This window comes from Palaemon carinicauda, chromosome 8 (genome assembly GCF_036898095.1).
Source record: "Palaemon carinicauda isolate YSFRI2023 chromosome 8, ASM3689809v2, whole genome shotgun sequence".
Lineage (NCBI taxonomy): Eukaryota > Metazoa > Arthropoda > Malacostraca > Decapoda > Palaemonidae > Palaemon > Palaemon carinicauda.
This window is the reverse complement of record NC_090732.1, coordinates 84,382,190-84,454,278: the sequence shown is the minus strand read 5'-3', so window position 1 is coordinate 84,454,278 and position 72,089 is coordinate 84,382,190.

Sequence of the window (72,089 nt, the reverse complement as noted above, 5' to 3'; positions counted from 1 at the left end):
ACAACTAAATGGAACCACTGTGAAACTGCTACTAAGGTTAAAGTAAACCCCGTATTCAGGTAATTCATTTTATCAAATTAAATACAAGCGATAGAAATGTTTGACTAAATGAAGTTTTCGTTCCACATTCAGTCAGTCCTTTGAGTCACTGGCTAATGTTGATTTCTTTTTCGGTGTATACTTAAGCATAAATCATAATGCAAAAGCTTTAGTTTAGGCTAGCTTTAATAACGTGCTTTCACATTTGACTAAATTCAAGTATTTTCCCTTAAGTTGATTTACTTAATAATTTAACATATATTTGTGCTTTGAAACGTCATTTGGTATGATTTCGTCTTTGCTATGTTATTTTTATAGCATTTGGTATTAAAACCTTCAGGATTTCAAGTTTTGGATTATGAATCAAATTTATTGCTGAGGTAGATCATAAGGTCCTAATGGAATTGAGTTAAAAATTAGGTAATTAAACATTTTTGTTTCGACACCACAGCAGAAAAGGCAATAGAGTGTTATCATATGAATGTGTAAAAATGAGCTAGTGTTGAGAAACAAGCTTTAGCCTTGTCTCATTTGAACTGGTGTCCACATGATGTTCCCAAAACTAAATCAAATGAATCTATTTAGCCAAAATATTAGACTGAAGATATTATCTTTATAGAGAAAATTGGTTGTAAAAGTAGTATCCGAGTTAACAAACGAATAAATTGCATTGCCTAATATCGCAAATGAGGCAATGATTCATAAGATTATCTGTCTATACATAATGCTTATCTGATCATGAAATATCCTTAAGGGTTCAATTCAATGAAATTAGGTTTAGTGGGAAAGGATGTTCAGTTTATTTCAACACAATCGGAGGTTTCCTTAGCTGATGGCATCAAAGCCAAATGTGTATTTTAAGAGTTTTGACAAATATCTTAAGGACTCTGACAGGTACCCTTGATTCAGAGAGCACGAGAGATACCAGCTTTTTCATGATAAAGATCTTATATCGATGCAATGTCACACCACATACTATGAAATACCCATGCAACTTTTCCCTGAATAAGAGTCTTCTTACATAATGGGAAGCGGTTGCCAACCTGAAATTTTGGACTTCCCTATTTTTATATGTTGTAGATTGAAATGATATGAAAAAAAATATCGTCACTTTGTCTATAAGATTCATATATTATGTAAATAAGAAAAGGATTATTACATGTTAAAGGAAGAAGAATAAAGCTATACAATAAATGTAATAAAAGTACGTTACCAACAATGACCATCTGATATACCAGCATAACAAAGTAACATTTGGATAGAATGCAAGAACTTCCCTTGAGATTCTAAGTTATAGGTAATTCGTAATCGCATCACCTTCAGAAATGCAAGAAGACGTTCATCTGAATTGATATGAACAACACGAATTGTAATGGTAAGTTCATCTGTTTTGATATAAACAACATGAATTGTAATGGCAGTTAAGTTCTATATATTCAAACTACACATATAACGATGCTGTATCCTCAATTGAATCAAATTGGTAATTAGAAGATTTAATTAAAGTGCTTCGCAAGAGAAAGTATGGTTTCTTTGGAAATCATATAAATATATCTGATAATTTCGTATAATTCATTCTGAATAAGGGGGGGGGGGGGAGGGGCAAGAAGTAAACCTTCTCGTGGTGCCCCTGTTAATCCTGACGGAGACCTATTACTGCACAGCGTGCATCTACTGCATCTTCTGCAGGATAGTAAAAGGATGAACCCTCGACCCTGTAAGATGGCAAACCTGAAGGTCATGAGCTTCAATGCAGAAGGCAACTCGTTAGACACACGAGAACTCAGCATTACCAAAAGTGCCAGGCATGCATTTGGAAATCTACCACCAAAACCCCCTCCAAGGTAGCCTAATATACGTGTTGACCTATCATATGAGGGGATGGAGCTACTCCATATAGACTCTGAAAACATCAACATTGTGTCTTTGTGAAAACCGCTTACTACACCATTTAGATGACTTCAAAATAACAACCTGGAAAAACAGGGCATCTCTACTGATTAGAAATTTCAATAGTCACAACACTATATGGGGCTACATATAGAATAACACTGACGGAGAGGCTGTTGAAGAATGGGCTCTAAATAATGACCTAACCATCCTCCATAGCGCAAAAGACAAACCATCGTTTATGAGCACAAAATGGAAGAGATAATATAACCCTGACCTTGCATTTGTGTCATCTTGTCACTGACCACACTTTGAAAAATCAATCTGTGACTCATTTCTAAAATTTCAACACAGCCCCATTGCAGTTAACATCAGACCAGTTATCAAGGCTCTTGAGTCTAAACCTATATCAAAATTTAACTTCGGGAAAGTAAAGTGGGAATGTTTCACACATGAACTAGATGACAAGATAAATTACATCGAACCTGAATAAGACAACAATGAACTTTTCGAAAAACTTGTAAAGAAAGTGTCAAGGAAATATATTCCAAAAGGAAACAGAAATAATTACATTCTATGTATCACAGACCATAGTGAAGAGATAAATGCACACAGGCATACAATCCACACCCGTTTACCAAAGACAACATCGAACTAGGAGCGCCTGTGTTAGCCTCCGTAGCCAATAAGAAAAAAAGAGAGATGGCAAGAACTGACAACCAGCACAAATGACTCGGAACAGTAAGGAAGCATAGAAAACAATCAGTAAACTGAACTCGTATAAGAACACCCAAACAAGAATAGCTGCATTAACACCTAACATAGTAGCAAAACAACTCTTATTTAATAGAAACCATATAACATAGAACGAGGATATCTCAAAAGGATGAAGGATGAAATGAAACATGCCATGCAAGAAAATAATGAGTTTGAACCATTCTTCTAGAAGCCATGAAACAACTTAAAAAAAGCTGCTGACCTGGACAACATTACACCTGAGATAATACTGCACTTTGACAGCAGGACTAAAGCATGGGCGTTGTCACTTCTTAACAACTGTACAACAATATTCCAGATCTCAAAACTATGGAAAAGAGCTAAAGTTGGGGCCTTATTAACACCTGGCAAAGACTCAATGATCCCTTAGAGCTAGTGGCCAATATAGCTCCTCTGCCTCTTATACAAATTGTACAAACAGATGATAATGGCCTGCATAGCTCTACACTTAAAAACAACTGAGACCAAATCAGGCTGGTTTCAGGGCAGGAAGACCCTACTGCTCTCACTCGGTATATTGAGCATAGCTTAGAGCTTAGGAAAATCATAGTGGCAATATTTGTTGACCTAACAGCAGCCTATAACACCGTGAACCACAAGTTACTTCTTTTGAAACCTGCCAAAGATATTCGCAACTCAAGCATTGTGCATATCATCCAGCTGATACTAAGTATCACACTTTTCTTTGTTGAAATGAATGGTAGAAAAAGCAGATGGTCCCCATGCTTTTCAACATCTATACCAATGCCCAATCACATTTTAGAAATATTCATAGATTTATTTATGCAGAAGATCTGTGCCTAGCCATCCAATCAGATTAATTTACTACCACACAAAAGGTATGTGTTTTCCATCTTAAAAACTGCCAGGAAAAAAGAGAGTTAAACATCTCATGGAATGATAAAAAACTGAAGAATGATAGCTTACCTGTCTATTTAGGCCTTACATTAGACTGACCACTGTCTTTTGGGGAAGTAAAGGAGAAGATGGATACCAGAAATAACCTCCTTAGCAAACTTGCCAAACCAAATTGGGGAACAAATCCTCAAACCCTAAAAAAAAACAGCTCTGGTAATCTATTACTACACTGCTGAATGCTCCTTACCAGTATAGTAAAAGTCATGCCATTCACATAAGGTTGATACCGAACTTAATCAAGCATGACGCATAATCATTGGTGCCGTAACCCCAACACACCTTCCAGTACTCTATAGATTGGCAGACATTGTACCACCAAATAGGTCATTCAAAGATTAAAAAATATAAACAAAAGAATCATGAAAGGCACCCGCTCTATGATTTACTGGGTGGTTAGACAAATATTGAAATTCCGCAAGAGTTTCATAACCACTACCTCGACCACATTGAGTCAGCAACTTACCACCTAGAACGCTGAAGAGAAGCAGACCACTGTCCACCTGGTAAGGCCGTCTAGAGCCCATGTGAGTCTCTTTCCCATGTACCAAAAGCTAGAGTTCGAAGGACTGGAGACAACTTTGTAAGTGGGGTCTCAACCCCTCTGCTGAGTGCCCATGTGGGTATCCTATCCAAAAAATGGACCACATGCTTTGTGGGTATGAACAGGGGCCAATCTGTACAGATTTTGACCTCTACAAATGTAATCAAGCCACTATGCCAGTGTTATTCATGGCACGGCTCGTGAGCCATTGGTGGCTTGCAGGAGAGAAAGAGAAATGGAAAAAATTCATCAGTGATTAGAGAAAAAGTCCTAAGTATTATTTATAAATTTTATAGTTTTCCGTATCACTCATCATTTATTGAGATTGCTAATAGCAATTGGTTTTATACATATTTTATTTCAGGAATTCAGGCAGTGAATCTATTTAGATTATAATCAAAATGGACAAACTTATTAATACAAAAATTTAAGCATAGAAAAGAACCACAGAACTACTAACTTTTACAAGCGAATCAGGTGACATGATGGAAGCAAACTGGCCTCCAATAGTAAAGGACAGAGTGAAAAAAGATGGACAAGACCAATACAGGAGGAACATGGAATTTAGCAATACATGGAATGAAGAATTTTTATTTGTATCTCACGAAATTACCTAACTTTGTTCAATTTGCCAGAAATTATATTCGGGTTTAAAACATAGCAATTTTCGTACCCCTCGTGGAATATTCAACCAAACATTCCCACTTAAAACCAATCTGAGAAAAAAGGAAAGTGAGTTTTCCGGTCAGATTCCAGGGCAATAGAGACGAATCCAGAGGACATCCACTATTGCAGCGAATTTGAGAGGCAACATATGAGATTGCATGGATTTTGGTCAAACATAAGAAACCTTTTACAGTTGCAGAGATTGTTAAAGAATTTTTTTTTTTTTTTTTTTTTTTTGGCATGAACAGAGAAAATGTATTAGAGTTTTAGTACTGAAGATGCAATTTTCAAACAGATCAGAGGCTTACAACTATCACACGCAACCATAATGAAGAGGACTGAAGAAATTGGCAATGGCATTCGTCGACAGTTAATTACATAGCTATCAGCTGTTCTATGTCTTAGCATTGCATTGGACGAAAGCGCAGATATTTATGATGTTGCACAGTTATAAATTTGGGTACGATTTCCAAAAGAAGACTTATTCTGAGAAGAATTATTGTGCCTATTACCACTATTTAGCCAAACTAGAGGAGAAGACATGTTGACTGCAGTATTAGAGTTTTTTTTCTGACAATGACCTCATTGGATTACTGAAGAATAAAGGAGAAATTCAAAATTTTCCTATATTCCATTGCATGATTCAACAGGAGGCACTTGTGGCAAAGCTAAAAGACTGTGACCATTAATATGTAATGCAGCTGGTTATTTGGGTGGTAAATTCTAATTGTTACAAGGGCATTGAATTATCGTAAGTTTCGTGAGCTTCTGGCTGACTATGCAACAGAAAAAGCAGAATTAGGATGCAAAATGAAGTGAGAGGGTTTTCTCGAGGTAGAGTGCTTGAACGATTCCCACACTCATATGCCAGGCACTGCCGCTACACACACTATGTGACATGCACACTCTAGAGATGGCCTGTTTCTCTATTTAAAGCTTGCCATATGGCCACCTTCATAGCCAAGATAAGGCAGTTATCTACTACAAAAGCAGGTACTTCTTGTAAGAAAAAAAATATATGTATATATACATACATATATATATATATATATATATATATATATATATATATATATATATATATATATATATATATATATATATATATATATATATATATATATAGAGAGAGAGAGAGAGAGAGAGAGAGAGAGAGAGAGAGAGAGAGAGAGAGAGAGAGAGAGAGAGAGAGAGAGAGGTTGGGAGGCGTTGAGTATAGTAGACTTGAAAAAAAAAAAAAAAAAAAAAAAACAGATTATACTTAAATGACGTCAGACCGAAATTGTCTGGCGAAATTATTCCATCAGTGAGACCAAAATAGGTTAAATATCTCCGAGACTGAGAAACATTCTAAGTAAATCGTAAAAAAAAATATATATATAAAAACATGATTGGGAAAATCCTGCCAATAAAATTATATCTCAACGTATCCTACTTACAGTCATGTTACATCGTATAGAAATTAATTTAACCAACGAATTCGTATCTCAGATATTAAGAAAAACCTTTCGGATATCGTCCATGGAAAAATATTCTTAAAATAATTACCTGTAACGTCATTAATTCCAGATGATCGCCAATTGTTTAGATGTCAGGCATAATACTCATCAAGATAATTCTTTGCCAAGTGGCAGCATTGCTGATATACAGTAGGTCGAGATAGCGTATATTTTCAGTCATTATTGAAACGATAAAGTTTTATTCCAGCTGGGACCAAATTGTGGAATGATCTTCCTACTGTTGTTGTAGATCATCTGGCCCTTTTGGTCAAGCAAAGCATCTTGCAATCATGCAGCCCGTAGTGATCTTCCTGATCAGGTACTTGAATCGGTGCAACTTTAGAAGTTCAAACTTGTAGCGAATGATTTTATGTTGAACAAGCTGACATAAATCTCTCTTCAATGTATATATTTGGCAGATCTGTTATATCTAACGTTCTTATTGATTTTTAGAAATTCTTTTATCATTATTAATGCATTACTTCTCATTTATACTTTAATTACTTCCTTATTTTCTTTCCTTAGTGAGCTAATTTTCACTGTTGGAGGCCTTGGGCTTATAGTATCCTGCTTTTCCAACTATGGTTGTACATTAGCTAATAATAATAATAATAATAATAATACTAATAATAATAATAATAATACTAAAATTGATAATAATAATAATAATAAAATAATAATAACAATGTAATGTAATAGACAAACACACACACACATCCACCGCCCCCCCCCCACACACACACACATATATATATATATATATATATATATATATATATATATATATATATATATATATATATATATATATATATACAGCACACACACATTATGTATGTATGCATATATATATATATATATATATATATATATATATATATATATATATATATATATATATATATATATATATATATATACTGTATACTGTATATATATATGCATATACACGCAAAGCAACGTTTCTGATTGATCGAAATCCACTGAACTCACGATTAGAGAAACATTAGGTTGCTAAGCAAACGTATTCTTCTGAGGAGGCAAATTGACATTCTACAAAAGAAAAGTAATTTTAGGCTTAAAGCTAAATACATTTTTCTCGTAGCAACTCATACCAAAATACAGGTGCCATTGAGTCTGAAAGCTTAAATACCAATTATTTCCCGTTTTAGAAGTATACTTCTTGAATTATACAATTCTATCCACACCTATTGAAATTATGGAAGTCAGTCTTAGAAAACTAGTCACTGGGGTACCTCAGGCACTTAAATAAAATTCGTCCATCTAAAATTGAAGTACAAGCCATGTTCTTCCAAAACCTCCAAACTCTGCAACAATAGAGTAACAACGACAAAATCCAACATAACAAAACCTGGGCTAATCCGCACAATAACAGCCCCTCGTACTTAAAACAACATCTGTCAGAGGAGACGGAATTAGGAAACGCCGGGAAGGGAATACATCAAGAGATGGGCTGAAAATGAGGACAGGAATTAAGGAGGTGGGGGAAGGGAACAAAAGGAGTGACAATGGGCATCATCGTTCCCCTACCAGCATCTATGAAGCTTATGACGATACACAACCGGACAAATTAAAAAAGTGAACCCTTTTTGACATGAGGAATTGAGAACGATTGTCAAATGAAGTTCTGAGGCATTGTAAGAATTTTGCATATTTAAATATAGAATGAATGATACGATATTCGCAAATATGGAAATGGAATGAAACAACGTTAATTCTATTTTCGTTTATTACTTGGAATGCTAGAACTTTTGACTAGCTGTACGCATTGATTCCATGATGACAAAGGTTTAGAGGATTTAAATTTGTTACCATGCAATAAATTATTGGTCCATTCTAATGTGCAAATATGCAGATGCAAATGAAACATATAAAATTTAAGCTCATAGTAAAAGAAATTTCTTCTAATAGGAATCAATAATAAGCAAGAAGAGAACAAACAGACACAGTATACCACTGAAAATAACACTTAAATACAATTGTCACGATTTAGCAAAAGATATATACGACACAGTTGGAAGACATAAAATTAAAGAAAGGCAATATAATTTTAGGAAAGCGATGAAAATATGACAAAGAGACAACACTTTAGGCAAAGTTATATATTAGAAAATTGGCAACTCGACGAGAAAAAAATTAACAGAACCGTGAGCACCCGTAGGTATTAAAATTATAAGAGGGGGGGGGGGGTGGTTAAGAGAGTCTCTAAAGTGACAATGGGAAGCACAGTGTACATCTGTAACAATAGCTTAAGAAGATCTCAGGAAGAGGGAATATTTCCTTTAAAAAATGCTACATACATTTTTTCTTATGATCAAGGACAATATTATTTGTATTTAAATAACGTTTTTGTTTGTTTCTGAGCGATGAAAAATAAAATTATTGGGAGTGTAATTTACTAGACCTATTTTTTTTTCTGAGAATCAGAAATTTCAGATACAAATAACGGCCTTTTCATCGTTATTAACGAAATAAATTATTTGGGTAAGAAGTTGAAATATCAAATCAATTAAAGATAATTACTAATGTCGAAATTTAGGGTTAGTTATTAAAATTGGGTGCATTATAATGAAGTAAATAATTACTGGAAACAGGACACCACTGTTCTGTGTAAACGATTCTTCGATCAATTGATGGAGCTAATTTTTCATGAAGATGAATTTCATTATCGCCAATAGTAAAATGATTAAATTAACTACATGTTTTGATATTGGATCATATTAATGAATGCTGTATGGCGCAGGCCAATCAAACAGAGGCTCTGGTTACCATCACTTGCAAATTTTAGCAATAAGTGAGCCAATTTCAAAATTTTGGTCGCATTCATGAAATAAAACGAGCCCATTTTTACTAATTACAAGATGACAAGATATTAACCAAAGAATTTAGCCTAATGACAATATAGGGAGGTGATTTTAAATTACACTCATGAAATAAGAGAAACAGTGTATTATGTGTAGTTGCTGACAGAGTGTTTAAAGTTAAATGTGTTCATGAAGTTATTAGCAAAAGATCATGTGATCGTGACAAAAAGAAAAAAAAAAAACGAAATATTCCACTGGGAAGTGTAAGTTTACTGATGATTGGAGATCTAAAGAAGAAAAGTTGCAAATTAAAGTGGGCTGGTATATTTCATGCACTTGAAGGGTATATTTACAAAATAATTAGCATACAGGAAATGTGACCATAAGCAATCTAAAATTCAACTTGCAAAGATAAAGTAAAGAGTAAGTTTACAGAAGTTTGGAAGTTTAGGGAAAACGGTCCCCTATTCTAATGGGATGGTACAAGCCTCTGATGTGAAGGGTTTACTCATAAAGTAATTAACATAAAGAACACATGATCATTAGGAAACTGGAAATTCTCCTTGTAAAGTATAAGGTAAGAATGTTAATATCATTATCATTTGTACTAGCTGTCATAGATAGATGCTGTTATAGTAAAGGAATAAATATGAATAGGAAAACCATATCTATTTACCAAGAGAAGAAATTCAGCGAGTGTTTGATGGAAGATTTGCTACTGTCGGCAGGATTTCGGGAACAAACCAAGCTTCGGTGAAAATACTTTTCTTTCTGGAAGCCTCACCTTTCTAATGCTGTACATCGGTTATTGGCGCCACATTATATCTAGATTGTTGCTCAAGAAGCTTCTATGGCAGGGGTTAAGTTGGCTTTTTTTTTCAGAAAACCAATCCGGAAGTAGGATACCAAAAATCTTTTTATAAGGTAATGTCGACATTAGGTCTGCCCACGCACCTGTAACGTTCTCAACCCTAAATTCACCATATCAGTAACATTTGAGCAACTGAAGATAATTCACCAACTCTCCATTCCAGTATTTCATTACTATTTTCTAGTTCGTTTCCATTATTTTCAATATCTTAAAGTAACCTAAGCCAATGTAAATAATGGAGTTACAATAGTGAATATCTACGCCAACGAAGTAGGAAGGCGATCGTTTTCGCTCGTTTCTGTGTGTGTGTGTTTGCTTGTCAACAGCTTCCTGACCACAATTTCCATCGTAGAGTAATGAAACTTGCGGCAATTAACTGTTATGTAAAAAGCTGGAAATTATTAAACTTTGGAAGGCCAAGGTGAAAGGTCAAGGTCAAGCAAAATGTCCAATTCACGTAATCAGCCATATGTTTGGACATCGTTGTCACAGAGACTTCAAACTTAATTCATATTTGAGTGTATGAACAGCCACGCTAATTAATACATGTTAAGGCCGAGTCTAAGGCCAATGTAAAGCAAATGGTCAAATACCGGTCATCGACCATACGACCACAATTTTAGCCGTAAAGTAATGAAAGTTGCAGGGATTTTAAACTGTTATGCAGAGAGCTGGAAATGTTAGATTTTGAAAGGTCAAAGGTCAAGGTCACAAACGAGCAATACGTCCAAAATTAGTCCAAAAGGTCGAGAAATAAGCTGCAGTGGCGTAGGCCTACACCCTTAGAGTGCTTTTCTAGTTTTAAATAAGTTTGTGAATGAATGTGTTGCGTTTTTTGTGTTTCTATATATATTAATTTCATCTATTTCATTTGATGTTGTCAAATCTTTTTTCTTTAGAGATTGAAAGAACCTGTAACAATTCTGAAATCGCAACACTAGCCCAGCTACAACGCTAGTTGGAAAAGCAGGAAAAATAGCCCAGTGGGAAAGGAAATAAGAAAATAACTAATAAATTGCTTATTAGTAATGAATAAAAGATATAAGAAATTCTAAGAACAGTAACAATCTTAAAATAGATCTGTCATATACAAACTATGAGAAGACACCTATGTCATCACAGATAAACATTTCCAGCATGTTTGAACATCTGAAGTTTCAATGATTCAACTGGCCGATTAGGAAGATTATTCCATAATCTGGTCACCGGTGAAACAAAATTTCTAAAACACTGTTTAGTATTGAACTTTATGATGGAGAAAACAAAAGACTTTAAATTAAATGCATGCCTAATACTACTTATCATACAGCATGGTACAGTCCGCAAGATCTGAATGCAAAGGATTGTCAGAATTATGAAAAATCTTATGCAACATGTACAAAGAACTAACTGAATGACAGTGTCTGAGACTGATATTTATATCAGGTATAAGGAATTTAATAAACAGGTTATCAATTCTCAAAACAAGGTAGAACAAAAGTTAAAATATTTCTTCAAGATAAATTGATCATCGAATATTTTAAAAGACTTTCTCAATAAAAAAAATTGTCCAATTGAAGAAGAAACCGGCTGAAAATGCATCTCAAAAATAACTTTGCAATCAAGAATCACACAGAACCGTAAATGAGTTCGATACAGTCAAAAAGACATTAGTCAATGCAAAGATCTGGATGTTGAGGAGCCTCTGTCTTTGATCTACTTACAATCAAACTTTGGGTTTTGTCAGTTTTCAATTTCTTTTTCCATAATTTGCACAATGCACTAATTTAGCTTGATCTCTATTAAGTGATTCAGTAACCAAAGGTCTACATATAGGACATGGAATTAAGTCAAAGATAGTAGCATCATCTGCATACACAACGAGTTGTTTTTTAGACCAAACCATATATCATATAGTATGAAACATAATGGGCCCAGTACACTAAATATTACGAATGCAGCATGGCGGACCAACGGATTCGCAACGAAGGCTAGGCTAAGCCTAATAGGTCGAAAAAACCGGGGGATCGAAGGCAGGCAGGCATAGGGGCTCAATAAACTAGTATAACCGAGGAAAAAACCCTCTAAGGGTAAATAGCCGCTGCCATCGAGACCAGTAAGAAAGACCTGAACGCCATCGGCGAACCCGTCTCCGACAAAACTGCCACTCTCTAAGCTAGGCTAGCCGGGACCGACATGCACAAAACTTAAAATGAAACTACATTAATGCATAGTAAAAGTATACACAAAACAGAGCCCAAGGCATCGTAGTGCTAAAATAAAGCTAGCTAACGTGATACTAGTGAAATAAGACTAAGTGAACACGAAATAAAAAGGGCGGCTGCGTACGCAGCATGGCGCCCAATGGCTAGCTGGACTCGTAGCCCCCAGCTCCCTCATCGCCTAACAAAGTTAATTAACCACTCCCTTAAGGTACTCAACTTAGACGACGAAGAGGAAGCCATCATGCAAGGAATTACTCCGAAAAAGCTGAAAAAGGGTGCACCTAAAAAACTACAACGCAGTAGGAATGCTGCGAACAAAAGGAATGGGTTCATCAGAGACGGACAATATTATGAGGGGAGAGGATATGTAACGGCTCCTCACCTATCCTTCTCCTTAGCTTCCTAGACTGGGTTAAGTCTGTTAGGGGTGCAGATATCTATGGTTATCTATGGATACATCCCTGAGTATACATGATATCTTAGGATAGTCGTTCCGGGGATTAGAACCCCGTGAGACCTAACGGTAATTCTCGTGTAATATCACTCGCAGAAATATACAGTAGGAAGCTGCCGGAAGGACCTTCCATCAGGACGACATGCGAGCCCAAAAATAGATTTTTCTTACGTCAAATTCCGTTATAATCACTATGGCGTCCACCAACAACTATTCTTTGCGATCTATTGCTTAAAAATTCAACGATGATGTAAAGAAAAGACCCACTACTCCCATGTATTCAAGTTTTAAAACAAGGGCCTCATGATGAACACAATCATACGAATTCCTGACCACACTCAAAGGATTTCTGTACATCAATTGAAAATTGTAAGAAGGATATCACATGGTCCAATGCCCTTGTGAAAGCCAAATTGCAAACTAGGGAAAGGATGATTACCTTCAGCATACCTATTCAGACTTTTTGCCAAGATAAGTTCACATACTTTGGAAACTACGGAAATTATGGAAAATGGGCAGCAATCGGCAAGGCTAGAGGCACCGCAAATACATTTACCTGATGGCGAAAAATGACCAATTCTCTAACAAGTGCAAAAAGAACCTCTTCTTAATAACTTGTAAGTTTACAAAAGGCCGGAGACCCAGGCTGCTACAACTTAGGGGAGATTTTGTATGGTGAGCAATAGTATTAGAAAGTTTTTGACAAGGGATTGACAGCCTGGTGGAATAAAAATTGATCACACCACTTTGTCCCCATTTTTTCGTGTTTAGTTATTATTGTTAGGGTTATGCACTGGGTTGTTGTGCCATTAGTCTGAAAAAAAAAATTATTCAGTCAAAAGTTTCTCAGATTCTTCAATATAGTGCATAACTTCTCTTGATAGAGGTTAATTAATGACTTTCATATATGACTCAACTTTAATCTCAGCTTGAAGATATAAAAAATCTACCTTACTCCTGAGGATTGTTGCATGTGGCACACTTCAAAATACGAAAGATTCTGTTTGGAAAGGACTTCCGTAGGGCCAACTAATTTGATTAGTCATTTATAACATTCAAATTCAGAATGTTGAATTCTCTGGCTACCTCTGTGTTTTCGAAATCATACACTTGGCCTCTACTTATGAAGTCATTTTTTCATTTTTGGTAGAGACAGTCATCAACAGTCACTTTAAATACGGCTTAGTATGGACAGCAAAGTTCGTTTCTATTCTTGATCTATAGGAAAGGCTTCTGCTCTCCTACACTTTTTTTCCCTTCTTTCTGTTAATAGTTATTTCCAAGATCAGGATTATGTATGACAAATAGCAGATAATTCTTCAAAAAAAAAAAAAAAAAACTTTTCTATGCTCATAAGAATTCTGGAAGCTTACTCCTTCTATCTTCATGTTTGTCAACAGCAAATGGTTATTAGACTTGAAATCTTGTCGACACAAATTCTAAAGTGTTTTTCCTCTCAAGTTTGATATAAAAATATTAAAATATTAGAAAATACAAAAATAATTTGCGAGTGAAATTAAAAAGAACTGAAAAGCTTCAATTATGGCCTCAAATCAATCAATGATTTTGACAGATTTTCATAAATATATATATTTCGAATAGTTATTGGAAGTACAACAAAATTCTAATGTATAGAATAACTTTCGATAGTAAAATCATTATCATGGATATAAAATGAAAACATATTATGGCGAAGAAAAATGCAATAGAGGATTTTTTTGCTATTTATAAAAAAAAGATATTGCCTAATAAGATGAAGGAAAAATAATGGTCTATTAAACTGATAAAGATAAGAATAGTCCTCTCTAATGAGTGTTTTATGATAAAAGGGAGGAAAATGACGAGAAGATAATAATACTATCGGAAATGGAGGATGAAAATCTTACCAGTAATAACTTCGACCCCAAGCACGCAAAAAGCTCATTTTCTAGTGCACAGTCGTGGTCATAATCTCTTCCCAATACAACTTATGCTCACTAATAATGAATGAAGACTGTAAAATGAACATGCAATATCTATGAAAAAATGCCAAGCGTTAACGAAGGAGACAATATACAGCACTGTTATTTTGTTAAGTAAATGTACTTGGATAAAATAACCTTATTCTCTAAACAGAAATAAAAACACCGTCAGAAGAAAAATTATTAAAACGGAGATTTTTTTTTTCATTTGTACACATACGTTGGAATGTGAGATTCATTGGTAACTCCCTATGCTGCGAAGATGCATAAACATCTGTTGCTTCCAGGTTTATGTTTCATCCTAATTGTAATATGCGGCCCCCTTGATTTACATACGTTAAGCAATGTGTTATTGATAACTACAATGATCTCAACAATACGAATTCCTCATTATTTTCTTAGATTAACTTTCCACCAGATGTTAAGAGAGAGAGAGAGAGAGAGAGAGAGAGAGAGAGAGAGAGAGAGAGAGAGAGAGAGAGAGAGAGAGAGAGAGAGAGAAGAGCTCTTCGTACTTTGATGATATTTGAAAAAAAAAAATTGCTTCCCGCCAGCTAGACTATTAAACAGAAAAAATCATCAGCTCATATATGCCTGAATTTCTTAAAGTCAGATGCATTTTCATTATAACTTAAAATCGAGACACGTTAAATCTTTTTGCTATTCGTGGAAAAAGTATAAAACATTCACTGGTTACCATGACCATCAATTTCATCAGTAGCAATAATCCTTTAACTTCACATATTCCACATACTCTTTTGATTTGCTTTGCACTGATACTCTTAAATTCAGAGAGAAAAATAAATGTAGAAACTCACTAATTTGAATTCAATGAAACAGAATTACTAAGAATGTAAAATTACTAAGAATGTGAGGTCAGCACTACAGTATGTTTCGGTATGAACAAAGATGAAGTTTTATTATATTTTGATGAAATTTTAATGCACTTTCATTGCAAAAATTGATAGATCATCGCCTTTGTACTATCATTTATAGCATTTAAAATCTTCGAGATAAAATATAGGGTAAAACACCCACTGCTTAGCATCGACCTAACATAAGGGAATGTTAGAGTAGCACTCATAATTATTATTTCCCAATCTATATTCAAGTCTTGCACAACTTCAAACAACTCAACCCTCTGATGTAGATTATTCTGCCTAATTCAAAATGTTAGAATGAAGTGATTCTTTAATTTAAAAAAATACCGTAATTATTCTATATAAATATTCAGCGACAATGTGTGCATTGCTGAGTAACACGATCAATTACAACACGGCCTCTACCGTTATTAGTGAACTGACATTGCACCACTGAAAGGTTCAAGATTTTGTGGGCATTGATGTTTCTTTAACTCTGTATTACTTTTGAAATTTTAGGTTTGATTCTTGATAGACAATTCACTTTGGAGAAACACATTAGGTCTATTTCTTCTTCATTTGCATAAAAAATTGGCTCATTGAGAAAATATTTTAAAATATTCGGTGATCAATCTATTCTGAAGAAGTGTTTTAATTATTTAATTTGCCTTGGTTTTCCTGTCTGGTCTTCAACTTCTAAATCTCATCTTAATTTGTTGGACAGGAACTTTCGGTCTATTAAATTGATTATTTCTGTTCTAAATATCAATCTCTGGTACCATCGTTCAATTAGTTCGTTATGCATGTTGCATAAGTTTTTTTTCATAATTCTGACCATCCTTTGCATTCAGATCATCTCGGACAATACCATACTGTCCATAATACTAGGTATGCAGTTCATTCTAATTGACATGCCCTTTCCATCATAAAACTCAATACTGCACAATATTCTAGAAGTTTTATTTCAGTTATGATTAAATTAGGGAATGATCTTCCTAATCAGGTAGTTGAATCGGTTGACCTTTAAAAGCTCAAACTTGTAGCGAATGTTTTTATGATGAACAGGCTGACATAAGTCTCTTTTTATGGTTTATGTATTAAAGATCTATCTTAATGTTATTCTCTTCTTAATACATACATATATATATATATATATATATATATATATATATATATATATATATATATATATATATATATACATAGGTATATACATACATACATACATACATATATATATATATATATATATATATATATATATATATATATATATATATACATATATATATATATATATATGTATATATATAGGTATATATATATGCATATATATATATAGTGTATGTATATATATATATACATATATATATATATACATATATATATATATATATATATATATATATATATATATATATATATATATATATTTTATATATATATATATATTCAAGTTGAGGTCTACCATCCACCTCAACAATTAGATCAAAAGGACACAAAGAAAAAGACAAACACAGAACCCAATATATCAAGATCCTCTCTAGAGAAAACACCGGAAAATAGTGTTAGATCAAAGAGTGTCAATGGGAAGACTTCATCCCAGGTGTCTCCTGAAAAATAAACCATAATTTTTCCTCAATTTTGCAATGGAATTGTCAGGGTTTAAGGGCCAAATATGAAGAACGTAAACTCATCATTCATGAGCACTCCCCCTTAATTGTATGTCTACAGGAGAGTAAGTTGATGCTAATACTCTTTGTCCTCGAGAGCATGTTAACTATAGGACACCTTATGATCAACGAGCAGGGAGCCATGGGGGAAGTCGTATTTACGTTTGTCGAGATGTTCCCTAAAAATCCTTGTGTATCTGTACCCCTCTGCAGGCAGTGGCTGTACAAATAGACATAGGGCGAAAAATACATAATCTGCTCTCTTTACTTGCATCCAAATGATAACATTTTGTATGATAATTTCATAAAGGTGATTCAACAACTCCCACAACCTTTTCTCTTACAAGGAGATTTTAATAGTAGACATACTTTACGGGGCGATGTTTTGGCAAACGCAAGTGGTAATGTTAAATCATCAGTTATGGAGAATGAAGATATAGGACTCCTTAATACAGGAGAGCCCACACACTCTCATGTTCAAACAGGTACCTTGTCATGCATTGACCTATCAATTGCAAGCTCTAACTGTCTTCTCGATTTGATTGGAGAACATTACAGAGATTGCCACGATGGAATCTTGACAAGGCGGACTGGGATAGATTTCATGAACTAAGCGAAATTGAAGGAAATGCAGAACAGTTTGAAAGTGTTGATGATGCCATAGACTTACTGAATGGAACTCTTCACACAGCAGGATTAAATTCAATTCCCAAAACAATAGGGTTATTCAAACAACGACCAGTCCCTTGGTGGTCTTCAGAACTAACTGCCCTGCATAGAGCCACAAGAAAGTCTTTGATTCGATTGCGCAGATGCCGTACGGAGGAGAATTTAATCATATACACGAAATGTAGAGCACAATTCCGTCCTGACATGAAAGAAGCTAGGAGCCAGTCTCGTGTGTCTTTTGTTTCCTCCGCTGGCAAATTCACCCCCCCACCCACCACCAGTGTTGAAGGTGAATGATCAGTATGTGACTGGAGCAACTGAGGTTAGAAAATCATTGGCTGATCATTTCTCCAATATATCAAGTAAGTGTAAAGTAGCTCCTGGTTACCAGTATAGAAGCAATGAAGAGCGGAAAATGCTAAATTTCGCAACAGAAAAGGAAAATCATACAATAATACTTTTACCAAAAGGGAATTTGATTCTGCGCTTGCTAATTGCAATGATACAGCCCCTGGTCCTCATGGAATTCCATATGCAATGATTAAACATGTACCTGTTAATACTAAGTTATTTATTTTAAGCATTATTAATAGTGTATGGCATAATCACAATCATTCAAGTGTTTGGGAACTAGCCAATAATTTAGCCTTTTTAAAACCCGGTAAGGATAAGTTTTTAGCAGCAATCTACCGACCTATTGCATTGCATGTTGTTTATGTAAGATCATGGAGAAGATGTTCAATGCAAGACTGGTGTGGTATCTGGAGAAGAAAAGCATTCTATCACGTATTCAGTGTGAATTTAGGAAAATGCATTCAATGACTGATGTGTTGATAATCTAATAATGATAACGGGTTTGTGTGAAAAAACCTTAATTTTTTCATAGCTAGGAAAAATGAAAATTATGCGGTAATTATTTATTTTGTTGATTTCTTCTTATTGCTTAATTCTATATATTTTTCATTTTCTATCTATTGTAAGGTCTTCAACCCTTTGATCATGGTGTAGTTACCCTCTTTGTTTTTACAGAACAACGACGCCCTGCACTCAGCAGGGATCAGGTTTTAGAACTTGATTTTTATAGATTAGAGATTAAATTCAGAAAAAAATAAGAATCCTGCCAAACTCCCAGAGCCTACTGTTGAAACACTTGGTTGATTCTGCTGATGTAAATAGACGAGACATTCTTCTTCTGGACTGCAGTTAAGGGGCCATATTGGTATAGTACTATAATATGATTTCCTTTGTGTTGTAGTCTTAGTGGTGTTTTGTGACCCTGAAAGATGTACAAAACATAATTGGATCTTTTCAGTGAAAATAGGCTGTGCTTAATTCTTAAAAAACATGGCTTACGTGTCCATCGTAAGAAATCATAGTTTGCTTTACCATGAATGACTAAACACTGCCTGGAAGAGGCTATATACTTTTAACAGGAACTATTTTGAACACATCTGCTGCAAAGCCTTATCCCTGACAGACCTTTTCCCGTCACAGTGTAGATGTCTCTTATCATATAGTGACACAGTTATCCCAGGATTAGGGTCACATATTCGCCCCCAGAAACAAGGGATTTTATAGTGATAGATAAATAAATTTCATCCAGAGATAAATTGTAAGTGATGTCAATGTCCAGACTTGCTGTCTGTGTATGGTTATTATGGTGAATAATGTTATGGGGTTCTTCTTAGCCTAATGCTTCCTTATGTAAACTGAGGTGGCTCTGTCGTGATGTTGAGACTTACAGAATAGGTTTTGTATCTGATAGGATGGTAATTTGAAGTATTTTGTATGTTTCTTATCTTGTTTTCTTAAATGTGTGGTTTATGGTATAGCCTGATCCTCGTGATTTTATACCGTATAGTATGACACCTTTGGTTATTGACAGTGTTTAATGGTATGCAGTTTATTGTAAAACATTAGGATTTTATAATTTTCATGGCTAATATAACTTGTTATGTAGAATCATGTTTTTATCCGACCGTGATATTTTTTTCAGTTTGTTTACCGCATGGAGATATGGTATACTTGAAACCATTCATAATTTAGGATTTTTCAAGTTCGAGTCAGTGAAACTTTATCAGAGAGGATATGTCAGGAAGAGGGAGTTCCTCAGGGTAGTGTGCTGAGTGCAACCATATTTGCGCTAGTCATAAATGGAATATGTGCACTCATTCCTAGAGAAATTCTCTCAACACTATTTGTAGATGATCTCTCTATATCATTTGCTGGAGCTAGAACGGCAATGGTTGAGAGAAAATTACAACTCTCAATCAATCGACAAAATAATTCAATGGGCTAATATGAATGGATTTAAGTTTTCAACAAGTAAAACTGTTGTTTTCCATTTCTGTCATATTCGGAGAGTACATTCAGACCCGGATATGTACATCAAAGGTCAAAGTATCCCATGTGTAAGTAAGGCTAGATTTTTAGGATTGATATTTGATTTTAGGCTTACATGGGTTCCTCACTTGAAAGCTTTAAAAGAAAAGTAAAGTGACTTGAGGCTTTGAATCTTTTAAAAGTTTTGTCCCATAAATCATGGGAGCAGACCGCAAAATTATTTTAAAATTATACAAGGTTTTAATATTTTAAGATATTAGTTATAGGTGTGAATATACTTCTCAGCCACCCTAAGTCGACTTAAGATTTTAGATTATATACATCATACTGGTATCAGATTAGCCACAGGAGCCTTTAGAACTTCACCTATACCAAGCCTTCTTGTTGATGCTGGAGAGTTACGTTTAGACCTTTACCGAAAGTTTTCTATTGTTCGGTATTGGTTTAAGTTGCAAAGACTCTAATTCTTTAGCCTTTCAGACTGCAAGCCTTGTAAGACACTCGAAATACATACTTTGATATGCACCAAAAATCTCCTCAACCCTATGGTTTTCAGGTGAAACAATTATTGAACAGTTTTGATATAATTAGAAGTAAGGTGCTTTCATTATTTTAAGTTATCATCAACCCCTCCGTGAAAATTAACAGAGATCTCATCTGCAAATATTCTATTGATGCTAAAAAAATATGACTGACATAGAAGCAGGATGTATTTTTATGGGAGATGTTGCAGAATATAGGGAATCAACTTTTATATATACTGATGGCTCCAAATCTGATGCAGACTTTGGATTAGGAGTACATATTTGTAGAGGTGCACTTCCTCTAACAGCTTCCATATATAGTGCTGAACTGCTATTGAGAAAATAGCGTTGGAGAGGGTAATTTTATCATTTTTATTGATGCAAGGAGTGCCCTTCAAGCTTTAGAAGTTTTTAATTCTGGTAATCCTTTAGCTTTAAGGATTTTGAAATGGCTTTTTATTATTGGACTGAGAGGTATAACAGTTCGATTTTGTTGGGTTCCAGCACATGTAGGTGTGTCTGGGAATGAGAAGGCAGATTTACTGGCAAAGAATGCTGCATCCGAGTTGCTACCACGAAGGTATCCCATTCCCTGTAATAATTTCCTACCTACCATCAAGAAATTTTTTTATAATAATTTGCAACAGCACTGCGATAGTCTAGATGGCAATACAATTAGAGAAATAACAAATGCCATATCTCCTTGGAGGTATAACATGATGCCCCGAAAGTGGGAGACATCTCTTTGTCATCTCCACATTGATCACACTCGGTTGACACACGAGTTTCTGCTAAATGGCCAACAACAACCAAATTACGAGGACTGTTTGGTACCCTTGACAGTTAGACTTTTTTTGATCGAATGCCCCACTTATAGTTCTAAAAGAAATAGACATCTGTTTGAGCCTCCATCCTTGCCAAAATTCTGGGACACGATGTGTAGTATCATACTAGTGGTATTTTAAAATTTATTTTAGAAGCTGGTCTTCTGAAAGCTATTCAACTTTTATAAGGAGGTTTTTCCTTCTATTGTTTTTAACTGAATGACTATTTATTTATCTATTTATTTATAACAAATAATATTGGCATCAATGACCTTAGATGTCAGGATGCCGGATAACTCATAATCAATCAATCATTCAATAGTTCATTACAACTCGTGTAGGTTATTTATTTCCTTATTTCATTTCCTCATTGGGCTATTTCTCGTCGTTGGAGCCCTTAGCCTTACAGCATCTTGCTTTTCCAACTAGGGTGAAGCTTATTTAGTAGTAATAGTAGTAAAATAATAATAATAATAATAATAATAATAATAATAATAATAATAATAATAATAATAATAATAATAATAATAATAATAATAATAATAATAATAATAATAATAATATCTAAGTTTAACCTATCAAGTCTCTACCTTGAATTTTGAAACCATTCCCAACTTCATGTACATACTTATAATTTGATTTTTGCACTGAACAATTAAGAAGTATCGTATTATACTGTATATCTTTGTATCCTTGCGACTACAGGAATATAATCTTTATTGTTCCTCATAGCAATGTCCTGGTATTGAACAGAAGCTTGCTGTTAATGCAGATGATGCTAAAATCTTTGTATCAATCCCATCTCCTGAGTGTAGAAATGTAAGAAAGATTACTGCGTGGTAAAATTTATGGGGGATGAGGTTCATCTGTAACAAATCTCTTTGCATTATTGATTGATGGTATAGAATCTAGAACACTGGATCCTCCCCATGCAGATATTTTGAATGGCGATGATTCTTTTAACTCGGTGGAAATTCTAAGGTTGCTTTTTCCTTGAATGTAAATCTACTTCTGAAAAGCATATGAGGGCAGACTTTTTTTTTTTTCAATTAAACAACAATTTTCTTTATTGAAAAAGTCTTTCCACTGTGAGCACTGGGTTTATAACAATAGAGTAATGTTTTGTTCTCGATGAGCCTCATTCTGCTCATAGAAGATTCATATGGTATTGCTCCATTCATCAAGGCATAAGAATTTCATCAAAATTACAGAGATATGGGATGTTTTAATAGAATAACACTCTTTGAAGGATTGTATTGATAAGTATATTTCACTCTGATCTCTTGCCTGACATAATATTTTTTATATAATCTTATGTAGCTTACTAAATTCCCTTTCTGAGTGGGTATACCTTAACGTGGTGAAAGAGTTTGCGTATCGCCATAATTAGCAAAGCTGTTCTAGTCAAGGCTACTCATACTTGGTTAATTTGCTGTGAGTGAATAAATGAAGATCTCCTACGATCACCAATCCACACTGGCCAACGTGGGGAGGAAAACGGCCAACCCCCGACAAGAATTGGCATGTCTGAGGCCTTTGTCCTGCAGTGAAATCTATAGAAACCACTGCATTTGTTGTTATTACTACATTCATTACTTTATTTTCTTAATGAGGTTAACGTCTCTAAGGGCCTCCTCGTATATACTTTACATTTATTAAAGTATAAGAGACTCCAAAGACCATTGCAATATTCAAAGTAAGGCAAAAAAAAAAAAAAAAAAAAAAAAAAAAAAAAAAAAAAAAAAAACTGAAAAGTTAAGTAAAGGGTGACTTGTATTTCAGCAAAACTTTTTACGAGTTCTACCTATTTGATGTCACTTCATATATATATATATATATATATATATATATATATATATATATATATATATATATATATATGAATTATTATATATATATATATGAATTATACATATATATATATATATATATATATATATATATATATATATATATATATATCAACTCAACAATATATCTTTGGTGTTCAGCATCCCGTGAACGAATTAAAACTTATGAAAACGAAAACGATTATTCCATATCAGATAGATAAAATATGGTTACATGATTAATGATTACATTATACATTATATGTATGCAGTAGTAAGAGATGCTGTATCCAGACGAATCGTATCACTGTCAGTTTACCGTATTTTTTTTTCTATTTTCAGCTCTCTCTCTCTCTCTCTCTCTCTCTCTCTCTCTCTCTCTCTCTCTCTCTCTCTCTCTCTCTCTCTTCTATAATAGTGGCATTCCCATATGGAAATAATTAAAAGAAGCACAAGACAAACTCCCACCAGCAAAAGGGCATCAAATAGACCAACATCGGTATGTAGACATCGCTGACGTCATATGTTATATTTGACGTCAAGAGGAGGAGGAAGGCTATGTCAAGAAAAAGAGAATGCCCGAAGGAAAAAAATAAGAATGGAAAGAAAACAAAGGAGGTAGTGGTAGACGAAGGGTAAAGTACGAGTTTCAAACTGAAAAAAAAAAATGGAATTAGAATAAAGGTCATTGTACCATAACCATACAATGAGGGCCAGATGAAGGGAAAGATGTAAGCCCCTACCCATCTTCATTAAACTCTCTCTCTCTCTCTCTCTTCTCTCTCTCTCTCTCTCTCTCTCTCTCTCTCTCTCTCTCTCTCTCTCTCTCTCTCTCTCTCCACTTAGGTACCCACACCCTTACAGTCACACTGATACCCGTTCAGCTCTTCAAAGATGTTTTGGATTCACTCGTTCGGGGGATTTTTCATGTTTATTTATACTACTTGCCAAAAAGAATTAACCACATGTTCATTCTCGGCGTCTGACAAACTCCTTGCAGAGAACTTAGAAAAATCTTTAAAAATACTGCTGGGAAAATACTAAAATGATAACACGGCATATTTTCATAGTTCTAGTTTTTAGTAACATCATTTTTACTCTGTTTATTTAGTTATTTATTAACAAATATTTATAAAAGAATGTTCAAGATGATGATTCTCCGGATATTGGTTAAGTAAACTATTCTTTAAATTTCAATTTTAATCATACATATAAAAATTATCTTTTGTTTCTATACTGATTTTAATCGTACAATATTTTAATTTCTTTTTATATTTTATGACAGACAGGGTGGGAACTAGAATTATAATCTGTTAGCTGATAGAGTGAAAATGTGGTAAGGTCTATTACTCATAAATGTCAGTAAAGGACAGCATGATAATGTCGGGTGCAGAGAAACATAGTCTAATTACATTGCATGATCAAAAGGAGTGTTGCAACAGTGTACCTACAAGTAAAGACCACGAGAGTTCTGACTTCCCTCAGCTCTGCATTTGATAGAAAACTTTCAAAATAAGTTGTCAAAATTATTGCTCTGATGTTCCAAATATTGAAACAAGAAACAGTAATGGAAACTCTTGGAAAATATAACAAGAGAATTATGTACAAAGTAAAACAGTCGGTGAAAACTTGCTTTAATTCGTTATTTGCGTTGGAGTAAAACATCCATCAATTTCTGAATAGAACGGAAAACTCCATGAACTCTCCTAGGAAAACTATATGTCCTTAAACAATGCCATGCAATAAATAAGGTTTGAAAAAAAATCATATCCCTTTCTAAACCTTAGAAACGAGACCGAAATATTATCCAATTAAAAATACTTTGATATATAATCGTAATCAAACCCATCTGCTATATGGTACAAAATACTAATGAATGACTGAAAACAAAATGCGTTTGCAGATCTGGGATACGTCTTATTTTTAACCGAAACTTAGGATAGTGGGGCATGAGCTAGAAATATCGATATTACATAAATCATACTAGAAATATAGACTTACTATATGTCTAAGCTACAGAAACTTATTTATAGAATGTAAAGGTATACCCAAGCAATGAACCTCAAGAAGCTTCATGCAATAATTGATTGCACATCTGCAAAGATACAAAACCATTTGTTGACATTCTGTAGAAAATATATTAATTTACTTTATAGGATGCATCAGAAACTACCCTCACTTTAAGTTAATAATTCCCAAAATGTTGGGTGGAATATAACTTCGCTTATGAATGGAAAAGAATGTAACAAACAAAACTTAAAAAAATAAATGTCACATAACTGTTTATTATAACTAAAATCAAAGTTAAATCTTAAATCTGGTATTTGAAAGAGAAATTCCAGGAATTGGTATGGTAGATTTATTCAGTAAAATCCCTACACTTCTCAGGCGATATCGTATGAGGTATCAAGTAGCTGGCACCTGATCAGTACGGTTATTTGTATATTGTGTTTGGAGATACTTTACCGCCACATCTCCTACCTAGAAAGTGTTCAGTAGCCCTAAGGGCTACAAAATAGGACCATTGGTAAAGGATACTACCCACATAACATTCAGTTGCTATTCACAAGGTGGATAGATCTTTTTTTTCTTTTTGAAGCAGATGCAAAGTAATGCATATTTCCTGAACTCATCAAGCTCTTATAAGAAGAGTGGGAATCATGTACCATTACTATGGCTGAAGACACTTAGTCACTCACTGTCCAAAGGAAAAGGCAACCCTTTTGGCTGATGTTTTTGACAGTACACAAAGTAATGAAAAACTTGAACTTCCTGATTCCTGTTTTCCTGAGGCTAAACTAACTAATTTAGCTTTTAGATCTCATGAAATTGAAGCTCCCTTGATGGACCTTGATGCTTATGGAGGTTTAGACCCAGATGGTATTTTTCCTTTGCTTTCTTTGTAAAGACTGCAAATTTCTTAGCTACAAAGTTATCTGTTATTTTGCGCAAGTTAGCAAGAAGAGGAGCTTTTGGCACTTGTTGGAGAATTGGTAATGTTACTCCTCTATGTAAATGTGTTTGTGGTAGCTCAAGTCCAACTGATCACCGCCTAATTTCCATAACTCCCATATTATCTAAAGTTTTGAACGTTTTCTGGTAAAACGTCTTAATAGGTTTGCTGAAGATAATCATCTATTCCCTAGTTTGCAATTTTGGTTTTCGTAAAGGCCTTGGAGCATGTGATGCCTTCTTATAATCTCCAATGTTGTGCAGAAATCCCTTGATTATGATCAGGAAGTTCGTATGATTGGCCTTGATTTTAGTGCTGTCTTTAACCGTGTTAATCATGAGGCCCTTGTTTTCAAATTCAAACAGTTGGGTGTGGGTGGGTCGTTTCTTAGCATTATTATTGATTTTTTAAGTAATAGATCTGTTGATGGGCACCATAGTGAGTATAGGAATGTGATATCCGGTGTTCCACAAGGTAGAGTTCTTGGCCCATTACTTTTCATACTATATATACATGCTGTGTGGTTTGGCTTAGAAAACAAGCTTGTTGTATATGCAGATGATGCTACTCTCTTTGCATCAACTCCATCCCCTGAATGTAGATCTGGGGTTGCTGAATCCCTTAATAGAGATTTAGCTAAAATTAGTGTATGGTGCAGATTATGGGGTATGATGTTGAATCCTAACAAAACTCAAAGTACTTACTTTACTTTACTTTGATGGCTACTTTTCCGGTTCCATACAGCAGGGGAACCTCACTCTCTACAGGACCTCCACTGTCGTTTTACCTTGTTCGTTCAGAGTATTTAACATTTCATATTTCCTCTTGAAAGCTTTAATGTCTTCAATCATTCGAATATTTCGTGGGAGCCTATTATTTAGTCAAGGGGTTGCATATTTAAAGGTCTGGAGCCTAAAGTAGACATAAATCTAGGTTCCAACAGTTCAAAGCCATCTGTAACTATTCTCGTGTCGACACGATTTGTTGGCTGCGCAATATGTAGCAATTCTCTTAAGTATTTTGGAAGCCTGGTTCTGATAACTTGGTGGGTTATTGTACATATTTTAAATTCACTTCTCGTTTTAATCGGCAGCCAGTGTAAATCGATTAGTATATGGGTGATCCTTTCTCTAGGTGGGACACCTTTTATCAGTCTTGCTGCTCTGTTTATTATGTTTTGTAATTTCCTAAGTTGCACTTTTGGTAAATTGTAATAGATAGAGTTGCAGTAGTCAATCCTGGTAAGAATACGGTTTATCACAAGTTTCTTTACAGAATTTTCGTCCAGGTACTTTTTTATAAACGCCATATTTCTTAGATGATAACCGGCAGTTTTTATTACATTATTTATTTGGGTATTTACAGACAGGTCACATCTAGATCTTGAACTTTACTAGATATCGGCACCGAGTCATTATTTATGTTCATTTGAATATCACCCAAGTTTCTCACGCTGTTTCTCTTGCCCACCACCATGAATTCAGTTTTGTTCTCATTTAATTTTAGTTGTTTAAATGTCATCCATTCTCTAACACTATTAAGGATTCAGTTTAGAGTTTCAGTAGTGTCTTGTATATCACTTATGGAGAAGTAAAATTGTCTGTCATCTGCAAATAGTTTAAACTTCACGCCATGCCTTTGTAGCATTTTCGATAGATGCAGAATAGGATTGGGCCAAGTACACTTCCCTGGGGTACCCCTCTGTTCAAGGGTTCATATGATGAATAAAAGTTTCCAACTTGTACACAGTAATTTCTACCAACTAAGTAATCTTTTAGGTATTCGAAGGCTTGATCTTCAATGCCGATGGACCGTAGATTATTTAGTAGCAGTTCATGCACCACTGTATCAAAAGCAGCACTGAGATCGAGCAGTATTAAGATTCCACATTTATTTTCATCCATCATTTCTTGCATATCATTTACAACAGAGCAGATGATTGTCTCCATAGAGTATAGTTTTCTGTAAGCAGATTGGTTGTCAGGCAAAGCTTCTATTACTTCTAAGTGGCTGACTAATTGTTCAAGAATTACGCATTCAAGCATTTTTGAGACAAAGGATAGATTTGAAATAGGTCTATATGAGCTTAATTCCTGGTCGTCCAGTACATTTTTCAGAACTGGTGTGACTCTAGCCATTTTCTCAGATTCAGGAAATATACATTCATCAATGCTTGCATTTGCTATTCTCATTATTATTTCGGCTAGACTAGAAAAGTCTCTCTCTCCAATTACTTCAGATATTGGCAAAGGATTGATAATTCTGGTGATGTCATCTTGTGTTATGTTGTTAAATCGTATTAATTTTTTCTGTGTGCCGGGTATATCATTAATCTGATGTTGAGTATTTACAAATGACCTAGTTATATTTTTAATTTGTTTTTAAAGAATACTAGAAAATTATTTGCTAGTTCCTGGTCACTGTATCCATCAGATAGCTTCTTTTCTTTTACATTTCCCATTATACCATTCAGGAGACGATATAACTTATTAATGTCTGTTGCTGCTTCGAGGATCTTTCTCTTATAGTATTCACTTTTTTTCCCTTCTTAGTAGGTAGTTATATTGACACGCAGCAGTTTTGTATTCTACCCAAGTACTTTCAGTATTTAACCTATTCCACTTTCTTTACGTCCTTTTTCCCTATTTTTTTTTTCACCCAAGTCCCTCCATCAAACCAATGAGATGGGTTTTTTATGGTTATAGTCTTCTCCATTGGTTGGCACTTTTACTCACTTTATTGTAAGTGGTCATAACAGACGTTGGTTATCATGATCACAGGGAATGTTGATAGCATCATTTATTTTCTTTGTAACTTTTTCAATAAATACGGTAGGAGAAAAATTTGATTTATGTCTAAATTTTCTTTTCTTTACTAATGCATGCTTCTGTAGAGGTAGACTAAACGTAATAAGTTTGTGTATTGGGGAGATAGTACATTTCTCTTCGACTTTTATATCAGATACAATATTATTCATGTCATCACTTAGAACTAAGTCTAGCGTATGCCCAGTTAAAGTAGTTGTGCAGTCGACATTATTCACTAGTCGATATGATTCTAATAACTCACTAAATGCCAAAGCGTCAGGATTTGATGCGTCATCCATCCAAAAATTGAAGTCTCCACAGATAACTAACTCATTTTTTTCATGATAATCATCTCAATGAGAGCACTGGATTCTTCAAAAAAGATACTAGAGTTTGTTCTAGGAGGTTTGTAGATTGTTACAATGGATATTCTTCTATTTTTTGGCGTAAATTTTATTTCTATATATTCAAAGCTTGTTACACTAACTTTTTTCAACGCTTTGAGATTTGAGCAACTTTTATGAATAAAGAATCCGACACCCCCTACTTATGATTGTAAGTAGGCCAAGGACAGTGGCTCCTCTACATCCGGATCTCAGTATTTATAATGTTTTTTTTAACTTTGTATGACTTGAAATTTTAGGTGTGATTCTTGACAGCAAATTTACTTTTGAGAAACACATTAGTTCTGTGTCTTCTTTGATTGCAAAAAAGTTGGCTTGGCTTATTGAGAAAGTCTTTCAAGATTTTCGGTGATTAATCTACGGTCTATTAAATTTCTTATTCCTGATCTAGATATTAATCTTTGGCACCGTCATTCATTTTGTTCATTGTTCATGTTGCATAAGATTTTTCATAATTCTTACCATCCTTTACATTCTGGTCTTCGAGGACAATTTCATCCTGTTCGTAATACTAGGCAGGCAATTAATTCTAATAGCCAGGCCTTCTACATCATGAGGTTCAATACTACACAGTATTCTAAAGTTTTATTCCAGCTGTGACCAAGTTGTGGAATGATCTTCGTAATCGGGTAGTTGAATAAGTAGAACTTCAAAAGTTCAAAGTTGCAGCAAATGTTTTTATGTTGAACAGGCTGACATAAGTCTTTTTGAAGTTTATATATGACATATCTGTTTTGACGTTGTTACTGTTTGTAGAATGATTTATTGTTAATTTGTTCTCATCAATTATTTATTTCCTTGTTTCCTTTCCTCACTGGGTTATTTTTCCCTGTTGGAGCCCTTGGCCTTATAGCATCTTGCTTTTCCAACTAGGGTTGTAGCTTGGATGATAATAATAATAATAATAATAATAATAATAATAATAATAATAATAATAATAATCTATTGTGCCATACTAGGTTGGATAACAAAAATATTGTAAAAAACTAATATGAAACAAGCCATATCCTTTCGAATATCAAAAGTCTTTTTACTGTTTGAACTTTCACTATCAAATCCTGAAACATTTATCTCCACCAGTTCATGGGCAAACAGTCATGGATGGCTTGCTTTGCCGTTTAGATGCATTGGATCTCTTATATTTAGTTTACCAGCAAATCCTGATTATTCAATCAATTTAGAACATAAATAAAGTTCTTTATTAGAATATTCAGGGACTTGTTATGAAATTTGTTTAGACCTTCAGTGTTATGCCTTTATCAAATTTTTTTTAGACTCCTGTTTTTGAAAATACGTGTAATGGATATTCCTTCCTTTAGATGTCATTCACTATTACAACATTGTATTTAAAGAATGAGCTTAACTTACTATGGCTTGACAAAGAAATTATGAATGTGTTCATTATGAAATCATGTTTAGAGTCTTGGCAAATGCCACAATGTATAATCTTTTTGCCTGTATTACGATTCCAATGCTGATAACTTTATGTGCCTCCTAAGAAATAACTGTGCCTGGCACAATTTTTTTTTACCCAAAACATTGCTATTAATTTCTAGGACTCAATATCTAAGTATTTATCTTGCATTTTGTCAATAGCATTGTAATTCAATATTGTAATTTGGTAAATTTTCTGTTCATCCCCAGATTGTAAATGATCCCACTCATAGTATATGTAGTATAATAGTCTAATATTTTAGGAGATGATAAATATCTGCAGCTGATACAATTATGGGCTAAGAGTAATCAGTTTTTGATGATTCTTGTCGATGAGCATATCATAATAAACAAAATAAGTTCAATATATAATGATTAAATTGAACCAATAGTAGGCAGCAAAAGTTTGCAGAAAATTCTCAGGAAGCAAATGGTGTTTAAATCTTTTAAATTATATTGCAATGAAAATGTGAGAGAAAAACTATGGCAATTTACTCAGCCTCGTGTGTTGTGGAACAAAAGAGAATACCCCATCTTAGGATCTAGTACATATACTATTTTTATTAGGTAAGGATGGACAACTTAACCAACATTTGAATTTATAGTCTTTAGTGGAAGGTCCTCGTCGTGACGCTTATCCTATGCCAGCTCCAACAAAATTCATTATATGTTCCATTTGAGGAGACGTATGAAGATCCTAGATAATCATGACTTTAGGCAGATGATTCAAATGTGATTTCCTACTATTTTCTTGAAGAAATGTCTGGGAAACATTTTGATCTTTTTGCTTTTTAGTCCTTAGACAGCTTGTTGGCCCATGCATGCTTCATCCAGCTCAGGTGAGTCTTCTTAGCCTCCCTTTTAAATTAAATACCTGTGAACGTCACACCTGGTGGGTCTTTGCTAAAAGGCTGTTCATCCATATGTGTATAAGCTACGCAATACTGTGGTTATTTTATGTTGATTGTTGAAAATTTTCGATGAAGTAATGAAAATTATAAGGTAGAGCATGCTAAGTATTCCAGTATTGACAGTGAGGTCAAAAGAAAAGCCAGATATTTAGACAGGAAAGCAGATGAGGCTGACAAAGCTATGAATTCAGGGAGTGGCTATGGTGTAAGAATTGATCATAGAATTATTAATGAAATCTTTACTGGGGCAAAGAAGAAGAATCATATACCCATCAAAAAATAGAGATTGATCTGTTATAACAATAGAAAATGAAAGGCAATGTTGGATGGAACACTTTAGTGAGGTCAAGAATAGGCGATACGAAGGGAATAATTTGATTGATATACCTGAAGTTGATAGAGATCTTGATGTGCCCATGAATGAATTCAGTTTGTTTGAAGTCGAACCTATCCTTAAAATACTTGAGAGATACAAAGTCCCTGGATACGATGGAATAACTGTTGAGATGATATTGGCAGAAACTGAAGTGACTCACAGAACACTTACAGGATTATTTTGTAGAAAGTGGGGTGAAGAGGCAAAACCTGATGAATGGGAGCCAGGAGGGTTGGTGAAAATGACAAAAAAAAAAAAAAAAAAAAAAAAATCAGACTGATTGCAATAATTACTGAGGCATCACACTTACGTCAGTTGTCGTGGAAATATATAGTATGCTCGTATTGAAGAGACTAAAGAGAAAGATTGATGAAAAACTGAAAAATGAACAAGCGGGATTTAGAAAAGGTAAAAGCTTTTACTGACTAAACTTTCATTTTAAGAAATCCGCTTTTGATGGCATTTGATGGACTCTGAAAAAGCCTTTGATAGTGTGCACCAGCCAATTTTGTGGACAGCACTGCGTTATTATCAAGTTCCTCTTAAATATGTAAATTTGATTAAGTCTGTTCATTAGCATAGTAAGCGCAAAGTTAGTGTCCTATCAGATGTATTTCCAGTGAACAGTGGAATACTCAAAGGGAATGTGTTGCCACCTATGTTCTTTATCCTCCTCATGGATTTTGTAATGCATAGAACAGTTAGGGATATTGGAGAAAGATTGGACTGGATTGTGAATATAAAATTAGCTGACCTAGAGTATGCTGATGACGTCGTTCTTATTAGCAGAACACCTCAGGATTTGCAATGCTTGCTTACCAGAATGCGTGAAATATCACAGGAGGTTGGACTCCAGATAAATAGAAGAAAGACAGAGATGATGAGAATGGTATATGCAATGGAAGATGAAATATCACTGGAAGGAGAAAGGATTAATGAGGTAGAATCATTTAAACATTTATGAACTACGATCACTAATTAAGGGTCTTTAGAATTGGAATTTAATGAAAGATTGAAAAAGCAACTCAGACAATGCCAAGGTTAAGTAAAATTTGGAAATCAAATCGCCTGAAATAACATATAAAAATCATGCTCTATATTAGTTTAGTGAGGTCGGTACAACTATATGGACATGCGTCATGCTATGACCATGAAACAATGTCCAACAGTTTTTGTAGATTTGAGAACAAAACCCTCAGAAGAATATTGGGAGTTAAATGGCAGGCCAGGATTAGAAATAAAACTATAAGAGAGATTGCTTGAGTGGCGTAAGTGAATGAGATCATGATGAGGGGTAGATGGAGATGGTTTGGTCATGCTCTTCGCATTCCCCAAGAGAGATTACTTCTCCAAACATTCCATTGGGCTCCAAAGGCACTAGAAGAGTGGGAATACCCAGGCCTACATATCTGAGGAACATGAAGCGTGAAGTAAATGATGAATGGACAAGTATGGATTTAAAAGGTCAAGGTACAAACGACTGGTGAAATCTAACCGAGGCCCTTTGCGTCAATAGGCGTAGGAGGAAATTATGATGATGATGATGATTTACGAACGGATTATCATATTAATTATCGGAATACCATAACGTGCATTCTGCATCCAGAAATGTTTACTTTCCAGCCTCATCTGATGTAACTTACAGCCAGTAACTGTTACTATTTATACTGTCTTTAGCTTATGATTTACCTGGTATTCAACTGGGTACTGCCCTTTGGCTTTTGTTTATCTTTCTGTTAACCGATGATATGTTGCTTATTTAGAAAATAAGTTGGAACATTAAGCAGGTTATGCTATTTTCCATACAGTTACTTAGTCCATTATGTGTGATATAAAATTACTCCCAATCTTAATAGATATCTGATGTGAATGCATAATTCGCGTAGTCCATCAGGTAGGAATCTCCACCCAAGAAATTATAACATTATTTTCATTCAGTAATCTCACCCCATGCCCCTTCTTAATGATACTCTTTTGTTACAAAATACTAAACTTGATGACTGAATATCTGACAAAACTAGTAGATGCCACATTTGGTTCAAAACGGTCGTTTCATAGCAGGAACCTTTTTTTTATAGCTGTGAAGATATCATATTAGATCAACGCTAAAACTCATCTTTTTATCGTTGCTGAAATACTGTTGACTCTCCTATTTTTGCAGCCCTTTAGGATCTTTATCTCAACCAACCTCGCTCTCAGCCTTGGCTTTTTGTTTTCATCTGGCAATGGATATATTATCTGGAATATTGCTGCAGGGTAATGGGAATTCCCGTCTACTAAAGTACTAAATTTTGCAGAGGTATTACGTTGTCCAAATCATAATCTTTCCTTTATTGCACTGTTAAATTGTTGAAGAATATTCACGAGAAGTATTTAATTTCATTATGTTTATTTTAAAAAGATTCTTAGATATTTCTTGAAATATCATGCGACATCATCTTAGCTCTTCTAATTCATATTTTTGTATATGAATAAGCTCATGAATTATTTTATGAACTTACCTATGATGTTATCTTTTTAATTCCGTTTCTTCTTTTTCTTATCTCCACATTCTTTCGTTTTTTTCTCAAAAACCAGTGGTCTACTGGTTGTTCCATACAAAGGTTCGCTCATTTTGGATACTACTACTACTACTACTACTACTACTACTACTACTACTAATAATAATAATAATGGGAAGCATATTTACATTAACATTCCTGTTAAAAATACAGAGAGCGCTTTCGAGATCCTTCTCGATCCTCCGTGTCAATCTTAAAAGCACTATTGTTTCCTTTTCAACAATTTTTTTACCAAAATGTTAGCGTGAATTTACCTCCAAACTTTAGGCTTATGCTACAATGAAAATTTCATAAATGCTACTGCTGTTGTTGCTGCTGCTCTTGATGATGATGATAATAATAATAATAATAATAATAATAATAATAATAATGATGATGATAATAATGCTAAAAAATATTTTCACGTGGTAGATTTATAGTGTCTTTTGTTAGTTCCGAAAAATGAATTGGAGCCGCAGCCCCAGGAGTTTTCAAATAACCCCTGAATATGTTGTATTTGAGTATAGAACTCCTCATCGCAAAAGAAACTACTATTTTCTGGAGTATATTTGGGGGTGGGGGCTGGGGGTTACTGCTGTGATGACTGAGTGGTTGATGCTAACAATGGCAATGAACCCTTCCCCTTTCCCTAACACTGAGTGGTAGAGGGAGAAAAATTATTCAAGGCTCAATTATCCTTTTACGCTTCATTAGACCTGTGGCAACCTCAGGGACTACAATTACCCTACCAATTGCTCCTTGCAGCGGTTCATTGACTTCCTTGAAGTTGCCATAACAGAGAGAGAGAGAGAGAGAGAGAGAGAGAGAGAGAGAGAGAGAGAGAGAGAGAGAGAGAGAGAGAGAAAATTGTTTAATAACTAAATTTCGTATCTCTTGTTAATTAGAAAACTCACGGTCAACATCTGCTTGCAGTTCATTAGCAAAAAGATTTCTCCTAAGGTTTTAAATCCATCCGTTTCTTTGTATACAAAATAAGATCTACAAGAGAATTACATAAAAGGACAGTATAAAAATAGGCCTACTATATATGTTTTCCCTTTTATATTGAGGATAGGTATTTCTACTGTGTGGTTATTATAATATACGTCTTAGAAGATATGGACAGCATTACGGATGGTGAGATTATATAAAAAAGTATTCTAATAAACCAGATGACCAAAACTTTTTGTTATAGTTATAAAGGAAGATAAAAACAGCCAATTTGAAAAGAAAATTAAAGAAAAAATCCAAATAACATAGTACGCTACATATAAAAGAATTATGCCTCCGAATTTGCCTAAAACAATACTAACTTAGGTTTGTAGGTGAAGCGTTTCCTTAATATGCTTTGACTTACAGTGATAAATTGATTACAAACATGGTCTTCCCGGTCCGGTAAAAATTACTTCATTCTTAATCATGAGTTATATATAGACAATCTAGAGCGAGACAACATTTAACATTAATAAGACTTGATGAAAAGGCTTCTTGCTCTGGTGTAATTCAAAATTACTTTAAAAACGCAACAATACTTGTTATTGGCGACAAATAATGATAGCAATGATTTTCATGTCACGTTGTAGACACGATGTATAATGATTCAATAAGTGAATGTCATGCAATTAGAATCCCAGGATAATTTCCATTACGAATTTAAATGAATCCTTGAGACCCGGTGGTCATTCCATTATCCAATTGCCAAATTTAAGAGATGAGATAAAAGGGACGGCCAAATAAGTACCCAAGGTCCTTTCTAGTCTTATTTCACATACTATATTCAAGTAACTAGTATGTTTGTCTTACAAGAAAACCATTAAAGATCAACTCGCTTTAGGAAAGTAAAATACTGATAATGTGAACCTACATATAAGATAGGAATATTGCTTTTCTCTCACTTTCAAACAATGGAGACTACGAATGAAGAAATGTCTGACAGTTGATAAAATGTTGCCAGAGGAAACCAGGCTAGTTATGGAAAAGAATTCCTTTGGAAGGCTTCTTCTTTCATTATCATTATAATTATTTTTGGAAATGTAATAACCTTTTTTTATAACAAATAAATAATGTTTCTTGGGTTTAAAAATCAAAATAACATAGGCCTTCAAATGAACTTTAAAAGTAGTGCTGATCATATGCTCATATGAAATACCTCATTACCTCCTAAAACTCTTAGCCATATCACTCACTATGAACCATATTTCTAGTGCCCTACGCACTCAGGAAGGATTGGTAACTCGATCAATATTTATTAGACTGGAAAATATCAATATTACGTTTTACTAACCTGACGATTTAGTTTAGCAACACTACGGCACGAAACCCTCAACATGTACTGTTATCCACACTTTGAGCTAATTAGGCAGTAGTTTGAATTTTTACTCTTGTTAGAGATTCATAACCAATAACTACAATAACATTACTATTTCAATTATGGGACTCCATTTACCTAATAGCAGAAGGACAGCAAGCACGGATAGGATTATGCTCATATGAAATACCTCATCAGCCCCTTCAAAAACTCTTAATCATTAACACTCACTATAAACTTGGAACTTAGTTATGACCGAGCAAAGTCCATTTTGAAGAGGGCAGTAGATTTACCTAACATTGCAGCCGGTGGCCGCCAATGAGCACACACATGTGTGTTGAAAATGTTCTATACACAAAATGACCCACAAGCTTTACTTGTACTAAGCCGTACAATTTTTTGCTTAAAAGACATTTCCTAACAAATATACCTGAAAGCTGTTTTCGGTGTCTATAACATTCCCAAATGTCAAGAATGGAAATATTCACATCTCATGTTCACTTTTAGTTTTAATTCCATTTTAATTTCTCCTCATTACAAATAAACAAAATAATCGCACTTTCGAAGTTCACCATTAAACTTGAATGTTCCCTTTCATACCAACGCTAAAAATCTCTATCTGTTCCTTACCAGTTTTTAATAATGTTATTGCATTTCCTGTTTATCAATAACGCTCCGGTGCCTGTCTCTCCAGAAAGAACCATTCATCTTATTACCTTGTTCAAAGTCAATCAGGCACGTAGTGATCTAAAATGATATTTTCTTAATAAATCTTAGAGCGATATCTTGAGTCCTCCTACTCACTGCATTACTGGATCATATGGCCTATGAGGCCATATGAAAAGAAGTTTCATTGAAAATATTTGTTGAAAGAAATTCGAGAGAAAAAATATTCTCATATACTTTCCAGGGAAAAAATTATGATAACGATAGGTCATGAACCTATTTTCTTTTAACAGTTTCTAGTTTTTTTTTCTTTTTTTTAAATGCAATATTAACTCAATTCTAGATCTTCGGGTTGAACCCTAGATATGAAAATTATGTCTCTTGGAATATGTTGGGCCTATCATCTCGCTCTGGGAATAAGTAAAAACATCAAAATTATCCCTATTCCCAAATTGAGGCAAGAGCTATTTATGTAAAGTTTCAAAAGTGTCCACATTTTTGCCACCATAATTAAATGTTATAACCATTGTTATCACCTTTTTTGTATGAAAATTTAGGAAGCTTTATATATTGAGTTCCCAGTGTTTAAAGTGAAGTAATGCAAAAAGCATCACTTCCATGACTTTTGATTACAATAAGAATTAATTGTGTAGGGCCAGCAGGGGGTAGGCTTTGTGCTAGAGAAAACATATAGAATCAAATATACAACATACCAGCTCATTCATTATGTTTACACCACGAGTAATTTTGGCAGCGTGTGTGATTTGATTGAGTTCTTCCCACAGGGATTCGGTTTCTCCTTCGGCGCAGTCTAGACCTTTGGGTTCATTAGCTGCAAGGTATTCGTGTGTGTAGACAAAACATTCATCAAACCTCACCCCTAAGCCATAGCATTTGTGTTTTTTTATTTTCTTTCAACTATTGTTTTTTTATGTTACAACGGCTCAGATTTCTCCTAATATGATATATCTCTTTCCGTCTCTGTTCCTCTTTCAGAGTTTTTGGTCATGTTTCCATACAATTTAATTATCATAAAAGTGTTATAGTTTTTTTCTTTTTTATGTAACAAAATGGTAAGAATATATTACTAAAATTACATATATAAATTTCATTAAAAAATCTTGGAATAACTTTTAACAAATACAGATAAAAAGAAGTGACCACGGTGCATTCCTATACGGCATTTCTTTATTTTGCAGATCAAGATAATAATTGTTCCAAATCCGAAAGAACGCCTCACAGTAACAACAAATCCGTTACTCGATAAAAGGGATAATAGATGATCGTGAAAAACTTGAACTTAATGAGGCAGAGAATTCTACATTCTGGATGTGAATGGTATGAAAGACTGACTACAGTATCATGATTACACAATCAAACACAAAATTAACACACAACACACACATACACACACATACTGTATATATACACATATATATGTATATATACATACATATATATATATATATATATATATATATATATATAATATCTGCATATACATATGTATGTGTGTGTCAGTGGTGAGAAAGGGCATATACTACAAGCAGATTTTTTTTCCTACCCCGAAAATATTTACATATTTCCCTTATATTATCCTCATCCTGGATACATCGTATTTTAATTGCTGGACTGGTTCAAAATATACACAGACTGTCAGTTGTGTGGTTGTGACAGGGAAAGTTATAAAAGAAAATAATCAACATATATAAATAGTGGTACCTCGGTTTACAAGTGTCTTTGATTTTGAGCAAATCAGTATACGAGCATACAAATTCCAATCAGTTTATGGGCATTATATTAGTCTGTGCTGAGCAAACATTCCCCTCCATATGGGCAATCTTTTAGGACAAGTAATAATGAGACCAGCATGCAATACACAGACATCAGTCAGGCACCCATACAGAATTCATGGGATTTTTACCTTATTTTCTTCTTCACATTAGCTCATGCCCCCAAACCTCAATTTGCTCAGAGCCTAATACATTCACTCTGAACAACACTAGTAAAAGAGAATCATTTTGTGGCTATATGTTCTTGACACCAAAATGGTTTTGCTAACCTGGATTGATGAGAAGCAGTTAGATGATACGATTACTGAAAATCTTTTGTGAAAAAAACAATGGGGTACAGGAGCTGCATAAGGTGCAGCATCAAGAGAATGTACAGATTTCTAATGAGGATGAGGAGGAAATACAAAATGACAAACCTCAAGTAACAAGTGAAATTTTGGAAACACATCAATCAGATAAGGTTTCGACAGGTTTAGTAGTGATTCTCCCTCCAAACAGTAACCCTCTTTTTTCTTCCTCAATTCTCAAAGGTAAAGTGCTAGTGTATATGTGCATTTATGGCTTATATAATACACCAAGAGTATTTCCTTTATTTTTTATGGGAAAATTTTTCTAGTTTACAAGCATTTTGATTTGCTAGCGAGCTACATGAATGAATTAAACTCGTAAACTGAGGTAACACTGTATACATATACTTGTGTGTATGTGTATATATATATATATATATATATATATATATATATATATATATATATATATATATATATATACATATATATATACATATATATATATATATATATATATATATATATACATATACACATCTATATATATATATATATATATATATATATATATATATATACATATATATATATATATATATATATATATATATATATATATATATATATATATATATATATATATATATATATATATATATATATATATATATATATATATATATATATATATATACACACATGCTACATCCTAGTATTGTAAGTATTTTAATGTTTACACATCTCAGAATCGTAGTGCGTAGTTAACGGATTTTGAACGAAGCGAAAAATCTATTTTTGGGTGAGATAGCCATGTCGTCCTGATGGAAGGTTCCTTTAAGTAGCTTCCTATGGTATATTTGACTACAGTGATATTCCCAGAGAATTTACCTTTAGGTCTACAGAATTCTAACTCCTGGCGCGAATATCCTAAAAATTTCTCTCAAGGATATCGCATAATATCAGGGGATGTATATCTTGATACGACACATAACAATCTTCACCCCGAATAGCATTTTCGCTTCGAGGGGAAAAGTGGCAAAAATAGAAGGGGAGCTGTTATCAAGGTACCCTTCCTCCATTACTACCTTGATTATCTAGATGACGCCATCATCGCCGCCATGTTTATTCCTTGTAGCGTTGAGCAAGGTGCTACAGATATAGTAGTTTCGGGAGGGATCCTGCCAAGGCCTTTTCTATAAAAAGGAGGGTGGGTCCATCAGGACGACATGGCTATCTCACCCAAAAATAGATTTTTGGCTTCGCTCAAATTCCGTTTTTTGGACTCAGGCCATGTCGTCCCGATGGAAGGTTACCAGGGAATTATTCAGAAAGTACTGTATCTGTGGATTTTCCAAATGTGCCTTAACCTCAGGACAATATTTCCTTGGTCACTCAGACCCTAGAGACATATAGCTTTACCGTTATATGTCATTACTTCTAATCATGAACTATGTTATTGCTTCCTGTCCACTGCAGGGAAGAGTCATACTAGACTCAGGAAAAAGTCTCGAGGTTTGTATATACCATATGAACAAACCTAGCGGCAAGAGCATACGGTTCTTGTTGTATGCAAAGCCAGTCGAAGTTTGTATTCTCAATGCAAACAAAGGTTTATATGAGCCACCATAGCATCCAGAGCATACAGGATTAGCTGTATGCAAAATCAGACAAGTTTGTACACGTGTAGGAACAAATTATGCATAGGCATAGAAAGGTTGTATTCATGTTAGAACAAAGTTATCTATTTTGTTCACCTGTCCATATGCAGATTATTAAGGGTTAAATAATACTCACATATCTTTATTTATTCAAATTTGGGGCGAAATAAGATGCAAATACCAATCAAATATTTATTGGTAATCAATAAATTCAACATACATTATATAACGTTAATAAAATGCTAGTGAATACAAAAGAAACATATAATACACACAAGACCAGAAATGCTTACTTCACCTGAAAGGGAATAATAATTAATGCCACAAAACTGAAAATTTAATAAATTTTCTAATATGCATTTCTATGAATGACTGTCTTTTCACACTGTGTAAAGAACACATAGCACAAGTGTTATCTCTATGTTTCTTCACCTTTAATAACTGGAACAGTCCATAGTGCCACCTTGGTGACACTTAACTTTAAGTGTTGCACTGTGAGGTGTAAACACCTTCTCCTGATTCTTAACAGTCCCAATCAATTCACTGTTCCTCGCAGTGCTAAGCGACAGGTTTTAGCACACTACCTCCCGCCACCACATACCTTTTCAGCTCTTGAACTTGCTTTGCATAGTGTTTAAGGAATACTCTAGATGACTTCCATCCAGTATACGAGCGAAGACGTTTAAAATCCATGTATTGGAGAAAGTTCAATGATGAAGCAATTTTTCTAGGATCATGACCTGCGGGTGTACTGTCAGGATCCGCTCTGCGAATGAATAGGTGATCTTCGCCCTTAGTTGTTTTAGGGATAAGTTTGAGCCCGAGGTTTCTCCTTTAAAGAGCTGTCCTCCCCTGAAGTCTGAAGTTCTACGAAGATAGACCGGTAGACACTCTACTGGACACAGCGAGACATCTTCCTTCAGAGGGCCGATTCTCCAGGGACCTCACCTTTTGGTAGGTAGCTCGTTATTGGCGAGAAACGTTGGGTCAGGGAAGAGATTCAGTTCTTCCGCTTCTGTGAACTGAATATGGCCCTCATCCCGAGAAAGGGCCACTATTTCACTAACTCTGGCCCCGGAGGCTAGAGCAAACAAGAATATAACTTTTGGGTCAGGTTTTTCAGAGAGCAATACTCATTGTTCACTGTTAAGGCAAAGTGTAGGACCTTACCCAAGGACCATGAAATGGGCTTCGAAGGTGCTGCAGGCCTAAGTCTAGCACAGGCCTTAGGGATCTTGTTAAAGATTTCATTGGATACGTCTACTTGAAAGGCGTAAAGCAGAGGTCTAGTCAAGGCTGACTTCACATTGTTATCGTGTTGGCTGTTAAACCTTGTCCATGAGGGTGAATAAAGAAGGATAAATAGAAATCTGTTGAGATCTCTTTTGGTCTTCTTGCCTTGACAAAAGTAACCCACTTCTTCCAAGATGACTCATATTGCCTTCTGGTAGATTTAGACTTATATTCTTCTAAGAGATCCCAAACCTTTTCTTAACTGCTATGGAGAGAATATCATGAGATGAAGGTTTTGGGTTTTCTGTGATGAAGCAAAGACAGTCGACTTCTGTACTTGTTGAGACAGAACTGGCTCCAGCAGAGGGACCAGCCTCAGCTTCAATTCCAATACTAGAGGGAACCAACTGCTCTTCAGCCACTTGGGAGCCACTAGGGCTGTCGTTCCATGAAAGGATCTCAGCTTGTTGAGGACCTTCAACAGAAGGTTGGTTGGAGGGAACATGTAAACGAAAGTCCATCTGTTCCAGTCGAGGGACATGGCGTCCACTGCTTCCGCTAGAGGGTCCTCGTATGGGGCCACATAACGAGGTAGCTTCTTGTTGTCGCTCGTTGCGAAGAGGTCGATCTGCAGTTCTGCGACTTGACGTAAGATAAAGGAGAATGATCCTGCGTCTAGGGACCATTCTGACTCTATCGGCGTGAGCCTGGATAGAGCGTCCGCCGTCACATTGCGGAACCCTTGAAGGTGAACTGCTGATAAGTGCCATCTCTTCTTTTCCACCAAGCGGAAGATGGCCAACATCACTGGGTTGATTAGTGGTGATCTCGAACCTTGACGATTCAAACATCTCACTATCAACTCGCTGTCCGGAATCAGTCTCATGTGGACTGAATGGCGAGGGGACCATTTCTTCAGCGTGAGAAAGACTGTCATGGGTTCCAAAATGTTGTGGAAGGTCTTGAATAGTGAGGACCAAGTCCCTTGGTCTTTCCGTTGGTGAGAGTGACCTCCCCATCCTTCCTTTGATACATCCGTGTGAATGATGACTGAAGGTAGAGGTGGTTGCAAAGGCACAGACCTCTTGAAGTTCTTTACCTTCTACCATGGCTTGAGAAGTGATTGTAGTCAAGTCGGTATCGGTCTTCTTGGATCTCTTTGAGCATTTGATGCGTATCTTCTTCAGACTCCTGATGCAACCTTTAGCTGTGCTCTTAGCACTGGGTCTGTCACTGATGCAAACTGAAGGGAGCCCAGCACTCTCCTGTTGGCGTCTTGATATCCTGTCGGATTTCAGTAGTATCTTGACAGATCCCGCTATCTCTCTCCTCTTCTTTGGTGGAATGGAGAGATGGTGTGACTTTAAGTTCCAATGTATTCCAAGCCATTGAAACTCCTGAGCTGGAGATAGTCGAGACTTTTTTACGTTGATCTTGAATACCAGATGTTCCAGGAACTGGATCACTTTCTTAGATGCTTGCATGCATTCCGTCTCGGATGCTGCCCACACCAGCCAATCGTCCAGTTAGGCTACCACCTGGACACCTTCTAGGCGTAGTTGTTGAACGACTGCATCTGCAAGCTTTGTAAAGGTCCTTGGGGCTATGTTTAGTCCGAAGGGCATGGCTCTGAAGACGTATTTCTTCTGTAGCCTGAATCCTAGATAGGAGGAGAGTGAGCGATTGATTGGAATATGCCAGTAAGCATCTGCCATGTCTATGGAGACTGTGTACGCCCGTTTTGGCAGCGGGGTCCTATGTGTTGAAGGGTTAACATCCTGAACTTGTAGTTTTCTATGAACTTGTTGAGTGGCGACAAGTCCAGAATGACTCTGAGTTTGTCTGATCCTTCTTGGGAACACAAATCAGCCTTCCTTGGAATTTGATGGACTTTGCCCTCCTTATCACCCGTTTGCTCAAGAGTTCTTGGGTATATTCTTCCAGGATGGGGGTGGAGTGTTGGAAGAATTGAGGAAATGATGGTGGAGCTGTCCTCCAGCTCCAACCTAGTCCGTTCTTGATTAGGCTCTGGGCCCAGGGAAACAAAATGAGTATATGGTAGTTCATCTCATCTGATAAACTATGAAATTATTATTATCAATATTTTTGCATTTTTATAGCATATAGCTTAGGATAGACAAGCTAGATAAGAATTAGGAGAGACACATTCATGTGTTTCCTGTCCAGCCAATTGCTGTGACCTCCCTCAAAATTAAAGCCTAGGATTCTCCTATTCAGGAAGCCCAATGGAAGAGTTCTATCCTGTAAGGATAGATAAGTGTAACTTAACACTGACTTCCCAAAGGTTTCATAATGAGGGTCATTTGTATCTGATCACCTATCAGTATATGAAAAGAAATCTTCCTTTCCTTATATAGTATGGTCTCAACAATAGACTGTGCATGGATACACGGTATGTTGGAAAATTAACTACTGTATACTTTATAATATAGTTTTCTGTTTGCAGTATGATCTATACTTCAAATATACTGGCCACTGTATAGTCATATACTGTAGTTCTAGCCGGCATGTAGCCGGCAAATCTATCACCTGGGGCACAGTTCAGCTGGCGCATAGCCTCCTGAGGTGGAGGCCGGCAGCTCGCCGATTGCCGGCGGCTTGTCGACGCACTAGTCCAGCTGGAGTCTTGCCAGTCAGGGTAGTGACCGACAGCATCAACCCAGCTGGCACATGCCGGCCAAGTCAGTTCTGCCAGGGGGGTTGCTGGCTGCCGGCGCACTAATCCTGCCGGCGCCTTGCCGGCTACGGTAATGGCCGGCAGCATTATCCCGGTTAGGTTAGTATCCAGTGGCACTAGCCGATAGAGAGAGAGAAAGCAAGGAGTGAAGGGGGATGTAAGAGCTCTGTCTTACTACCTTCCTCCAGAATGAGGGTTCAAATGGAAGGGGAGAATATATTCAGGCTTCCTCCCACCCACAAACTATTGCCGGTCTCTGCCGGCCACAGGTCTGTGAATGGCAGTGCAAGAGATGACTGAAGAACTCTCTACAGTAAAGGGATCTTCTGCCGGCAGCCGGCCAAGCCGGCACAGCTTTCCCAGAGCCTTGCGTCTATAAGGGGTAGCTGAGCGACTAAGCTACTACCAGCAGAAGCCCCGGAGGGCCCCACAACCTGCTGGTAAGTGGTGAGATTATAGGACAACGGCCAAAGGGTTGCAATGGCTAGGCCATCACTAAAACACAGAGGGGGAGGGAAGGGTCCTGCATGAGGTATGGAAGGAGCCGACAGGGTTGCCAGTCCATCCACGCCTTAATGAAACTCAGTTTTGGTATCGGCGCCATCCTAGGCGGCAGGAGAATATCTATTTTCCAGCCTAGGGTCTGCCAATACAGTTAAGGGGCCAGCAGCAAGCTTGCCGCCTCCTCTTAACAAAAGAGAAACAGAGTTCCAGTGCCGGCGCCATCCTAGGCAGCAGAAGAATGTCTATTCTTCAGCCTAGGGTCTGCGAGCACAGGACTAGTCTACTAGACCGCAGGGAGAAGGTGGCAATATCATACAACCCCTTCAGGTGCAGCCTAGGGAGGTCTAGCCTCCTATGCCTGCAGCGTAGTCCGACAGGGGAATGACTATTCACCCTGTTGGCCAGCTGCCGGCAAAAGACTATATACTCTGAGGTTATGACTGAAACCCAAAACCTGCTATCTGAGGCTAAGGGAAGGGACAGAAAACTCTAGCCTAGTCCTACCTGAATGAAAACTCGAGGCACGACCAACTAGGGTTTTAGCCTAAGGCTAGACTCAGAGGGAAGGAGGGATTACCCTTAAATCTCCACTGGAGACAAGTATCGGTTTATATAATAATTCTAGGAGATATCTAGCTCCGCCTGAATTGATAAAACGATACACAAGGGTAACCGGGGAACATGTATGAAAGTATACTAAAGCCACTAGGCTAGTAGCCTAGTGGCGGGCGAGAATCGACTACCTTAATCACCGAAACTCTCTCGTATACTATCTCAGAAGAGGAAAATTTATAAGCAATCAATGTATCTTACATGTATAAATTGCCTAAATAGCTTCATTAAAATTTAATAACACTAGGAAAGTCTATTATATCATGCATGAAAGTAAACAAAAACGCCTAGGCTAGGAGGCCTAGCGTAAGCAAGGTTCGGTTATCTAAATCGCCAAAACTATTACGAAAATCTGCATAATATAATTAACTCCTAGCAATGAAGACTGAATAGCTATAGTTATTCATGCTATTTATACCAGGAAAGTCGTTCTGGCTAACTAAATAACTCATGCGTTACGAACGACAGCGCCCATGACGCCTCCAGTTCAGGCAACATCTCTTCCACTTAATTTAACCTAATTTCATTGTGAGGCAAGAGCTAAATATTATACAATGTAAAGATCAAATACTTAACTTTCCAGGGGCAGAAGAGGCTGGAGATTGCATGATAAATCCAATGAGATAAGCAAAAACACGAGAGCAAACAGGAAAATCACCGAGCTAGTAGCACTACGCTTAAAGGAATAAACATGGCGGCGATGATGGCGCCATCTAGATACTCAAGGTAGTAACGGAGGAAGGGTACCTTGATAATGGCTCCCATTCTATTTTTGCCACTTTCCCCCTCGAAGCGAAAACGCTATTCGGGGTAAAGATTGCTATGTGTTGTATCAAGATATACGTCCCTGATATTATGCGATATCCTTGAGAGAAATTTTAAGGATATTCGCGCCAGGAGTTAGAATTCTGGAGACCTAAAGGTAAATTCTCTGGGAATATCACTGTAGTCAAATATACCCTAGGAAGCTACTTAAAGGAACCTTCCATCAGGACGACATGGCCTGAGCCCAAAAAAAGAATTTTGAGCAAAGCGAAAAATTTATTTTTGGGTGAGATAGCGACAGGTTTTAGTACACTACCTGCCGCCACCACGAAACGTTTTAATTCTTTCACTTGCTTCGCATAGTGTTTGAAAAACACTCTGGATGACTTCCATCTAGTAAACGAGCGAAGGCTCTCGAAACCCATGAGCTGGGAAAAGTTTAACGAAGAAGCAAATTTCCTAGGATCATGACCTGCGGGTGTACTGTCAGGATCCGCTCTGCGAATGAAGCAGGTGATCTTCGCCCTTAGTTGCTTTAGGTATAAGTTTGAACCCGATATTTCTCCTTTAAAGAGCTGCCCTCCCCTGAAGTCTGAAGCTCTGCGAAGATAGACCTTTAGACTCTCCACTGGACACAGCGAGACATCTTCCTTCAGAGGGCAGATTCTCCAGGGACCCCACCTCTTAGTGGGTAGTTCATTCTTGGCGAGAAACGTTGGGTCGGGAAAGAGATTTAGCTCTCCCGTCTCAGCAAACTAGATATGGCCTTCTTCCCTAGAAAGGGCCACTATCTCACTAACTCTAGCCCCTGAGACTAGGGCAAACAAGAATATAACTTTTTGAGTCAAATTTTTCAAAGAGCAATTATCGTTGTCCAAACTTGAAGCAAAATGTAGTACTTTATCCAAAGACCATGAGATGGGCCTTGGAGGTGCTGCAGGCCTGAGCCTAGCACAGGCCTTAGGGATTTTGTTAAAAATCTCATTAGACAAGTCTACTTGGAAAGCATAAAGCAGGGGTCTAGTCAAGGCAGAGTTACACGTAGTTATCGTGTTGGCTGCTAAACCTTGTTTATGAAGGTGAATAAAGAAAGACAGGCAGAAATCCGTCGAGATTTCCTTTGGGTTTCTTGCCTTGACAAGGCCACCCATTTCTCACAGGATGACTCGTATTGCCTTCTGGTAGATTTTGACTTATATTCCTCTAAGAAGTCTATACTCTCTTTCGAGATCCCAAACCTTTTCTTTACTGCTAGGGAGAGAAAATCATGAGATGAAGGTCTTGGGTTTTCCGTGATGAAGCGAAGACAGTCGAATTCTGTACTTGTTGAGACAGAACTGGGTCCGGCAGGGGAATCAGCCTTGGCTGTAATTCTAATATTAACGGGAACCAGCCCACTAGGGCTGCTGTTACTTGAAAAGATCTCAGCTTGTTGAGGACCTTCATCAGCAGTTTGGATAGAGGGAACAGATAAATCCTGGTCCATTTGTTCCAGTCAAGGGACATGGCGTCCATTGCTTCCGCTAGAGGGTCCTCGTATGGGGCCACGTATCAAGGAAGTTTCTTGTTGTCGCTTGTCACGAAGAGGCCAATCTGCAGTTCCGGGACTTGATGTAAGATAAAGGAGAATGATCTTGCGTCTAGGGACCATTCTGAGCTATCCTGGATAGTCTGTCCGCTGTCACGTTGCAGAACCCTTGAAGGTGAACTGCTGATAAGTGCCATCTCTTCTTTTCCGCTAAATGGAAGATGGCCAACATCACTTGGTTGAGTTGAGGTGATCTCAAACCTTGACGATTCAGACATCTCATTACCACCTCGCTGTCTAGAATCAGTCTTTAACGGACTGAAGGGCGAGGGGATAATCTCTTCAGTGTGAGGAAGACTGCTATGGCCTCCAAAATGTTGATATGGAAGGTCTTGAATAGAGAGGACCAAGTTCCTTGAACTTTCCGCTGATGAGAGTGACCTCCCCATCCTTCCGATGATGCATCCGTATGGATGATGACTGAGGGTGGAGGCGGTTGCAGAGGTGTTGACCTCTTGGAGGTTTTGGCCTCTGACCATGGCTTGAGAAGTGATCATAGTCGACTCAGTATTGGTCTTCTTAGATCTCTTCGAGCGTTTGATGCCTATCTTCTCCAGACTCCTGATGCATATTTTAACTGTGCTCTTAGCACTGGGTCTGTTACTGATGCAAACTGAAGGGAGCCCAGCACTCTCTCCTGTTGGCGTCTTGAAATCCTGATGGGTTTTGGAAGTCTCTTGACAGATCCCGCTATCTCTCTCCTCTTCTTTAATGGAATGGAGAGGTGATGTGACTGTAAGTCTCAATGTATGCCTAGCCATTGAAACTTCTGAGCTGGAGATAGTCGAGACTTTTTGGTATTGCTCTTGAATCCTCGATGTTCCAGGAACTGGATCACTTTCTTGGATACTTGCACGCATTTCGTCTCAGATGCTGCCCACACCAGCCAATCGTCCAGATAGGATACCACCTGAACCCCTTGTAGGCGTAGTTGTTGAACGACTGCTTCTGCAATCTTTGTGAAGATCCTTGGGGTTATATTTAGTCCAAAGGACATGGGTCTGAAAGCGTACTTTCTTTTTTGTAGCCTGAATCCTAGGTAGGAGGAGAGTTGGCGATTGATTGGAATATGCCATTAGGCATTTGCCATGTCTATGGAGCCTGTGTATGCCCTTTTGGGCAACAGGTCCCTTATGTGTTGAAGGGTCAGCATCTTGACCTTTTCGTTCTCGATAAACTTGTTGAGTGGCGACAAATCCAGAATGACCCTGACTTTGTCTGAGTCCTTCTTGGGAACACAAATCAGCCTTCCTTGGAATTTGAAGGACTTTGCCCTCCTTATCACCCGTTTGCTCAAAAGCTGCCGGATGTATTCTTCCAGAACAGGGGTGGAGTGTTGGAAGAATTGAGGAAATGATGGTGGAGCTGTCTTCCAGCTCCAACCTAGTTCGTTCTTGATTAAGCTGTGGGCCCAGGGATCGAAGGTCCAACGATCCCGGAAGAGTCGGAGTCTTCCTCCTACCGGAAGCATCTCATTGCTTCTGCTTTCCTGAGGGCTTGCCTCCTTGACCGCGTGCTCCCCTACCCCCTCTTCCTCTCGAGGGACATCTAGAGGAATCTCTACCTTTAGGGCGAAAGGTGGTGGTCTGCTTCTCATAGGTGGGTTGGGGATGTGCCACCAACAGTGGCACCGCAGTCATGGGGAGCTGTTGTTGTTGTTGTTGTCTAGCAGGGCGAGATGGCACTCTTGGCCTCTTTGACTTCCTCTTTGGTTGGGGACCCTCATCCGGAGAAGACTTCTTCTTAGCCGACATGCCCCACTTCTGGAGAAGATTTCTATTCTCCGTGGTGGCCTTGTCGACTATTTCTTTGACCAATTCGTTTGGGAATAAGTCTTTTCCCCAGATATTGGAAGATATCAACTTCCTGGGTTCGTATGTGACCGCAGCTGAGGCAAACATGAACTCTCTACAAGCCCTTCTTGCCCTAACAAAGCTATAGAAGCGTTTCGTTAGGGTTGCCAAGTATGTGTTGGCTATGACCCTGAAAGCATATCCGGGGATCTCTGTTCATTAGCCATTGCCTGCAAGGTCACCTGGAGGGACAGAGAGGCAGCAAGCCACTCCTTTGTATCCTGTTCCCTACACAGGAGAAACTCAGACAACTTAGGGAGGTTTTCGCTAAACTGACGTCCAGCGATATCAGCCTCCAACTTCCCGACTGAGAAGGTAAGCTGAATATCCTTCCAGTCCTTGTGATCTGTTGGCAAAGCTAGGGAAAGGGGTCTTCACTCCTCCAGTATAGGGGAAGGTTTCCCAGCTTCCACTGCCTTAATCACCGTATTAAACCCTTTTTCCGCAAAGGGGAAGCCCATAGTTGCTGGAGCAAGAAAAGAGGGATGTTTCTTGCTCAGGGCCGGCACCTTAGAATTGGTGAAGACCCTGTCCTTCAGACTGCTGGCTAGCAAAGCTTGAATCTTCGTATGGTCAAGCATTATGACCTCCTTTGGCTCTCTCCTCCTTGGATACAGGTTCCGCCCTTAGACGAACGAAGCAGTCTGGATAGGACTCAAAGCTGGGCCAGAACTCAATGTCCTCAATAAGGACAGCCCCAGCTTCTCTGAAACAAAGATCTTACCGTTCGTAATTGGCATGTACTCGGCATGCCTCCACGGGTTTACCTAGGAGCACAAGGGAAGATCCTTTACGTTGAGTCTCCCCTGAGACCCACGGTTTGCTGCAAGCTGAAGAATCTCCTTCCTTAGAGCAGCTTCTCTATGTTCGCTCTTCTTCTCGAAGATCTCCATCATAGCTTTGATGGCGGACAGGGTGTCGTCCGACTTCTCAGGTTGAGGAGCGGAGGACGCAGAGGGCACCAGTTCTGGGGCAGGAACCGACGAAACAGAGACTGTTTCGACTTCATCCTCTTCCGTCTCTGGAGTCAACGTTGATTCCTCATCTCGACCTTCCGCCAGAAGGTCCTTTTCGGTGTCCTCTGACACCTCTGACATCCTCTCATCTAGATGGATGTCCTTCATCGCATCCGAGACATCCGTATCCACGGCTATCTGGATGCAAGGGATCTCAGGGTGAGGCTGAGGAATAACCACATCTGCAGATGCATTGGGGAATAGACAGGTTCTCATACGCTCACTCAGGAGGTAACGCCCCGTGGCATTCTTCTGGAAGCCACGAACCCATCTTCGCAGTTTGTTCCGAGCTGCATCCCTTGACTCCGCTGTCTTGGGATTCTCCAAAGCCTCATACACCAAGTCTTTGCACACAGTACATACCTGGGGGTCCCAGTATCTGAGAGATCCCTTAGTGATGGAACAGCGGGAGTGTGTCCTACACTCCAGGTGGCTGCAGAAGTCCCTGCTACGCACGTTGCAGAAGACGCTACCGCACTTCACATGGTCCTCCTGTAAAGAGAGGAAAATAAAATGAGTATAAAGTAGTCTATCTCACTAAATAAACTAATAAATATTATAATAATATTTTCCATTTTGTTTTATTGCATATAGCTTAGGATAGCTAAGCTAGAAATGAATTAGAAAAGACATACGTGTGTTTCCCACCCAGCCCATTGCTGTGACCTCCCTCAAAATTAACCCTGGGGTTATCCTCCTCAGGAGGCCCGGTGGAAGAGTCCAGCCTATAAGGATAGAAAAGTGTAAGTAACACTCACTTCCAAAAGGATTAATAATGAGGGTCATTAACAACTCTATCAGTATATAGAAGGGGAATTCCTTTCCCGATCTTATGAGGTCTCAACAATAGACTGCGCCTGGACACACAGAGTATGTTGGAAATCTTAACTACTGTATACAGTACTTTTATATCATAGTTTTCTGTCTTCAGTATGCTTTATACTACAGATATACTGGCTACTGTATATACATACACCGTAGTTGCCACCGGCACGTAGCCGGCAAGGCTAGTACCTAAGGCACGATTTAACTGACACAATATTGATAATTTTTATGACCGGTGACCCTCCGGACTGCCGGTGGCTTGCCAGACGCCGACGGGTCACCGGCTGTCGGCACACTATCCCAGGCAGCATTCAATGTGACAGGGTAGTGGCCGGTATACCAGACTTGGCCGGCTGTTGCCGGCTATGCCAGATGTGACAGTGAATCAATGGCTGTCGGTCCACAAGTCTAGCCCGCATCTTGCTGGCAAGGTTAGTGGCAGGCAGCCGCCAGTTAGGTTAGTACCTGGCGGCACTAGTTAATAGTGAGAGAGAAAGCAAGGAGTGAAGGGTGATGTAAGAGCACTGTCTCACTTCCTTCCTCCGGAATGAGGGTTCTAATGGAAGGGGAGAATATAAGATAATCAAGATTCCACCCATCCACATCCATCGCCGGTCCCTGCTGGCATAGGATGTGAATAACAGCCCAAGGGAGGACTGAAGAACACGCTAAAGTAAGTGGGTCTTCTGCTAGCAGCTAGACCTGCCGCCATAGCTTTCCCGGAGCCCATGTGCGATAGGGAAGCTACACGACTAGGTCATACAAGCAGAAGCCCAAGCAGGCCCTACAACCTGCCGGTAATCGGCGCGATTGTAGAACAACGGCCACAGGGATGTGATGGCTTGGCCATTACCAAAGGACAGAATAGGGAGGGGAAAGGGCCCTGTATAAGGTGTGAGAGGAGCTGGTAGCATGTCAGCTCTACCACACCTTGAGGAAGCTCTGTTTCAGTCTCGGCGCCATCCTAGGCGTCCGGAGAACCCAGCCTAGGGTCTGCCAATACAGAGTTCCCATGATGGCGCCATCCTAGGCAGAAGAATAATCTCTATTCTTCAGCCTAGGGTCTGCAAGCACAGGACTAGTCGACTAAACCACAGGGAGAAGGGGGATCACATGACCCCTTCAAGTGCAGTCTAGGGAGGCAAAGCCTCCTATGCCAACAAATAAGTCCTAACAGGGGAGTACATTCACCCTGTCAACCAGTTGCCGGCATACGGCAAGTACTCTGAGGTTCTGACCCAAACCCAAATCTCACTATCAGTAGCTAGGTGAAGGGGCAGAAAAACCCTAGCCTAGTATTGCCTGAATGACAATTCGAGACAAGATCAACTAGGATTGCAGCCATAGGCTACACTCAGAGGGAAGGAGGGATTACCTTATATATGAGGGTAACCGGAGAGATTGTATGAAAGTATACTAAAGCCCCTAGGCTACTAGCCTAGCGATAGAGAGATCGACTACTTAACTCATCGAAGCTCTCTCGTATACTATCTGAGAAGAGGAAATTTTATATGCAATCCATATATCTTACATGCGTTACGAACGACAGCGCCGAAGACGGCTCCGGTCAAGGCAATAGCTCTGCCAAAAAATCAGATTAACTCGATTCAATTTTTTACTTTATAGCCAGAGCTAAATTTCAACAACATAATAATCAAATACTCAACTTTCCAGAGGCAGAAGAGGCTGGAGATTGCATAATAAATCCTGATAACGAGAGAGCACTGGGAAAACCACCGAGCTAGACCGCTACAGAAAAAGGAATAGAGATGGCGGACGATTATAGTGCCATCTGGGTACTCAAACAGTAACGGAGGAAGGGAACTTTATAACGGCTCCTCTTTTATTTTGATACTTTTCCCCTCCAAGCGTAAACGCTATGCGGGGTGCAGATTGCTATGTGGCGTGGCAAGAATTCGTCCCCTGATATTATGCAATATCCTAACAGGAAAACTTTAAGGATATTCGCGCCAGGAGTTATAATTCTGGAGACCTTAAGTTAAATTCTCTGGGAATATCACTGTATTCAAATACAGTATACCCTAGGAAGCTACTTAAAGGAACCTTCCATCAGGACGACATGGCCTGAGCCCAAAAAAGAAATACTGTAATGTTTTTCCTGACTGCCATAACAAAACTCTATGCTAGTTTGCTGCTCCTAGTAAAAGCTATATTTCTGATACTAGTAAAAGTTTAATGATAAAAATAATGTAATGATATACAATATTTAAATGTTCTAAACGGTTCAAACTAGTGCTGTACCATCTGGATTGTGCGGATATTATCAATATTTCATTTAGAAATATTATCCCACTATTTTGATAACGATAGTCTTATCTTTACATCAAATCTTTAATACAATGGAGTTTGTTTGCATTAAATCAACAGTTTACAATCCTAAATAAATGAAAAATGCCAAGTTTGCGCACATATACATATTATAATGTATAACATACAGTATATATATACATATATAAATATATATATATATATACATATATATAAATATATATATATATATATATATATATATATATATATATATATATATATATATATATATATTTATGTATATATGAGTGTGTGTGTGTGTGTGCGTGTTCATGCGTACACTTATAAATACACACACATACATATATGATATATATATATATATATAAATATATATATATATATATATATATATATATATTATATATATATATATATATATATATATATATATATATATATATATATATATATATATATACATATATATGTATATATATATATATATATATATATATATATATATATATATATATATATATATATATATATGTATATATGAGTATGTGCGCGTGCGTGTTTATGCACATACATATAAATACACACACATACAAACACGCTCATATATATATATATACATATATATATATATATATATATATATATATATATATATATATATATATATATATATGTATATATATATATATATATATATATATATATATATATATATATATATATATATACATATATGTATGTGTGTATTTGCATGCATATATTTACACACACACATACATATATATATATATATATATATATATATATATATATATATATATATATATATATATCTATATATATATATATATATATATATACACGTGTGCGAGTGCCTATATATATATATATATATATATATATATATATATATATGTATGTATATATGTAGGCTATGTATATATATATATATATATAGATATATATATATATATATATATATATATATATATATATATATATAAACACATATAAATAAATAAATATATATATATACATACATACATACATACATACATATATATATATATATATATATATATATATATATATATATATATATATATATATATATATATATACAGTATGTATGAGCTGAAATGCGTGAAAAAGGACATTTAACAGCAGCAGTGATAGTCTATGAGAAGTAAATTTCACGTTTCGAGTTGCTGACTTCCAGCCCGGGATAGTCACTCTTACCCAATGTTCTTTATGAAGCCTCTGAATAAATTATGAGGTAAAAGATGGCGCCTCTATGGTCAGGATGTTACCTTTATAATGGTATGGGTACACGACTATATATTTATTATTATAGTTTTTTTTACAGAGATATGTATAAATGAAAAGTAAAATTCCTAGAGTATTACTATCTTTATCAATCAGAGTTTTCTATATTTGACCAAATTAGCAAGAATTTTATGCACGCAGGAAAAATAGAATTCACGAGGAATTCTTACACAATTTTCTGACATAAAATGATTATTTTTTTTTTTTATCGGAAATACGTCATTCATATCATTATCATAGATGTCAATTGTTATAGCACTAAGAATAATACTGCAATGATAAGATATTCAACATCCACTAAAATTATGCTATCGTACGAGCCTAAGCTACAGGAGATCAGTAAACATGCTAAGAAAACGAAGTTTAAAGCATCAACTTTTTTTTTCTTCTTAATTACAAACTTTCTTACAAGAATCTAGATGAATAATCACACCTTTTTCCGGTTTGAATATAAGAAAGACTATTGTATACCTATTTCTAACTACAGTATACTGTATAATATATATATATATATATATATATATATATATATATATATATATATATATATATATATATATATTCATATATATATGTATGTATATGTATACTGTATATATATATATATATATATATATATATATATATATATATATATATATAATATATATATATATATATATATATATATATATATATATATATATATATATATATATATATATATATATAGTTCATGAATCCTGCAAACATTTGTTTGTAATTTGCAAAGGTAGAGATGAACAATTTAATTGCATTACCACATTTCGTTGAAAATGTCTAGAGCACCACAGAGACGAAAGTTGGATCTCCAAACACTTTACATGCAGTTTTAATATAATGCCTCATTTTTACCATCCTAAGAATTAATATTCTAATGATGGTATAGACTACCAAAATTTTTTACGACGGCCACTGCTTGGTATGTAGATTTGGTTTTTGTATGTTAGTATAAACTACAAAAGGACTGCTTATCAGTTATTAGCACCAATTTTAAAACAAATATAAAATGCAAGATACTACATCCAGTGATACTAGGAAAACGAGAAATTGAAACTAAAAACGCCTTGAAAAGAGAGAGAGAGAGAGAGAGAGAGAGAGAGAGAGAGAGAGAGAGAGAGAGAGAGAGAGAGAGAGAGAGAGAGAGAGAGATACTTGCACTAAATTATTGCTGTTGCTTCAATAGTTAATCGTGGGCTCTTATTCCAACTAAGTTGCTTCACAATCAACTATCGTTTCTCAGTTTCTGTCTCATGCTCCTCAATACAACTGACTTGTTTCCAATTTCCACAAACCTATAATTTTTCAACACTCCCCCAACACAACACAAAACACAACACAAAACACACACACACATTATATATATATATATATATATATATATATATATATATATATATATATTATATATATATATATATATATATATATATATATATATATATATATATATATATATATATATATATATATACATATATATAATATATATATATATATATATATATATATATATATATATATATATATATATATATATATAAATATATATATATATATATATATATATATATATATATATATATATATATATATATATATATGTGTGTGTGTGTGTGTGTGTGTGTTTCAGTGCTAAATTGCGAGTTTTGATCAATATAAAGTTGGGAATAAATGAATGAATAAATGGAATTTTGGCCTTATGGCCCGAGACTGGGACAGGTTAGGCCATCCAGTGCTTACATAACATATGATGAATATAAGGAACTTTTGTTGACAGATGACAGTTGTTAAAAGTGTAAACACAAGCACATATTCTTATATAAAAACTATGTATATCATTCACATACTTTCGTATACTTGAATTCATATAAATATCAGTTGCATACATTTATGCCATAGAAAAATCCATTGGTAAACAATCACTAAAATTTCAATAACAAAGTTTCCTTTAAAAAGCAATAAAATCCTTTAACAACAATAATAAAAAGTAATAAACACATTCTGGTGTACTTTTATTATATATTTCTGGAGGAGACTGAAAAGACCATTCCTCATTCCATTTATAATAATTTTAAATTACCAGTTAAAATTAAAACCTGTAAGCCCGGGGAATACCAGTCCTGGTACTTTCATATTTTCTAATATTAACAAGGCAGGAAAAAAGGAATTTCCTTTAAACGATCCTTTCATATCCCAATAGCTTCGTTTGGTTCCTTGTCTCCTACCTCATTACAAAGACTTTTTACATGAGATCGAACATCTTTGTAACAGTAAGAGATATGATAGATATACTCTTGAGCTTGATAACTAAAGGATGAAAACTATTAAAATTTTGATATATTCCAATAAGCTCTCAGAGCCATAGTATATAAGAAATGATTTTCAATTCATTTATTAAATTAGATAGTTAATAGGTCCTAGCTAATTCTGTCAACATAACAGTAGATGTCAGGATACCTGAGAACTTTAAATCGATCAATCAATCAACATAACAGTGAATAGAGGGACAATTAGGTAACTCAGTAATATAGTTTTATCTTTATGGATTACACAACCTCCAACACAATTCTTTGACATGAACCCTAAAACAGTATCATTTTTGGGGAATTTAGAGTTGCTTTTCCTATGGGAGTGTTCTTCTTTATAAATGATTTTGGTCATAAGGAAACTTCAGATCTAATCCTAGTTGAAATATAGGGATGGTTATCTTTCTAGATTTTATGCTTCTTAAGACAAATGCCGTTTAATTTTTCATTTCATATTTTATGGAAAACCACTGATGATTTTGGCGCACTAGATCTATGAAAATGACCATGTTCTTTTAACAGATAATGGAGACTGAACTCTTCTCTTTCCAAATGAAACGGTATTCATTATTATGAACATAGATATTTTTAGAAGTAAACTTATAAATCCACCCTAGCATATTCTAAGTTCCACAGTATGTGCAATAATGAGTTTTCCCAATTTAGTTGTAATGCAAAAGAATGAATTTGACACCCTACTCAAACTCAGAGCTGCATATTGAATCACACAACACTGATAATGACTCCTTATCAGCTCTCCAACAAGGAGCAGAAAACTTCTGAAAAAATTTGCAAATATCTTCAATTTAAATTTACAGACATTAATATGACTGAACCTGGGGAACTTTGTATCATATATCCTGACCAAAATTTTCAATGAACTTTCCTAAAGTTAAAAAGAGTATGTTTAAAATCTGAAGTCGATACTACTTTTGTATTTATACGGCTAATAAATTATAAGGCTTCAGTATTAGGTGTACAAACTTGAAACAAAACACGTGAGTATGTTTACTAAAGGCAATGATGAATTGTTTTAAATGTGGGCAGGTTGAAATGGCTCATAGGCATGCTACTGTAGTCATCAACAATGGAAGAGTTACTAGGATGAAATGGCGTCATAGCTAGACATGGAGAAAGAAAGATCTATTTATAGGAGATGAAACTGCATCTATAAGGTTGTAAATGATACCCCATAATATATAACACTAGAAATTCTTCGTTGTGGAATTTCCTCTTGATGAAAAGAATAGATATCCTGTTTCCTGATGTTACTCCCACGAATCTGTTTGATACTATGGAATAAATGAAGCTAATCATGTTACCAAAAGTTCTGATTTCTTAGTGTTATAATATTACCTCTCACATTTATAAAAAATATTCTTTTTCTTTTCTATTTGTAGATAACAAGGTTATATACTACTCTACATTAAAAAGATCCAGTATTTCTAGATTCTTGGTGGCATCTCCTAATAGGCCTTCGAAGAAGACTACATGTTTTGTTTAATTATTTTAAATGTGAAAGTGGTCACATCCACTCAAATATTCAGGCTGACCATAAGAAATATAAAAGGATGCTGAAAGAGCACAAGCTTGATTATGTATCAGATAGCTGATTACCATATACATTATGAATAGGTTTTGACCCATTATTGTTATGAGTCCCTCGGTTATTGTTGCCAATATATCCCACTATTTTTCTTTCTAAATCCAATTCATCTTAAATTCACAAATTATCATGGGTATTGAAATTATTAAGTAGTATGAATGATTTAAGAAGCTGAATTATTCAATTCTGATCCTCATATATGATAAAAATAGCAGTAGCAGTCGACATGTTCAATTGTTTGTCTAGAATTACATTGACGACTATAGCTTGCAAAGAAATATTTGTTGGAGTGAATTACGTACAATAATAGCAGCACTTCCTTTGGGAGGGGACACCAAATGTAGATTATAGCCAACAGTTCTCGTTGGCATGGGCCGTTCTCTTGGTCGGCCCGTTGGGACATCAAAAGACATCCATGACTTATATAGCCTAATTTGGTCTCCTGTAAGACCATATTTGCTAGATTATGATTTTGACACATACTGCTCTACCACTAAAGCCTTTGAAGTTTAGTTAATAATTGTTTGACTAGAATTTAATACATTATTTGCATTTTTTGGCAGATGGTTTGTCAGGAGGAGGACGTACATTGTGTATAAAATTTATGGTTTAACCTATTTACCTTATCATGAAAAGAAGAGGAGGAACTCGGGTGCTTACTTGAATAACTAGGGAAGGATTTTTGACCTCTCCGGTGATAATAAAGGTTCTGCTCACCTTAAGAAATGGAATATGCAGTAATGACAGAACATTCAACAAGCACAGCAAATGAGTTTTATATCTTAAAAATATTTTTGTATTTCAAACGAGTTAGCTTTTATACACTTACAGCATAAATACAAAAGAATCGCTGTTTTTTTTCATATTATTTCCAAGGACAAGATAGATTTATGGTTACAGGATTGGACTTCTATATTTATGATATCCCGAGAAATATCAGGAAGTAAAACACCTGAATTAAATTCCATTTGGATATGGTCTTCCAACTCCTTCCAACTCGCAGAAGTCAGGTAATGAACTTGGAGAAGCATACTTAAGGACAAATTTAGATGCAATAAGAGAATGGTTATACGAGACAAATTTAGACGTCTAAGTGAATCAAGCTTAGAGGAAAATTTAAATATAGCAGGAGTTCTTTGGCTGGATTAAAAGTTAGCATATACAGTACTCCAGAAATGGAAGAATAAGATAGGGTATCTTCCATTCTTACATTTTGAGTAGACTGTAGAGCCAAATTACAGGGAATACATGTTATTCCAGTGCTTTCTTTGGTCACATTTTACCTCAATTCAGCCCTATTTATTCTTATATACAATGAATTTGTAATCTCTAGGATATCCAGTTAAAAATTATGTAAAAGAAAATCTAAATTAACGAACAACAACCTTTACATCAAAACCCAATCATCAAGGCAATGACCAACAAAGCTCTTTTGACAAACATAGCATAATAATTTTCTTTGTCCCTTAATTCAGTATGGTCACATATTAATACTTCTTGAAATACAAATGCTTTTGATTTTCTAATCTATCAATGACCAATATCCAGTTGTTATGTAGTCAGGCAAAATTTTGGAAAAAAAATGTCAACAACATGGGGTTTCTCTTTCCACGTATTTTCTTAACTTATAGTACTACTGTACATGAAGAGCATATGTATATACAATATCTTTCTCTGCTATGTAATGCGGGTTTTCACTAGATACTACCTGTATTGGGATGCTAAAATACTTAACAGCACCAAAATTTCCAGGTAGATATGATTACTGCCTGCCTTGACTAATATACTTTTCCATAGCATCTGGTATAAGATGAGATATTTCCAATCCTCTTTTGGAGATTTTCTGCAGCTCCATGAAGTAATGTGCTATGAATTTCTTGGAGTACTTCTTGGGGTAACCGAGTCCAACGCATTCATTAGTTTTAGAATATAATTACACTATTCATTTATGCCATTACAAAAATCAATTAATCAGCTCTGCATTCAACGGCTGCTTTCCTTATATTAAATCTAGCAAAAGCTTTGCAGCAGAATGGTCCAATAAATTGATTTATCTTTAAAATATCTATGGTGACTTCTTGCTTTAAGTTTAGTCATTTGTACTGAACCATACGGTTTCATGTCTATGAACAGAAGAATGATCTAAATCCTTAAAACCATCTGTGCAATACAGTACATAAATATCTTTATTAACACTTACGTGGCCATTAATATTATCATCTTGGCATCTTAGTGATTTGGTTTGTCAGAAGTCAGATATGTTCTAGAATGAAGTTGCAGGAGTTGTCAGCAGTGTCAGGAGTGGAGTTTTGAGGTCAAAGGGAAGGGGCGATATAATTTTTAGACTGATACCATAAAAAATGGAAGATATATATTTCATAAAAATAAATCAAATACCTGCTTGAAAATATTAAGAAAATATCTTAGGTTGATCTGGAAATTCACATTCTTCACCACATTTCCTACCACCAAAATTCATAGACGCACAGGTGAAAGCAAGCCCCACCTGCTAGAGCTGTAGATGCTTTCCTTCACCTTTTGCTTGTCTTAACGGGCATCCTAATGAAAGAACTGGCTCCCCATGGACTCCGATAAGCCTACCCGAGGTTATTAACCCAAAGAAGTTCAAAACATCTTCAGGTGACTAACGTCAACAACATCCCCCACATAAAGCTGGAAGAGCAAAACAATTTCAAACAATGGAAATGTTTGTGCTATTTACATCGAACTGTACCCATACGTTAGGAAGCAGTAATCATAAAGCTTGTCAGCAAAATGGGGAAAAACGGGTGAATCAGGGAGGTTAAAAAAGGATGAGATATAGAAAAAGAATACAGTACGGAGGAATATAGTTTGTCCAACACACAGCTGCAACACGTAACAGAATATTCTATTGAAATAGCGTGACTTCATCACGTTTCTTTTAATAAAGATAAATCTTATTTGGAGATTTTAATTTAGAATATTGCAACCCACATGTTATTCAGTCAGTAGACAGAACAGTCATTTCACGTAAAATAAAAATGGAATGAAAATCACGAGCTGCAAGCAAAGGATTATTAAAGTCGAAGCGTTTTCAGTTACTTAAATTTTTTGTTTTTTCATGGAAACATTCTGTTCAATGACCATAATTCTTTATTCGTCATTCTCATTTCCTAGGACATATTCTATGACTACAAGTTTATTTGCACAAAAGAGGCACAATGAAATGAGGTAGATTACTTTTGCCCTTTCTACTTTACAATTGAGAATTCCTTTTAGGATTAACGAATCAGTTGTAGCACCTGTCTGGGAAAAAGTACAGTACAGATTGAAATGCAACAAAAGGTTTCCTTGCTGCAGTAGACATGGGAACAGGAAGCGACCATTTCGGAACATCTATTTCAAGTCTTTGTGTTTTGTGAAAAAGGGATTACTGACTGGCGATGCACATCCAAACTTTCCCTTAAAGAAGACGAAGAAGAAGAAGCAGGAAGAGGAGAAAAGAAGGGATTCTTTAAAATTCCTGTTCCTTTTTGGAACTTCATTGCTATTATTTCAAACCTTATTGTTTACAAAAAACTGGGTATCTTGTTACTAACAAAATCAGATTTGCAGATTGTAAATCTAAAAGCAAAGTTACATTTACATCATTTAACATGCGATGTTTATAGAATGAACGGTACATTCTCAACTATTCTAGTCAATGTATCTGAGATTATGTCAGAGAAATGGTGACACAATTAGATAAGTAATAAAGCTCAGTTTACCAACATGTTTATGGGTCACCTAAGAATGGTAATTCTAGATCTCCCAAAGCTGTTGTCTATGATTCGTACATTCATGTCTCGACCACTAGTTATCTTTCCGCGAGAAATGGCTAGAACTATTCGGGCCAAGTCTGTAAAAATCAAGTTTGACTCATTGGCTTGCTAAATCCCTATCCCTTTAATAATAATACAACTCTTTCCAACGGACTTTCAAAAATTAACAATGATTCACCATTTGGAAATTCCAGCCCTGAAACCCATAATATTACATCGGGAATTCTAAAGCAAAGAATGGAATTTTCTGCAAACTTCAGCCTATGAGAACTTTAAAAAAAAAAAAAAAAAAATCTATTATATTCTAGGCGCCACATAGAGGACGACTATGGCACGGAAGTGTACACAGCTGTTCTCTTCATATAATGATTGTATGATGTTTAGGGATAATTTCTAGCTTGGGTACGTATTTCTAGTATGGGCAGATTTTCTCAAATGGGCGCCGAACCCAATCGGAAGACTGTCTATATCTCGAGAACGAATACTACTAGAGGAAAATTGAAAGGGACTGAATTTGTTAAAAAAAAAAAAAAAAAAAAAAAAAAACTATTTTATACTAGAATAGATGGTAAAAGATTTGTGCAGTTTATTAGCAAATTGTGCTACTATAAGGACATGATATATGATTAGATTGTTGAATTGGCCAATTAAACGTTAATTCTATCAAAACAAAAGCTTTACTTACTTCATTATAGTTTGAGTTAACAAGTGTGAAGTCAGCTGAATAAAATTGTTATGGTATTTAATAAACAAGAAGTTAAATTGAATGATAAAGAAGTAACTAAGCAAAAAAAAAAAAAAAAAAAAAGTATATGCAGTTATCTGTAATCTTCACGAATATATCCATCAGACTGCATATGCACGTTAATTATGCAGTGCCACATTGTGGAAGCCCCTTGGGCCTAATTTGGCTTTCCTTAGTTGGAATTACACAATGGTTGGGCCATGATCTATATGAAGTTATGCGTACCATTTTTGGAGAAAATCTCCCCATACTAGAAATGCGTACCCAAGCTAGAAATCATTCCTAGACATCACACAATCATTTCATGAAGAGAACAGCTTCATACACTTTCGTGCCACAGTTTCCCTATTAAGGTTAACCGTTTGTCAATCATGAAGAAAGAAAAAATTACCGATATGAATGTACAACTTGAGAGTAGATATAAAGGAGATAATGCTTGGATTTGTACTTTTTCACCTTTGATTTAGCAGTGAAACACACTCACATATATATGCATATATATCATCATCTTCATCATCATCATCCGTTACTAATACACTGCAGAACAAAGGCCTCAGATATGTCCTTCCACTTGCTTCTGTTAATGGTGTTTCTATGCAAGTTCACACCCGCAAACTTTCTTAGGTTGTCAATCTATCGTCTTCTCTTCCTTCCCCTGCTTCTTTTGTAATCTCTAGGGACCCCTTCTGTTATTCTTAATGCCCATCTATTATATGTCATTCGCATTATGTCCTGTCCATGTCGCTTTCTTTTTCTTACGTGTTGTTAGAATATCCTCTACTTTAGTTTGTTCTCGTATCCATGTTGCTATTTTTCTGTCTCTTAGTGTTATCCCCATCATTATTCTTTCCATATCCATAGCTCTTTGAATTGTAACTAGTTTATGTTTTAAGGCTTTAGTAATGATCTAAATTTCTTATACATAAGTTAATACTAGTAGGCCTATCTGATCAAATACTTTTCTTTTTAGAGAAAGTGACATTTAACATTTTATAATCTCATTCTGTTTCCCAAAAGCTCTCAATCTAATATTTATCATTCTTTTAATTTCAATTTCGTGTCCTGGGGAAACCCTTATTGTCTGTCTTAAGTATGTATATTTATTTATAATACCTATAGGTTTCTTCATAACCCTTGTTTATTGTGTCTTTGCATTTTCATTGAACATTATCTTAGTTTTACTCATACTCACTTTCAGACATAGATTTCTGCTTTTTATATTCAGGTATTCCTTCATCTCTTGCAATTCCTCATATATTTCACTAAACAGAAATATGTTACCTATAAATATCAAGTTGTTAAGATATTCCCCATTAATATTAATTCCTACATTTTCCAAACATAAATTTTTAAAAACTTCTTCTAGGCATGCTGTGTATAATTTAGAAGAGATGAAGTTTTCCTGTCTAACCTCTCTCTCAATGGGAATTTTCTCACTATTTCATGTAGTTTTAGGATTACTGTACTTTCTGTATATACATCTTCAAGTTTTCTAACATGGGATTCGTCTACTCCTTGTCTTTGAAGGACTTTCATTACTGCTGAAGTTTTGACAGAATCAAAAGTTTTCTCAAATTCTATGATTACCATGCATAGTGATTTTTCATATTCTGTTGATTTTTCCATTAGCTAGTTAAGTACATGGATATTGTAAGTTGTTGAATACCCACTTCTAAAGTCTGCCTGCTCTCTTGGTTGATTAAAGTCTAGTTGTCTTTCTGTTCGGCCTAATATGATCGTTGTAAATATTACATATATTACGGATAGTAAACCTATTGGGCAGTAATTTTTCATATCTTTTGTGTCTCCCTTTTTGTGAATTAGTATAATGATAAAGTTTTTTCCGAGCTATAGGTATAGAACATTCTTGCAAACATTATGTGTAAAGTTCAGCGAGTTTTACTATTGTAAAACTCATACCAGTTTGCCTTTTACATACCCTTTGATGCTTTCTTTACTTTTCCAATTTTATGTTTGGTACCAGCTCATGTGTTTCATTATTTCTGTTGGCCAAGTTATTCTTATATAACTATTGTATAGCATTGAATAGAAATTCTCTGCAATTATCATCACTCCATCTCTATTGTAGATATTACCATTTTCCTTCTTCAAAGCAAGTATCTGTTAGTACCTTGTTCCAGGTCTTCTTTTCATCAATTTGATGCTTCTTCTTTCCTTTAGTGTTTCCTCGATTCCTCAATTTTTAACTGACTATATTTATGGATGTCTTGTGATTTTAGTTTGCTTATTATTTTTGGTAGTCTTACTAATTATACTTAATTTTCTTTGGTTTTATCCTCATTTCCAATATTTTCTCTATTGGGTTTTTGGTCTTTTCTGACAGTTTTCCTTTGTCTTGTTTAGGAACTTTTTCACCTATATCTTGTGCCGATTCCATTACAAATTTAGCTATATTAATTTTCAATCCTCCTTTACTTACTTCCATTTCTTCATGTAGCTGAGAATACACATTTTATATTGCTAAACTACTTTCTTTCTTAAAATTAGTTTTTCACTTACTTTCATTAGATCTAAACAAATATTGCTACATCTTTACCTGAATAAAATTTTCCACTGAGAATAAAATCTATTTAATTTTTCGTTTCTCGATTTGGGCTTCTTCATGTTCATTTTCTATGTTCTGCATTATGAAAAAAAGGAATTTATGATTTTAAGATTGTTTCTTTCATCGAATTCTAGAATCCTGTCTCCTCTCTCATTCCTTGTGCATTCTTCAAATTTACCTACTGCTGATTCTCTTCTCTTCTCTTGGCCTACTTTAGCATTTAAATCACCAAGAAAAAAAAATGTGAATTGAGTCCTATCTTTTTCACAGATATCTCTAGATTTTCATAAAAAGTTTCTATTTCTTCCGCTGTATGGGATGTTGTTGGTGCATATGTTTGAATGATCGATGTTCAGTTTATACTTCTTATTTAGTTGCATAATTGATCCTGCAATTCTATCACTAGCACTACAAATTTCTTCTATGTTACCTGCAAGATTTTTTTCAATAAGAAAACTAAGTCCATTTTCTTTATTCCTTTCATGACCTCTGACACCAAATATATGGCCCTCTTTTAACTCTATATAAGATTTCCCAGTGCATCTAATTTCACTCAATCATATTATAATTTATTTTTATCTATTTCTCTTAAATCTTCTAAAGAGAAAGCAAAATCTTCCACAGACAGGGTCCTGACCTTGTATGTTGCAAGGTTCAGTCCAAAGATTTTTAGTGCCCCATGGAGTGGAATGTAGCTGCCCGCCGACTTGGGCAGTTGATCCATTGCTGCTGGGGACTGGGGGCCAAGATGGGGTTCTGATACTCAATTCTGGGATTTTTCCAGTATTCTTCACCATGCTGGCCACTGCGGATTGGAGATGGTGGGATATTTTTGTCTGATCATTCGCAGCAAACCAATTTAATATGGGTGGCCTTGACTAGTATAGCTTTGCTGATCATGACAATACGCTGACCATTTCACCTCGTCAAGGTATCCCCGCTCAGAAAGATATATATATATATATATATATATATATATATATATATATATATATATATATATATATATATATATACATATATATATATACATATATATATATATATATATATATATATATATATATATATATATATATATATATATATATATATATATATATAGTACATATATCATTATTATTATTATCATTATTATTATTATTATTATTATTATTATTACTTGATAAGCTACAACCCTAGTTGGAAAACAAGGATACTATAAACCTAAGGGATCCAACAAAGAAAATAGCCCAGTGAGGAAAGGAAATAATGAAACAATTAGAATAGTGTCTCTGAGTGTATCTTCAAGCAAGAGAACTCTAATCCCAAACAGCAGAAGACCATGGTACAGACGTTATTGCACTACCCAAGACTAGAGATTAATGGTTTGATTTAGAAATGCCCTTCTTTTAGAAGAGCTACTTACCATAGGTAGAGTCTCTTCTATCCTTACCAAGCCGAAAGTAAGTGCTAAACAATTACAGGGCAGTAGTTAACCCTTTGAGTGAAAAATAAATTTTCATTTATCTAAGTGTTGTCAGATGTATGAGGAAAGAGGAGACTGCGTAAATAATAGGCCAGACTATTCAGTGTATCTGTAGGTAAAGGAAAAATAAGCCGTCAAAAGACCTTAGCAGTGGTACTTCAATGGGTGGCTGGTGCCTTGGCCAACCTACTACCAGCATGCATGCATAAATATATATATATATATATATATATATATATATATATATATATATATACACACACACACACACACATATATATATATATATATATATATATATATTTATCTACACACACACACACACACACATATATATATATATATATATATATATATATATATATATATATATATATATATATATATATATATATATATACACACATATATGTGTGTGTATATATATACACACATATGTATGTATATATATATATATATATATATATATATATATATATATATATATATATATATATATATATATATATATATATTATCATCATCATCATCACTTCCCACGCCTAATTACGCACAGGGCCTCGGTTAGATTTCACCAGTCGTCTCTATCTTCAACTTTTAATTCAATATTCTCCATTCATCATCTCCTACTTCACGCTTCATAGTCCTCAGCCATGTAGGCCTGGGTCTTTCAACTATTCTAGTGCCTTGTGGAGTCCAGCTAATCGTTTTGGTGAACTATGTATATATACATATATATATATATATATATATATATATATATATATATATATATATATATATATATATATATATATATATATATATTTATGTGGGGTACATAACCTCTGGAGGAAACCAGTTGAGGGCATCTTTGCATTTTCTCAATATCTTAAAGGAAGATGGTATTAGTCATACACTCTTATCCTAGACTCTGGTCGACTGGCGACAAAAATTGGGAGTGATCCACAAACCCATTAAATATGACTATTGCCTCCACAACTACAAACCCTTCTGTGCGGTGGGTTGCCCCTTTTCTACACCAAGTATATATATATATATATATATATATATATATATATATATATATATATATATCATCATCATCATCATCACCATCTCCTCCTATGCCTACTGACGCAAAGGACTTCAGATTTCGCCAGTCGTCTCCATCTTGAGCTTTTAAATCAATACTTATTCATTCGTCATTTCGTACTTCACGCTTAGTTCTCAGCTATATAGGTCTGGCTCTTCCAACTATTCTGGTGCCTTGAAGAGCCCAATTGAAAGTCTGGTGAACTAATCTCTTGGGGAGTGCAAAAAGCATGCGCAAACAATCTTCATCTACCCCTCATTATGATCCCATCCACAAATGGCACTCGAGTAATCTCTCTTATAGCTTCATTTTTATTCCTGTCCTGCCATTTAACTCCCAATATTAACATTAGGTAGCTTTCCCCAACAGAGGCTGGCTACAAAGACATACAACACAAGCAACTGCCACATTCATCCTCTAATTGCTAAATTGTGGATAAACGTAACATTTAACGAAGCTTCCACAACCTAATCACAATTCCCCACATCAGTCTCATTCGATGCACATTGCGCCAATCTCCCTAACTTTCAACACTTTTGAATTATACTCTCTTTGTAGTCACCAATTGTTATCTATTCTTTAGATATGAAGGAAAAAACTCAAAATACTCTGATCCATCCTTTCATATATGCTGAGAAACATTTATCTATGTTTATTGCCATGTCAAATGTTCATACACCTCTTACGGCAAGTAAACAGTTCATCTCAACAGCTTCCACGTCTTTTCTTTCATTCACATTCAACGTCTACACTTACTCCCATAGAGAAGAAATGGTTCAACAACCGTTTCGTATATTGTCATGTTTCCTTCCGTGGACAACTCATGCGTATTGAACCCGTAATGTTGCCTTTCTTAATTTTCCTAATATATGACTCACCTTTTCTCTCATCTTGCTTACAATCATTATATTAATTCCAAGATTCATATACTAATCATCCAATTTAATCACTTTACTTTCTATGCAAACACTTTCAAACTCTCCTACCAGGCTCTACAGTTTCTGTTCACTTGGTACCGATTCTGCTCAGTATTATCTTCAAACATCAACAATTCCCCATACCTTTCACAGTTCATTTTCTAATCACCCAACTTTGCACCTTTATCCACTGTTCTTTTTGTGACTTCTTGCATTGCTTAATTCATATATATATATATATATATATATATATATATATATATATATATATATATATATATATATATATATATATATACTGTATATGTAAATATATATATATATATATATATATATATATATATACTGTATATATAAATATAAATATATATATATATATATATATATATATATATATATACATATATATATATATATATATATATATATATATATATATATATATACTGTATATATAAATATATATATGTGTGTATATATATATATATATATATATATTTATATATTCATATATATATATTTATATATTCATATATATATATATATATATATATATATATATATATATATATATATATATATATGTGTGTGTGTGTGTGTGTGTGTATGAGTATACATGTGTGTGTGTATAATCTTCTTTAGTAGACAAAAACTCAAAAGACTGTTGTTTACGCCAGTCAAGGTTCACTATCAGAATGAGAGAAAAGAAACTACAGTATTTTGATGGTAATATTAAAGCAACATAGGAAGGTATGTGATCAGAAAAGCAACAAAAGAAACAGCTCTAACTTTAGCTCCACCTTTGTCTGATTTAAGCAAACAAATGAACGTCATTCACGTGGTTCCTGGTATAACGTCCTAACCTAAAGGATGAGGTGGATGACTGAAAACAACGAAAGAGTAACGATATGAAAGTGAAGTCCAAGGATGAGGAGGCCCCTTGATGATAAAGAAGACTCCTTCTCTCGCCTCCCATGGCTTGACCTTGATTGATGTCCTTGAGATGGAAGGGGGGAGGAAGGATGTTGGGATGAGTGGGACTCCGACTGCTCTTAAATGCACTCCTTTGCTCAACTCTAACGGTGCCACCCTAGCAACCCACTCGGTCATCCACTTCTCTAGTCCGAGTTTGTGCGTGTGTCGTACTATTTGTAATCATTGCCTTTACCTATTAATTATACTATCAATAATCATGATAATAGCAGTAGGAGTAATGATAGTAGAACACCAGTAGTAATGGTAATTGTTGTAAAACTGATGATGATAGCTGCTTGTGGACGAATTTTGAACTTAATATATGCAGTGAATTTGGAGAAACGATATAATGCTAAAATACAGAAACAGAATATGGATACATTTACTA